At 42.9% G+C, this 72,089-nt stretch overlaps 1 protein-coding gene across 1 annotated transcript; it reads left to right on the top strand.

Annotated features, from left to right (window-relative positions):
• Nucleotides 1-26,159: 26,159 nt before the first annotated feature.
• On the top strand, nt 26,160-64,974 carry PAQR6 (progestin and adipoQ receptor family member 6). The gene is made up of 8 exons (XM_082242842.1): nt 26,160-26,320; nt 48,712-48,828; nt 55,540-55,667; nt 58,023-58,228; nt 58,384-58,510; nt 61,085-61,181; nt 64,103-64,247; nt 64,351-64,974. Exons 2-8 carry the CDS (start codon nt 48,778-48,780, stop codon nt 64,620-64,622), a joined length of 1,026 nt encoding a protein of 341 aa, XP_082098968.1. The 5' UTR covers nt 26,160-26,320; nt 48,712-48,777; the 3' UTR covers nt 64,623-64,974.
• The last annotated feature ends 7,115 nt before the right edge of the window (nt 64,975-72,089 follow it).

Raw genomic sequence — 72,089 nt, 5'->3', positions numbered from 1 at the left:
TCCGATTCTGTGCAAACTGTCAGTTTGCACTGCGATATGCGATCTGATCTGGGGGTGTCGTTAACTTTGAATTGATACTCCCAGCGATTCGCATATGGCAGTGTGAACTGCCTGTGCTGCGGACTCGATGCAGGGACACGCAGTAGATTTGCAGTGTTCCCGCATTGCAATAGTGTGAACCGGCACTAAGTCTGCAGGCTGAACAAAAAAAAAATCTTTAAGTGCCGGTTCACATTTGTGCGTTTGCAGAGATCGCATGTATTTCGAAGCGCACTGCTCCTAAATTACATGCGATCTCATGTGCGGTGCGAATTTCAGCCATACACTTTGTATGGCTGAACTCGCACCACATCCGCAAAAAAACTCGCACATGAGGCTTTTTTTTAGCCGCAGCGGAATAGGATCGCATAGTGGTTCACACTAGTGCAATCCGATTCTGTGCAAACTTGCAGATCGCACTGCAATATGCGATCGCAACTGGGGGTGTCGTTAACTTTTAACCACTTTAGCTCCGCTCACATCAATGTGGCTCGTTATCGTCCAGCGACGTAGACCTACGTCGCTGGACTCTGCCCCTTGTGGGCATCGCGCGCGCGCCGCCGGAGGCTTGCTCCCGCTGTGTCCAGTCACAGCGGGAGTTGGGCCAGGGGAGGAGCGGCGGCGATTGCTGCCGCTCTTCCTCGATCGTCTGGGAATCTAGTGTGGAGATCGGCCCGCTTGTGTAAACAGAGCGGGCGGATCTCCTAAGTGACAGGCAGGGTCAGATTGCAGGGTACAGCATAGCTGAACCTGCGATCTGTCCCTGTGTCACTCAGTCACCTCCCCCCACACACATTAGTAAGCACCAGGCATACATTAACCCCTCCCTCTCCAATAAAATGAACCCCTTCCCTGCCAGTGTCATTTTTAAAGTAACAGTGCATATATATAGCACTGATTACTGCAGTAATGTCACTGGTACCCCCAAAAGTGTCAAAAATGTCAGTCAAGGGTCCGATCTGTCCACCGCAATGTCGCAGTCCCGCAAAAAAAATCGCAGATCACCGCCATTACGTGTTTAAAAAAAAACACCAAAAATTACAGAAATCTTTCCCTTAGTTAGTAAACACAATAACTTTTGCGCAAACCAATCAAAATACGCTTATTGTGATTTTTTTTTTTTTACCAAACATAGGTAGCAGAAAACAAATTGGCCAAAAATTTAAAAAAATTTTGATTTTTACATTTTTTTTTTGGGGGGGGGGGGGGATTTCATATAAAAAAAATGTGAAAAATATTGTTATTTTTTCAAAATTGTAGCTCTTTTTTTGTTTATAGCGCAAAAAGTAAAAATCGCACAGGTGATCAAATACCACCAAAAGAAAGCTCTGTTTGTGGGAAAAAAAGGACGTAAATTTTGTTTGGGTACGGCGTCGCACGACCGGGCAATTGTCAGTTAAAGTCGCACAGCGCCGAATCGCAAAAAGTGGCCTGGACGTAAGACAGCAAAATCCTCCGGTGGTAAAGTGGTTAATTGACACCCCCTGCATATCGCATATGGCAGTGTGAACTGCCAGGGGTGCAGATGCGATGCGGGATCACGCTGCATATTCGCAGCGTTCCCGCATCGCACAAATGTGAACCGGGACTAAGTACTGTATATGGCCAGCTTTACTGAGATCAAATGTCTAACTTAAAGCGGAGTTCCGGGCACAGAAACATTTTTTTAATAAACATACCCCCGGGACAGTCAGGGCTAGTACATTCCACAATGGATAGCCTCTGATCTGTCCCGGTTCGCACTTACCTGCAATAAGAAATACTCACTTATAAAATTTCTTCTCCAGCGTTGCCATCTCTCTTGTGGGCAGCTGAAGCCGGCGCGATCCTCTTCGGCGTCCTCTTCCGTGTCTTCTTCTCCCAGAATGCGCCTTCCCCGGCCCCTCTCGTCACTTCCGGTGCGGCGCCGCATTCCTCCACAGCTTCTGGGCATGCCCAGAAGCTGTTTAGCAGGGAATGCGGCGTCGCCCCGGAAGTGACGAGCGTGGCCGGTGCCGTCGCATTGATTCCTGGGAGCTATGACGTTCAGCTCCCAGGAATCATCGCAAGACAGGAAGTGACGGCGGAGCCGCGGCGCAGAGGGAGGAAGTGAAGAATAGGTGAGTATATTCTATCTACAATTACAAGGTAAGTAAAAAAAAAATTAAAAATCCTAACTATCCAATTCCTTTTCAGGTGAAGGAGACCAAGCGGACGGGCACAAAAAAAAGGTTGATTTTGTGCCCGGAACTCCGCTTTAATAGCAGAAATAACCACCTTAAAACCCCCCTCCCCCTAGATCCTTGGATAGCTTCTAAACCAGGATCAATAGCAAAATATAGATATTGTATGTAGAAAACATTTTAAATGACAATTCTATGAGTCCTTCAGGCTCCAGCACGCACCTTCCAATCCTTTCTTGCTTCCTCCTCCTCGGTTCAGTCACTGCACTGACCCTCCCTCCCTCCACAGCATGGACTCCGCTAACTCCTCCACGCTTCCTCTCTGCTTGTTCTCCCAGGCTGAGCGGCCTCTGCAAGCCTGCACTGACAGTGACACTCCCAGTGACCAGTCCCAGGCTCCAACAGATAAGATATCACAGTCTCCGCAGCACAGGAGAAGAAGACATATCTACATTTACACACTGCAGGAGGGAGCCGAGGCCGACCCGAGCCATCACATCTGAAGGGAGGAGGGAGGGGGTGAGCGAGTGAGAGAGGATCTGACAGTCTGACAGAGACACAGGGCAGCCATCAGAAATTTTGGGGCCCCCTACACAGCTTTGAGACTGGGCCCCTCCGGGCCTGACAACCAATATTCCCCAGGGCCCGCCCTCTGGCCATGCCTGACAACCAATATTCCCCAGGGCCTGCCCTCTGGCTGTCCCACCAAATTCGCCCACTGGCCATCCCACCAAGTCCTTCAGTGCACACAATTTTATTTCAACACTCTTACAACTTAATATATGAAAATGAATCCAATCCAGCAAAGATACATCCCCATAAATTCAGCAAAGAGACATCACAATCCAGCAAAGATATATTCAGCAAAGAGACATCACAATCCAGCAAAGATACAGCCTCAAAAATTCAGCAAAGAGACATCCCAATCCAGAAAAGAGATGGTCTGAAATGTTCAGCAAAGAGACATCCCAATCCAGCAAAGATACATCTCTTCGGCTGCATTTGCTTACTCTGCGGCCGCCCTGTTTTAGCAATTGCTAGTTACTACAACAACTCAATCTCATTGGTTGGGGCCTGGGTGGCCAGGCCCCTCGGAATCCCTGGGCCCCCTACATGTGTATGGGCTGTGCCCCCCTGATGGCAGCCCTGCGAGAGACATGAAATACAAACATACTCAGCGGCGGACCCAGCTGCAAGGAGTGTCCACGGACACTTGCCGATCACTGTCAGTAATGGTACAAAGACCAGAGCGCCTGCACAGCACAGGGGAGAGGGAGAGACTAAGAAGGGGAAACCAGCGGCCAGGCGCCCTAGGCGGCAGTGCGCCCTAGGCGACTGCCTAACTTGCTTAGTGGTAGCATCTGCCCTGCCTGGGAGTATTCCAGTCAGGCTTCAGGAGGTACATAAATGGCCTTTCCTATTGCAAGGACATTATTCCTTACTTTTTAATATCTTTATAAATGACATAGGTTCTGGGATTTCAGTCTTTGCAGATGACACCAAGCTTTGCAGTGGAATAACGTCCTTACGGGATGTCTCCAACTTACAAGCCAAACTCAATGCACTGTTTCATTGGGCAACTATGTGGCAAATGAGGATTAATGTTGATAAATGTAAAGTTATGCACTTGGGGGGTAAGAATATGCATGTATCATACATACTAGGGGGAGTAGAACTGGGGGAATCCATAGCGGAGAAGGATCTGGGGGAATCCATAGCGGAGAAGGATCTGGGGGAATCCATAGCGGAGAAGGATTTGGGGGAATCCATAGCGTAGAAGGATCTGGGGGAATCCATAGCGTAGAAGGATCTGGGGGAATCCATAGCGTAGAAGGATCTGGGGGAATCCATAGCGTAGAAGGATCTGGGGGGATCCATAGCGGAGGAGGATCTGGGGGAATCCATAGCAGAGAAGGATCTGGGGGAATCCATAGCGTAGAAGGATCTGGGGGAATTCATAGCGGAGAAGGATCTGTCGGAATCCATAGCGGAGAAGGATCTGGGGGAATCCATAGCGGAGAAGGATCTGGGGGAATCCATAGCGCAGAAGGATCTGGGGGAATCCATAGCGGAGAAGGATCTGGGGGAATCCATAGTGGAGAAGGATCTAGGGGAATCCATAGCGTAGAAGGATCTGGGGGGATCCAAAGCAGAGAAGGATCTGGGGGAATCCATAGCGGAGAAGGATCTGGGGAATTCATAGTGAAGAAGGATCTGGGAGAATCCATAGCGGAGAAGGATCTGGGAGAATCCATAGCGGAGAAGGATCTGGGTGTTCTGGTAGATCATAAGCTTAATAATAGCATGCAATGCCAAGCTGCAGTTTCCAAAGCAAGCAAAGTCCTTTCTTGCATTAACAGAGGTATGGACTCCAGAGAGAGAGAGAGAGAGATATCATTTTTCCCCTGTACAAATCATTAGTAAGACCTCATCTGGAATATGCAGTTCAGTTTTGGGCTCCAGTTCTCAAAAAGGATATCGGGGAACTGGAGAAAGTCCAGAGAAGGGCAACCAAACTGATAAGAGGCATGGAGGAGCTCAGCTATGAGGAGAGATGAGAGGAACTGAATTTATTCTCTTGAGAGGAGGAGATTAAGGGGGGATATGATGAACATGTATAAATACATAAGGAGGGGGAGGGGGGATATGATCTCCATGTATAAATACATAAGGGGGGATATGATCACCATGTATAAATACATAAGGGGGGTATGATCACCATGCATAAATACATAAGGGGGGTATGATCACCATGTATAAATACATAAGGGGGGATATGATCACCATGTATAAATACATAAGGGGGATATGATCACCATGTATAAATACATAAGGGGGATATGATCACCATGTATAAATACATAAGGGGGGTATGATCACCATGTATAAATACATAAGGGGGGTATGATCACCATGTATAAATACATAAGGGGGATATGATCACCATGTATAAATACATAAGGGGGGTATGATCACCATGTATAAATACTTAAGGGGGGTATGATCACCATGTATAAATACATAAGGGGGGTATTATCACCATGTATAAATACATAAGGGGGGATATGATCACCATGTATAAATACATAAGGGGGGATATGATCTCCATGTATAAATACATAAGGGGGATATGATCACCATGTATAAATACATAAGGGGGGATATGATCACCATGTATAAATACATAAGGGGGGATATGATCACCATGTATAAATACATAAGGGGGATATGATCACCATGTATAAATACATAAGGGGGGATATGATCACCATGTATAAATACATAAGGGGGGATATGATCACCATTTATAAATGCATAAAGCTGAACAAAAAGCAGATATAAAAGTCACAAATTAAAGCAGAGATCCACCCAAAAGGGGAAGCGCTGCTTGTTTATCTTCTCCCTACCTTTTGGGGGAGTACCCAACCCCACTTCTGGCTGATCTTGCCGTGGCGCACTCAGCCGGAAGTTCACGTTCCCCTCCTCCTGACCCGCCGCCGGACCATTTACAAAGCACAGCGTGGCTCGCACATGCGCAGTAGGGAATCGACTGTGAAGCCGCAAGGCTTTACTGCTAGTTTCCCTTAGCTGAGATGGTGGTGGCAGCAGCACCTGAGACCCAATGGAGAAAAATTGGCTGGGGTGAAGACACCGCTGGATCCCTGGACATGTAAGTCCTAATATTAAAAGTCAGCAGCTACAATATTTTTTCTGGAGCTCCTCTTTAATGGACCGTTAAATTTACTAATGTAGCGCCCCCCCCCCCCCCGACCCCCAGAGGCAGTGTGGTGACCCCCAGAGACAGGGAAGGTTGCTAGCATTTACACCAGGGCTGAGTCTATGGCTATAATAGGGAGGTTTGAACAAAAGTTGGGCGCCAGTCACTTTTGATCTTTTCAAAACTTTAATGTAGAACTTGGAAGAAGGTGATAGGAGAGAGGTTAAGGGGTCTCAGATACCAGTAGACGTGCACTACTGAAAAAAGTAAATTTGTTTCCTTTTCGCTTTATTTGTTTTTTGTTTTATCTTTCTTTTATCGGATCATTTGTGATGTAGCACCCTCCTAGTCAGGTGCTAGGTAAGAGAGTGTAGTTTTGGCTCTCTGCTTACCAGAAGAGCAGCAGGCAAAGTCTTTATGCACTCATCATGGAGCAGGATTTGTAGTTAGGTCTACGCAGTGTGCCCAGTGTGTGATTCATCTGGTCTCAGGGATTGTCCCCAACTGATCCAATGGGGAGACACGTTGGATGCTGGAGGAAACCTGACCAATGACACACAGGCTTTTGGTACCAGAGAGTGGTGCATTATGGGGCAGGGTATAAAAAGCCACGGGCACATGAGGTAGAGGTCTTTGGGCGGGAAGCCAGGTCCCAGAAGGAGGGTGGCGGCTGCCTCCTCTTCTGCAGAAGTTGGTGGTGGTCACAGGCAGTCGGCCTGGTGTACCAGTGGTGTACCAGTGGTGTGAGGCTGAACCCGGAGGTCCAGGAGAAGCTGACTACAGGAGTTGGGGCAGTTGTGTATTTAGGTTTTGTGCTGCCCTAGGCCGGACTAAACTCATGCACCCCCTAATTTACCTACAACCCACCCCTTCCTGTCAATGCCACACCCCTTCCTGTTTCAGACCCGCCATATCATCTGTAAACCACACCCCTTCCTCTTTAGGCTTCCTCTCTTTAATCACCCCCGGGTTAACCCCTTCCCTGCCAGTGTCATTATTACAGTAACAGGGCATATTTGTAGCACTGATTACTGTAGTAATGTCACTGGTAACCCCAAAGATGTCAAAAATGTCAGTTAGGGGTCCGATCTGTCCGCAGCAATGTCGCAGTCCCGCTAAAAATCGCAGATTGACGCTATTACTAGTAAAAAAAAAAAAAAAAATGACATAAATCTTTCCCCTATTTTTAAATTTTTATGGGGGAATGATATATAGCAGAATGTGAAAAACAATATTTTTTTTTTTTCAGAATTGTCGCTCTTTTTTTGTTTATAACGCAATAAATAAAAATCACACAGGTGATCAAATACCACCAAAAGAAAGTTCTATTTGTGGGAAAGAAAGGACATTCATTTTCTTAGGGTACAGTTTTGCAATTGTCCTTTAAAGTGATGCAGTCCTGAATCGCAAAAAATGGCCTGGTCATTAAGGGGGGAAATCTTCCAGGGCTGCGGGCATAGTGCAGGGGCTGCAGACATGGTACAGGAGATGCAGGGGTTGCTGGCATGGTGCAGGGGCTGGAGGGTCCTCATATCATCATATCTGTGTCAGATGAACTCCCCGGGGAGGTGATCCAGCTTCAGATGGCAACAGCTGGCACTGCCAAGAATAGCCACAGTCCCTTCCGCTGGGAAATGAAAGAGGATCCTGTGTAATATTTATGGATGGGATTGGGCCAACGTGTGACACCTCATATGTGCTGAGTCCTTCTCCAACTACAGGAGGAGACTCACTGGAACCAACCCAAACTACCACTCCAGGTACACTTGCTGCAAGGTGGGTGTCTTTCTTTCTACTGCCACTAGATGGCAGCAGTGTCCACTGACATATCCTAGAACTGTGTCTATACCTTTCTCTGTGAAAGTGTATTTTTAGGCAAAAAAGAAAAAAATATATATCTATCCATCTATATTTTTATATAAATATATATACATACACAGTATCTCACAATAGTTGAGTACACTTCTCAAATTTTTGTAAATATTTTATTATATCTTTTCTTCTTGTTCAGCTCCTCCCTTTTGCAGTCTAAGCTCTGCTGTAAAGTTGATTGCAAGGTCAAATTCAAATATTCACACTGCCTGTATTTCATCCCTTGGCGCCAGCCACATGCAAATATGCGGCCTCTCTGCGTTTGGTCCTTGGGCCGCATCTTTGTGTGAACTGCTGCCCATACAGCTGTGCCGAGAGAGCGCACGGTGCGTGTTCCTGACACAGTTGCCAGCGCCTAACCGAAAGTTCCTGATACACGTGACTGCAAATCACGGCAGTCACGTGCTTTTAAGCCATGCCCCGCCTCCCATCGTCATAAAGCTCTTAAAGGGCCGGGAGGCGTCGGCGTGAAGAGGTCAACCACTTAAGGACCGCCCCATGCATCTATACTGTGGCAGGGCGGCCCTCCTGTGTGAACCGACGTACCTGTACATCGACTCATGTTCTCGGTCTGGGGCGTGCGCCCGTGCGGCCAGCTACCCACTCCCGCTGTGATTGGACACAGCAGGAGACAATCAGCGGGTCCGGAGGACGCAATGTCCCTTGGGACCCGGTGATCATTGACAGGAGAGGCAGAACGGCGGTAAACAAGGCAGACCACTGTTCTGTCAGGGGGGAAGATGGAGATCTTGTGTTTCTGCTCAACAGAAACACGGATCTCTGTCTTCCTCCTGATAGGCCATCCCCCACACAGAAAGCACTCCCTAGGCACACATCTAACTCTTTGATCGCCCCTGAAGTTAACCCCTTCTCCGCCAACTTCATTAGTAAAGTGACAGTGATTTTTTTTAGCACTGGTTACCAAAAAAGTGTCACTGGGTGTCAGATTTGTCCTCCGCAATGTCGCAGTCCCGCTAAAAATTGCTGATCGCAGCTATTACTAGTAAAATAATAAAAAATAAATAAACATTTCATAAATCTATGCAAATAATCAAGTCGCGCTATTCATTAAATAGACTAAATTAATGTCCATAAAAGTCCAAAAATTTATGAAATTATAAGTTTTATTATACTAATTATACTTATAATTTCATCAATTTTTGGACTTTTATGGACATTAATTTGGTCTATTTAATGAATAGCACGACTTGATTATTTGCATTTTTTCCTAGGGTGTGGTCACACTTGAAGTTGCAGCTACCAATATTTTCCATTAGCACGGTTACTACACATTAATTTTCATTTCATAAATCTATCCCATAGTTTGTAGAGGCGATAACTTTTGCGCAAACCAATCAATAGACACTTCTTGGGATTTTTTTTTTTTTTACCAAAAAATATGTGGCAGAATACAAACTGGCCTAAAATTATGAAAAAAATGTGATTTTTAAAATTTTTTTGGGGGAATGTTATATAGCAGAAAGTAAAAAATATTGTTTTTTTTTTTTTTCAGAAACGTCGCTCTTTTTTTGTTTCTAGTACAAAAAAATCATAATTGCACAGGTGGTCAAAAAAGGACAAAAAAAGAGGTGATCAAATACCACCAAAATAAAGCTCTATTTGTGGGGAAAAAAAAGGACATCAATTTTCTTTTTTTTGGGTAAAGCGTCACACGATTGCGAAATTCTCATTTAAAGTACCACATTATGACTATGGTCATTAAGGGGGTAAAACCTTCCGGGGCTGAAGTGGTTAAAAAGCACGCCTAATTATGAATTAGTAAATACAACGGTGCATTCATTAAATCTGCTTTTAGTTCAGCTTTAGGCTCCATGTACACGGGACGTTAGAAAAAACGTCCTGCAAAGCTATTTCTGACGCCGGGAAAAAGCAGCTGTTAAACGTGCTTTCAGTAGCTTTTTCCATTTGCGTTATTGCACGTTTGGCCACGTTGCTTTTAGCAGCGTTTTTCTGCCTCCATTCAAAATCAATGGTTCCCTATGGGAGCCTATTGATTTGAATGGAAGTCGCACCGCAAGTCGGATCCTGTGAGAATCTTGAGGGGGAACTCCACGCCAAAAATGGGAAAAGAAAAAACTGCGTGGGGGTCCCCCCAGGCTCCAGGTTCACAGATGACGTCATCTGTGACACGAGGGGGCGGGGCCTCCCGATGACGTCATCGGGCCACGCCCCTAATGGCTATATAATAAGATGCAGAGACCGGAGACCGGCATAATCACCGGAGACGTCGTCGGAGGAGGACCGGAGGAAGAAGAGCCGACAGCAGAAGACCAGAAGACCGGAGAGGAGAAGAAAAGAAAAGAAGAGCGGACAGCAGAAGAGCGGACAGCAAAAGAGCAGAAGACCCCGGAGAGGAGAACACAAGAAGAGCGGACAGCAAAAGAGCAGAAGACCCCGGAGAGGAGAAGACAAGAAGAGCGGACAGCAAAAGAGCAGAAGACCGGAGAGGAGAAGACAAGAAGAACCAGATGAAGATTTTTAATAAACTTTCCAAAACGTCTCCTGTCGTTATTTCCATACACTGCCTTTTATGTGGTGAATGAGTAGGGGTACAGTGTACCCCATACCCATTCACATAGGGAGGGGGTCCGGGATCTGGGGGGCCCCCTTGTTAAAGGGGGCTTCCAGATTCCGATGAGCCCCCTGCCCACAGACCCCCACAACCACCGGCCAGGGTTGTGGGGATGAGGCCCTTGTCCTCATCAACATGGGGGCAAGGTGCTTTGAGGTGGGGGGTGCAGAGCTCCCCCTGCCCCAAAGCACCAACACCCCCCCATGTTGAGGGCATGTGGCCTGGTGTGGTCCAGGGGGGGTGGGGCCGCTCTCTCTTCCCCTCCCCTTTCCTGGCCTGCCGGGCTGTATGCTCGGATAAGGGTCTGGTATGGATTTTGGGGGGGACCCCACGTCGTTTTTTCGGCGTGGGGCTACCCTCAAATTCCATGCCGGACCCGAAGGGCCTGGTTTGGAACCTGGGGGGGACCCCCACGCAGTTTTTTTTCCCATTTTTGGCGTGGAATTCCCCCTCAAGATTCTCACAGTGCAGGTCGCGCCGCAAGTCAGATCCAACTTGCGGTGCGACTTCCATTCAAATCAATAGGCTCCCATAGGGAACCATTGATTTTGAATGGAAGAAAAAAAACTTATAATGTGGCTGAACGTAGGTTCATCACGTTTAGTCACGTTCGGCCGGGAAACACACGTTCGAACGCAAATAATTGCGTTCTAAAAAAAGTCCCTGAACGCAACTGCCTGCAAATGACTGTAAACGACCATGTGTACATGGACAGATAAGATAACATAGAGCTGCGTTCAGGGGCTTCTGAAAAAAACGCCCAACTGCTCCTAAACGGTCATTTCCAGCGTCCCGTGTACATGGAGCCTAAAGAAAAAAAAAAAGGTATAAACTTCAACATTAAACGCACATAATCATTCAATTAATGACAATGTACAAAATGTAACATGTAAATATTTCATATTTCACCTATTTCTGAGGGTATCTACCTGAGGTTTAACTTTTCATCATTGTAATCCCTGCAGAGACTTTTCTTTAATGTTTAGAATGTATTTTATTCTTTCTATTTATTAACACAATGATTAAAATAACATCTAAAAAAGAATAAAAGAAGTCCACGTCGCTTTTAAATGCCTTCTTTCATCTGTTTTCTGAGGAAATGTTTTTGCGATTCTCTTTGAAAAGGTTATTATGACTCCAGTTCTTGTTTATGGAAAGTCCGGGAGATCTGTGGGGTTCTGGGTCTGTTGTGTTCATATCTTCGGTTGCTTTGTATATAATAAAACCTAAACTTGGCTTTCAGCTCCAGAACTTCACGTTCCCACCTCAGAAGATCTCTGTCGGAAGGATCCCGCTGTGGAGAAGACAAAAGTCTATTCGGCTTGATATGAAATATTTGGAAGGTCTGTGTATGAACATTTTGTCCTCCCGCCAGCAGCAGCGCACCAAAAACTCCCAAAATCAAGATCTTTGTGGACTTCTGAAAGCGGAAGGAGAAGCTCTGGTGGTCCAGAGTCAAAGATAACGGCAATTGTACAAGATTGAAACACAACTTTCACTCTTTCCTGCAAACCTGGGACAACTTGGCCATGACCTAAAGTTAGGACCAATCAGCAGAAGACTGGGCCAGACATTTTTTAAAGAGAAACTATAACGTTTCAGGGTCAGTTTTATCTACTCTGAAGTTTTATGGGGTCTATTTATCAATGTTTTCCCCCAAGATTCAAACAACATTCACCTTGGATTTACACACTTTTCACATAATAGGCAATTAGAAAAATGTGAGTCTTGGGAATGGATGAGCTAAAGTTTGGGCCAAATCCGGGGAAACTGTCACATGACAGCAGGCAATCGGCCCAATTAGCTATTGCCGTGGAATGGACAAAGTCATTGACTAACGTCATAGACCAATCAGCTGAGGCTGTGGAATGTCCCACCCAATCATGGCTACATGACCATTTTTGGACAAAGTCATTGACCAACGTCATAGACCAATCACCTGAGGCTGTGGAATGTCCTACCTAAATATGACCACATGGCCAAATTTGGACAATGTCATTGGCCAACGTCATCGGCCAATAAGCTGAGGCTGTGGAATGTCCTACCCAAATATAACCACATGGCCAAATTTGGACAATGTCATTGACCAACATCATAGACCAATCAGCTAAGGCTATGAAATGTCCTACCCAAACATGACCACATGACCATTTTTTGACAAAGTCATTAACCAACGTCATAGACCAATCAGCTGAGGCTGTGAAATGTCCTACCCAAATATGGCTACATGACCATTATTGGACAAAGTCATTGACCAACGTCATAGACCAATCAGCTGAGGCTGTGGAATGTCCTACCCAAATATGGCCACATGGCCATTTTTGGACAAAGTCTTTGAACAACGTCATCAACCAATCAGCTGAGGCTGTGGAATGTCCTACCCAAATATGGCTGCATGACCATTTTTGGACAAAGTCATTGACCAACGTCATAGACCAATCAGCTAAGGCTGTGGAATGTCCTACCCAAATATGGCTACATGACCATTTTTGGACAAAGTCATTGACCAACATCATAGACCAATCAGCTGAGGCAGTGGACTGTCCTATCCAAATATGACCACATGGCCATTTTTGGACAATGTCCTTGGCCAATCAGCTGAGGCTGTGGAATTTCCCACCCAGCAGCAGCACGTAACTTAGGGGCAGAGCATTTTTTTAGATGACCATTGCCTTGCTAAAAATGCTGAGGGTAAAGGTGATGGACTGGCCAAGCATGTCTCCAGACCTAAACCCTATTGAGCATCTGTGGGGCATCCACAAACATATGGTGGAAGAGCGCAAAGTCTCTAACATCCCCCAGCTCTGTGATGTCATCATGGAGGAGTGGAAGAGGACTCCAGTGGCAACCTGTGAAGCTCTGGTGAACTCCCATGCCCAATAGGGTTAAAGAGGTTGTCTTATTCACCCTGCAAGAGAAACACATAATGAGCTAGTATGCATCGCATACTAGCTCATTATGAAATACTTACCTTAGAACGAGCCCCCGCCGTGCCGCCCGCTTAGCTGGATGACGGGTGACATGTCTAGTCGCCCGTCTTCCGGATCTGATTGGCCGGAGCCGCGGTGGCGTCACTCCCGCGCACGTGCGCGGGAGCCGACAGTCACGGCATGGAGTTCTGAAGGAACGGCACGAGCGGCCGTTCCTTCAGTGCGCCTGCGCCAGTGACGTCACTGGATGCATCTAAGGTAAATATCTCCTAAACGGTACATGTTTAGGAGATATTTACAGTACCTATAGGTAAGCCTTATCATAGGCTTACCTATAGGTACAAGTTGTAGAGGAGGGTTTACTTCCTCTTTAAGGCAGTGCTGGAAAATAATGGTGGCCACACAAAATATTGACACTTTGGGCCCAATTTGGACATTGTCACTTAGAGGTGTACTCACTTTTGTTGCCAACAGTTTAGACATTAATGGCTGTGTGTTGAGTTATTTTGAGGGGACAGCAAATTTACACTGTTATACAAGCTGTACACTCACTACTTTACATTGTAGCAAAGTGTCATTTCTTCAGTGTTGTCACATGAAAAGATAGAATAAAATATTTACAAAAATGTTAGGGGTGTACTTACTTTTGTGAGATACTGTATATATGCTTTATTTTGTATGTCATTGAGTTGATAGTGTATATTGCAGAACATATTTTACAAAAGGTGGTCCTACGCGGCACTGTTTTACTTATTGTGATAGGAAGATGTATGAAGAACCTACGTGAGTTGTGCAACGATGGTCAGGCACCTCCTCGTTAGTTGTTCTCGGGTGGATAGCCGGTGATCTGAGACAAGCCGGGCCAATGACAATTCTGAAGATTGTGAACCCAGGATCAGCCTGGGTTCAGGGTTACTGAAATTTTAATATTCATAAATAAATTCCGATTTTTTGTGAAAGATCTTGAAGGAAAAACCTGGCAATAACAGAAGAGTTTGGATCGGAACTGTGATGAGTCCTTTAAGGCGGAGGACGGGAAGGTTGCGTGTTGTCGGGAGAAGCACCCGGATTAAGCTCTGCGTTCCTCATCCAGGACTCTGCCTTTCATTGGGAAGATTTGTGGAAGTTGGCGTCGTTCCCCGGTGCAGGGATGGCTGCCCGGGTTCCCTTGGCGATGCCTCTCGGCGCAGGAACGCTGAATGTTAATGAGATATGAGGACAAGGACCGAGGCGGCTGGAAGGTCTCATTCTCGGCTGAGCTTCTCGGTCTCTTCTGGAGATCTGAGTCCTTTTATCCCTCCCGGGATTAAAGAGGACCGGTCACGTTTTGAATTTCACAAATAATCTTATTACCGTGCATTCCTGGCACAGCGCACATCCTGAAGTCTGTACAGTACTGGCACTGCTACTGGAGAAACCAGACTCACCAAGGCTGGCAGCCCACACAAATCATAGATGGAAAAGTCTATGACAAAGGGCATTGTACCAGTATATTTCCAAAGGACCATTCATAAAGAGGAGATGGTCCTCCTGTGAAGGTGTACATTCGTTCTGCGAATGGGGGCAAAAAACAAACGTTATTAGGCTGATTTCTCTCTAGGTCGAATTTAATTAGTTCATTAAAAATTGTGGTATAATACATCTTTATGGCCACTAGATGGCACTGACAATCATACTAAATATTTATTTTCTATGATCAGCAGCGCCATCTAGCGGCCATAATGTATAATTTTACAGATTTACTCTGCTCTGCATGAATGGATAACATCTAGCTTGGTGAGAATCTAGCCTAATAACATTCGTTTTTTTCCCCCATACACACAGAACAAATGTACATACAGTTTAACAGAATGATTATATATGCACTTTTTTTTATAAATACACACTTTTATGTATCGTTGATTGGAAATATATTTATTTAGGAAACTTTTTAACAGACTTTTCTATTTATGATTCATCACAACAGTAGCTCTTCAATTTTTTTTTTATTATTATAAAAACATCCTAAAGTTTATGTATATTAAAGTAATTTCTAAAATTTTCTTTTTTTTTTTTAAATTTGCGACTTTCATTAAAATTAATGATTAGCTTTGCATTTTTTTAAATAAATACACAGCTTTATGTATCGTTGATTGGAAATATATTTATTCAGGAAACTTTCTAACAGACTTTTCTATTTATGATTCATCACAAGAGTAGCTCTGCAATTTTTTTTCTTTTTTATTTATTTATTTATTTTTTTTTTATAAATACAACCTAAAGTTTATGTATATAAAAGTCATTTCTAAAATAATTTTTATTTTTTTTTAAATCTGTGACTTTCATTAAATTAATGTTTAGCTTTTTTTTTTTTTTTTTTAATAAATACACAGCTTTATGTATCGTTGATTGGAAATATATTTATTTAGGAAACTTTTTAACAGACTTTTCTATTTATAATTCATCACAAGAGTAGCTCTGCAATTTTTTTTATATAAATACATCCTAAAGTTTATGTATATTAAAGTAATTTCTAAAAAAATTTTCTTTTTTTTTTTTTAAATCTGCGACTTTCATTAAAATGAATGATTAGCTTTGCATTTTTTTTTTAATACACAGATTTATGTATTGTTGATTGGAAATATATTTATTCAGGAAACTTTGTAACAGACTTTTCCATTTATGATTCATCACAAGAGTAGCTCTGCAATTTTTATTTTTAAATACACCCTAAAGTTAATGTATATTAAAGTAATTTCTAAAATAATTGTCTTTTTTTTTTTTTTTAAATCTGACTTTCATTAAAATGAATGATTAGCTTTGCATTTTTTTAAATAAATACACAGCTTTATGTATCGTTGATTGGAAATATATTTATTCAGGAAACTTTCTAACAGACTTTTCTATTTATGATTCATCACAAGAGTAGCTCTGCAATTTTTTTTCTTTTTTATTTATTTCTTATTTTTATTTTTTTTATAAATACAACCTAAAGTTTATGTATATAAAAGTCATTTCTAAAATAATTTTCTTTTTTTTTTTTTTTTTAAATCTGTGACTTTCATTAAAATTAATGATTAGCTTTGCATTTTTTTTTTTTTTTAATAAATACACAGCTTTATGTATCGTTGATTGGAAATATATTTATTTAGGAAACTTTTTAAAAGACTTTTCTATTTATAATTCATCACAAGAGTAGCTCTGCAATATTTTTTTTTTTTTTTTTATAAATACATCCTAAAGTTTATGTATATTAAAGTAATTTCTAAAATTTTCTTTTTTTTTTTTAAATCTGCGACGTTCATTAAAATGAATGATTAGCTTTGCATTTTTTTTAAATAAATACACAGCTTTATGTATTGTTGATTGGAAATATATGTATTCAGGAAACTTTCTAACAGACTTTTCTATTTATGATTCATCACAAGAGTAGCTCTGCAATTTTTTCTTTTTTATTTATTTATTTATTTATTTTTTTATAAATACAACCTAAAGTTTATGTATATTAAAGTCATTTCTAAAATAATTTTCTTTTTCTTTTTTTTTAAATCTGTGACTTTCATTAAAATTAATGATTAGCTTTGCATTTTTTTTTTTTAATACACAGATTTATGTATTGTTGATTGGAAATATATTTATTCAGGAAACTTTGTAACAGACTTTTCCATTTATGATTTATCACAAGAGTAGCTCTGCAATTTTTATTTTTAAATACACCCTAAAGTTAATGTATATTAAAGTAATTTCTAAAATAATTGTCTTTTTTTTTTTTTTTAAATCTGACTTTCATTAAAATGTATGATTAGCTTTGCATTTTTTTTTTTTTAAATACACAGCTTTATGTATCGTTGATTGGAAATATATTTATTCAGGAAACTTTTTAACAGACTTTTCTATTTATAATTCATCACAAGAGTAGCTCTGCAATTTTTTTTAATTATAAATACATTTTAAAGTTTATGTATATTAAAGTAATTTCTAAAATTTTCTTTTTTTTTTTTAAATCTGCGACTTTCATTAAAATGAATGATTAGCTTTGCATTTTTTTTAAAATAAATACACAGCTTTATGTATTGTTGATTGGAAATATATTTATTCAGGAAACTTTTTAACAGACTTTTCTATTTATAATTCATCACAAGAGTAGCTCTGCAATTTTTTTTCTTTTTTATTTATTTATTTATTTTTTTTATAAATACAACCTAAAGTTTATGTATATAAAAGTCATTTCTAAAATAATTTTTTTTTTTTTTTTTAAATCTGTGACTTTCATTAAATTAATGTTTAGCTTTTTTTTTTTTTTAATAAATACACAGCTTTATGTATCGTTGATTGGAAATATATTTATTTAGGAAACTTTTTAACAGACTTTTCTATTTATAATTCATCACAAGAGTAGCTCTGCAATTTTTTTTATATAAATACATCCTAAAGTTTATGTATATTAAAGTAATTTCTAAAATAATTTTCTTTTTTTTTTTTAAATCTGCGACTTTCATTAAAATGAATGATTAGCTTTGCATTTTTTTTTTTTAATACACAGATTTATGTATTGTTGATTGGAAATATATTTATTCAGGAAACTTTGTAACAGACTTTTCCATTTATGATTCATCACAAGAGTAGCTCTGCAATTTTTATTTTTAAATACACCCTAAAGTTAATGTATATTAAAGTAATTTCTAAAATAATTGTCTTTTTTTTTAAATCTGACTTTCATTAAAATGTATGATTAGCTTTGCATTTTTTTTAAATAAATACACAGCTTTATGTATTGTTGATTGGAAATATATTTATTTAGGAAACTTTGTAACAGACTTTTCTATATATAATTCATCACAAGAGTAGCTCTGCAATTTTTTTTTTTTTTTTTTTTTTTTATTAATAGATCCTAAAGTTTATGTATATTAATGTAATTTCTAAAATAATTTTCTTTTTCTTTTTTAAATCTGCGACTTTCATTAAAATTAATGATTAGCTTTGCATTTAAAAAAAAAAATACACAGCTTTTTTTTATTTATCATAAGAGTATAGCTCTGCAAACATTTTTTTTTTCACAGCTTTATTTATTGTTTATCATAAGAGTAGCTCTGCAAACATTTTTTTTCTATAAATATACCCTAAAGTTTATGTATATTAAAGCACTTTCTGAAATAATTTTCTTTTTTTTTTTTTTTTTTTTTTTTTTTTTTTTTAAATCTGCAAATTTAATTAAAATGAGTTCCTGGTGATCCTTCTATGAAGGTCCTTGCTCAATCACTTCCTGTTTAGGGTGACAACACTCTGTCCCTGTCTCCCAGTTCTTCTCCCGTTTGTCACCCTGTCACATGGGTTTCTGATGAAGACTACAAGCGGCTGTTTCAATGAATAATATGTAGGCATGGTCCTCCTCTGTCACCATCAGGAATGCCATGCAGCCATTGCAGGAGGGCATGTAGACAAGAGATGACTGCAAAGAGGCTGCAACAGATACACAAAAAAAGTGAAAACAAGTATTATAGTTTAGAAAAATAATGGCAATTGTTTTTGATACATAATGCCTTACAAATATACATTATATTATCAAAAGTATTGGGACACCTGCCTTTACACACTCATTAACTTTAATAGCATTCCAATCTTAATCCCAAAGGTTCAATACTGAGTTGACTCTTAAAGGGCCCCAACGATAGCCGGCAGAAGAACATCTCAAAGGACTGCCCCTCCCACAATTATTATTCTGTATACAGCACTTACTGTATACCGAGTTTACTGAGTACCTATACTGCATGCAGGGTAACTGGGACTGTTGTTTAGTGCGAAGAAACTCTTAAAAGGGCCCCAACGATAGCTGGCAGAAGAACATCTCAATAGGACTGCGCGTCAGTGGGCGTGACCATTGGGGTGAGCAAGGGCTGAGGCTGTTCTTCACTCTCTATATACACCTGGCGTGGTTGGTGTGCGGTGTTTCCCTACGGTCTGTTGTAGCGCTCTCAGGATGAGCATAATCACGCCAGCACCCTCTGAAGAGAAGATTATCTGAACATCAGAACTTGGAGTGGTGCCTTAGAAAGCTTATGTGAGGTCACAGCCCATAAGGCTACCACTGCAGTTTAGGGGGGCAGTTAAGTGGTGGTAAAGTCTTGCCTCAACCACCTATTTTACTGCCACCCATGTGAATGAGCCCCTGCAGTGAAGTCATGTGACCCACAACCCACACAGACATTAGTAAAGCCCAGTAGAAGGGTTGGAGCAGAGCTTTGAGCCTCTCTATTCCCGCATTGATCTCTATATCCATATTGATCTCTATTTCTGCACTGATCTCTATTCCCACATTGATCTCTATATCCATATTGATCTCTATATCCATATTGATCTCTATATCCATATTGATCTCTATTCCCGCACTGATCTCTATTCCCGCATTGATCTCTATTCCCACATTGATCTCTATTCCCGCACTGATCTCTATTACCGCATTGATCTCTATATGCACATTGATCTCTATATCCATATTGATCTCTATTCCTGAATTGATCTCTATATGCACTTTGATCTCTATTCTCACATTGATCTCTATTCTCACATTGATCTCTATATCCAGATTGATCTCTATTCCCGCATTGATCTCTATATACACATTGATCTCTATATCCATATTGATCTCTATTCCTGCATTGATCTTTATATGAACATTGATCTCTATTCCCACATTGATCTCTATATCCATATTGATCTCTATTCCTGCATTGATCTCTATATGCACATTGATCTCTATTCCCACATTGATCTCTATATCCATATTGATCTCTATTCCCGCATTGATTTCTATTCCCGCATTAATCTCTATATACACATTGATCTCTATATCCATATTGATCTCTATTCCTGCATTGATCTTTATATGAACATTGATCTCTATTCCCACATTGATCTCTATATCCATATTGATTTCTATTCCTGCATTGATCTCTATATGCACATTGATCTCTATTCCCACATTGATCTCTATATCCATATTGATCTCTATTCCTGCATTGATCTCTATTCCCATATTGATCTCTATTCCCGCACTGATCTCTATTCCCACACTGATCTCTATTCCCACACTGATCTCTATTCCCACACTGATCTCTATTCCTGCATTGATCTTTATATCCGCATTGATCTCTATATCCCCATTGATCTCTATTCCCGCACTGATCTCTATTCCTGCATTGATCTTTATATCTGCATTGATCTCTATATCCACATTGATCTCTATTCCCGCACTGATCTCTATATCCACATTGATCTCTATTCCTGCACTGATCTCTATATCCACATTGATCTCTATTCCCGCATTAATCTCTATTCCCGCACTGATCTATATTCCTGCACTGAACTCTATATCTGCATTGATCTTTATATCCGCATTGATCTCTATACCCGCATTGATCTCTATATCCACATTGATCGCTATTCCCGCATTCATTTCTATTTCCACACTGATCTCTATTCCTGCATTGATCTCTATATCCGTATTGATCTCTATTCCCGCACTGATCTCTATTCCTGCATTGATCTCTATTCCCGCATTGATCTATATTCCCGCATTGATCTTTATATACACATTGATCTCTATTCCACAATTGATCTCTATTCCTGCATTGATCTCTATATACACATTGATCTCTATTCCCGCATTGATCTCTATTCCCACATTGATAGAAGCTGCATGCTCCTGGCTGTCAATGCCTATAGTTAAGATCAGATGCTGATTGGCTTGCCTCTCAGCTGAGTCGGTATCGCCTTTTCCAAGGTATTAGCAGAAAAAAAAGCACATTAGGAAATGTTACAACTCATCAAAATGACAAAAAGGTATGTGAAAAGATCAGGTTCACTTTAATGAGCGGGTCATGGATCATGTATTGTTATGAACCAGCCCTCATATCTCAGCGCAGAAATGCTGCACGGCGAAATTGGATCGCCGAGAGACCCACATCCACCCACAGAGGTCTTATCACTGATCCACATCCACCCACAGAGGTCTTATCATTGATGGAAATATCTATATTCTCCCACTGAGACTGCGGAATGCTGATGTTGTGTGTGAATATATACAAAGTCCTTCAGGAATTTATCCCATAAATCGAGTTTAGAAGATTCTCCAGTTGTGGTAAAACATTGATAGAATTCCTAGACAAATTTAAAGTGGAACGGAAGTCTTGTTAATGTAGCCAGGTGCTGGGCTACAGTAATATCGAGATGGAGACATTTCCCTTTTATTCTTCTCCCTGATGTTATGGTGTACCATCCTCCTCTGGCCAGCAGAGGGAGAGCTAAAGCCTGGCAACCCCATAGACTTCTATGCAGAGAGGTGAAAGTGCTGGGAGTCGTAGTTTGAGACGGTAGCCATATAATGGTTACACTACAGATCCCAACAGGTACTGTGCATTAGGAGAAGTGAGAGATTATTTTTAGTAAAACTGCCTGAAAAAGTTCTTCCTCTTGGCACAGAGGGAGTTAGAGAGAGCACCTCTGTATTAAAGCGGTAGTATCCCGCTTTTTGACACTTTTACCTACAGGTAAGCCTATAATAAGGCTTACCTGTAGGTACAAATAATATCTCCTAAACCGGCACGGTTTAGGAGATATTTACAGTGCATGCAGCCGCTCGCGCGAGTGGCAAATGCGCTCTGAAGGTCCGGGGGACCTTCAATAAGGTTGCCGGGAGCTTGCCGGAAAAATCACTCCCGCGCGCATGCAAGCAGGAGACCATATCAGTGGAGATTCGAGACTAAAAGTGAGGACAACCCAGGGCAATGCAGCAGCACCCCCCCCCCCACATCACAGCAACTGCACTGCTGCTGCAGGGGGACTGGAGCGTCCTCTCACCATCTCCTTACCATCGCTGATCACAAGAGGCTTTTAGTGAGAGTCCAAGGCCCCCCCCCCCACACTTCTACAGCGAGAGATCACTGCAGCAGACTGATGAGAAGGCTAATTTCACATTGTTGACTGCTACCAGGGACTGAGCCACTCAGGGCCAAGTGTACCCAATCCATACTGCACTCTATACCGCACTTATTCCAATCTTAGGCTGCACCTATACCCACCCTATACCGCATTATAACAAACCTTACCCGCATCTGAACCACATCTACTTTGCACCTGTGCTGAGTACCTGTACTGCATGCAGGGTAACTGGGACTGGTGTTGAGTGTGAAAAAACCCTTAATAGGGCCCCAACGATAGCCGGCAGAAGAACATCTCAATAGGACTGCCCCTCCCACAATTATTATTCTGTATACAGCACTTATTCCAAACTTAGGCTGCACCTATACCAACCCTATACCGCATTATACCAATCCTTACCCACATCTGAACCACATCTGCTTTGCACCTGTGCTGAGTACCTATACTGCATGCAGGGTAACTGGGGCTGTTGTTGAGTGTGAAGAAACTCTTAAAAGGGCCCCAACGATAGCCGGCAGAAGAATATCTCAAAGGACTGCCCCTCCCACAATTATTATTCTGTAAGCCCCCTTTGTTTCCTCTAGAGTTTGAGGTCCATTAACCAACAGCCTGTGGCATTTATGGTAACCCAAAGAATGTTTTTTTGGTTCATGATATCTCTGGGAAACCTTCACAGCTAAGGATTTAAAATAATCATTACAATGTACACTATATTACCAAAAGTATTGGGATGCCTGCCTTTACACACACATGAACTATAACCATTAAACGACTGCCTCTGCGGCAGGTAGGTTCGGCTGCCCAAACTGACGTGTAGGTACGTCGGTTCGCGGGAGAGCACCCCCATTAGGCAGCGGGGAGGCCGATCCATGGGGCCGGCGGCCACGATTGCCGCTGGGCACCCGCGCTCGCTCCCCGTGGAGAGAGCACAACGGTCAGCTGTAAATACAGAAGACCGTTGTTCTCTCTGAAATGAACACAGAGGCCTGGTTCGCAGTCTCTGCTCAAAAGGTGTTCTATCGGGTTGAGGTCAGGACTCTGTGCAGGCCAGTCATGTTCCTCCAACCCCAAACTCACTCATCCATGTCTTTTTCCTGAGAGATCATTTGAACTTTTTCTTACGTTGATTATTTGAATATATTCTCACTTCATGGACACATATGTGCAGCACCCTGCAAGCTCCTCCCAACAGCCATGATCTGCCTGCATTGCATAGAGAAGCACAGAGGCCCCCCCATAACACCCCTGGACCTAAAATGAGGTATGTAATTAAAACTAAAAGGTTTTATTTAAACATTTTTATTAGCATATTGGAGGAAGGAAACCAGAAAGCCTAAAGAACTCAGTGTTTGTCTTGATACCAGGGCCGGGACAAGGGGTGGGCAGGAGGAATGGTTGCCCTGGGCGCAATGGTTTATTGCAGGGATGGGGGGCGCCTTGACCCTAACCCTAAGGGAAGGGGGGGTGCAGTTTGTCATCCTTGCCCTGAGCGCTGGATGACCTTGTCCCAGCACTGCTTGATACAGATAAATAAAGTTGGATGAGACCTTAAGAGAGAAGCAGAGTCTTCCAGGACACAGGAGGCACACTCAGGTCCCTGTGGGGTGGAGGCATTGAGGTTTTATGTGAGAAAAATGCTTTGTGTCCGAACGTTGACCCCGCACACCCACATTCCAGAGATGGGGCCTGTGTGCAACACTACCATGCTGCAAGAGAGAGGAGGACTCTGCTCCTTCCTCTATAACTCTCCTCTCCTGAAATACTCTGCTCGACTGGAGGACTCTGCTCCTTCCTCTATAACTCTCCTCTCCTGAAATATTCTGCACTGCTGGAGGACTCTGCTCCTTCCTCTATAACTCTCCTCTCCTGAAATTTTCTGCACTGCTGGAGGACTCTGCTCCTTCCTCTATAACTCTCCTCTCCTGATATACTCTGCTCTGCTGGAGGACTCTGCTCCTTCCTCTATAACTCTCCTCTCCTGAAATACTCTGCACTGCTGGAGGACTCTGCTCCTTCCTCTATAACTCTCCTCTCCTGAAATACTCTGCTCTGCTGGATGACTCTGTTCCTTCCTCTATAACTCTCCTCTCCTGAAATACTCTGTACTGCTGGAGGACTCTGCTCCTTCCTCTATAACTCTCCTCTCCTGAAATACTCTGCAATGCTGGAGGACTCTGATCCATTATGCAGCAGGTTGATGTCTCAGTGAGGGAGAAGATGATTGTAAGAAGAGAAAACAAAGAGCACTTTACATTCCCTAAATGACTCGTCTTCTCAGCCTCCATGGGGACGGGAGACACTTTGTACTACAATGAATTCCATTCTCCAACCCACACACAGCGTGTAACCTGCAACCAGTGACCCAATTACAGCCTGCCCTGGGAGAGACCGAGCAATGCTCTGCAGATCTCTAGAGGGGTCAGTGATGGAATAATCTGCAGAATATATCAATATGGATCTATCAGGAGGGGGATGGGAGGGAGCAATGCTCTGCAGATCTCTAGAGAGGTCAGTGATGGAATAATCTGCAGAATATATCAATATGGATTTATCAGGAGGATGTGGGGTGTAGGGATCGGGGGTAGTAGGGATGTAGGGTGTAGGGATCGGGTGTAGTAGGGATGTGGGGTGTAGGGATCAGGGGGTAGTAGGGATGTGGGTGTAGGGATGTGAGGTGTAGGGATCAGGAGTTGTAGGGGTGTAGGGATCGGGTGTAGTAGGGATGTGGGGTGTAGGGATCGGGGGTAGTAGGGATGTGGGGTGTACGGATCAGGGGTAGCAGGGATGTGGGGTGTAGGGATCGGGGGTAGTAGCGATGTGAGGTAGTAGGGATGTGGGGTGTAGGGATCGGGGGTAGTAGGGATGTGGGGTGTTGGGATCGGCGGTAGTAGGGATGTGGGGTGTAGGGATCAGGGGTAGTAGGGCTGTGGGGTGTAGGGACTGGGGGTAGTAGAGATGTGGGGTGTAGGAATAGGATAGTAGGGATGTGGGGTGTAGGGATCAGGGTGTAGGGATCGGGGATAAGCTCTGTCATCCTCCCTGGTCTTATGATTGCACGGTGCAGGGATGGGACGCGTAGGGGCCCACAATGGTGGGTGTGAATGAGGGGGTTCAGCGATGGGGATCAGGGGGATAGTAGGGATGTTGGGTGTAGGGATTGGGGGTAGTAGGGATCGGTGTGTAGGGATCGGGAGTAGTAGGGATTGGGGATAAGCCCTGTCCTTCTCCCTGGTCTTATGATTGCAGGGTGCCGGGATGGGACGTGTAGGGGCACACAAAGGTGGGTGTGGGTGAGGGGGCGCAGCGATGGGGATCGGGGGGTAGTAGGGATGTGGGGTGTAGGGATCATGGTGTAGGGATTGGGGATCAGCCCTGTCCTCCCTGGTATTATGATTGCAGGGTGCAGGGACGGGACGCGTAGGGGCACACAATGGTGGGTGTGGATGAGGGGGTTCAGTGATGGGGATAGGGAGGTAGTAGGGATGAGGGTGTAGGGAATGGGGTATAGGGATCAGGGATCAGCCCTGTCCTCCTCCCTAAACTTAAGATTGCAGGGTGCAGGGACGTGATGCGTATGGGCACACAATGGTGGGTGTGATTGAGGGGCTCAGTGATGGGGATTGGGGGATAGTAGGGATTGGGGTGTAGGGATCAGGGTGTAGGGATCGGGTTGTAGGGATCAGAGATCAGCCCTGTCCTCCTCCCTGGTCTTATGATTGCAGGGTGCAGAGACGGGACGCGTAGGGGCACACAATGGTGGGTGTGGATGAGGGGGCTCAGCGATGGGGCCCGGGTGACAACCACACAAAGGACTCCCTCACAGCCTCCGATCTCCTGATTGCAGCCCACTGGCCAATGAGTGCGGGGAGGGAGAAGGACGGGAGAGGGACAGGGAAGGGAGAGGGACGGGGAAAGGGAGGGGGCCTTTGGCCGCTGTCCAGGAGCTCAGCCAAGGAATGTAGTGCTAGAAGCACTCGCTGGAAGCAGATCTATTCCTTCCCATCCCTAAAAAAAATAATAAAAGAGCCGTACCATCCGCAGCGCGCGGCGGCCGAGGGGGACCCATGAAATCGGACGCCGCCAGGACCAGGTCAGTCGGGGGTGATGGGGGTAAGAAAAGCTGGGCGATGCGTTCTCTGTAGTCACAAGCAGAGAACAATGTGGCTGCACACCCGCAGAATCGCACATTGTCTACCAAAATACTGGGAAAATCTTACGGGGTTCAGGGTGGCGCAGTCACTATTCGTAAAGTGTGTTCCCCGACCTACCTACCACCCCCCTCACCTACTACCTACCTACCACCAACCTACCACCCCCCCCCCACTACCTACCTATTCCCCTACCACCAACCTATCAGCCTACCCACTACCTACCTACCACCCCCTATCACCAATCTACCACCCTACCCACTACCTACCTACCACCCCCTACCACCAATCTACCACCCTACCCACTACCTACCTACCACCCCCTACCACAAATCTACCACCCTACCCACTACCTACCTACCACCCCCTACCACCAATCTACCACTCTACCCACTACCTACCTACCACCCCCTACCACCAATCTACCACCCTACCCACTACCTACCTACCACCCCCTACCACCAATCTACCACTCTACCCACTACCTACCACCCCTACCACCAATCTACCACCCTACCCACTACCTACCACCCTCTACCACCAATTTACCACCATACCCACTACCTACCTACCACCCCTAGCCACCAATCTAAAACCCTAACCACTACCTGCTTACCACGGGGCATTAAAGTTTATCCAGAACCAAGGTGCTCCCCATCCCTTAGATGTGGGGGGCCGCACTGGTCTTTCTTTCTCTCCACCCCCCCCCCCCGGTGATCCTGCCACTAGGACCCATCAGGGGGTGATCTACAAAAACTGGAGAGTGCGAACTCTGCTCGGCAGCTAATCAGCTTCCAGTTTTCATTGTCAAAGCCTCCTTGAACAAGCTGAAGTTAGAAGTTGATTGGCTGCCATGCACAGCTGCACCAGAAACTGAGTGCTCCAGTTGTAGTATCAACCCTCTTTCCTGCCCTAGGGTGACCACGCTCACTGCACTGTATCTATGGAGGAACAACGTTGTCACCTGTGCACAGGTCTACAGAACACCCTCCTCCTACCCCTCCTCTAACATAGACGGGAGTGTTCTGTAGTCTACAAAGAACAATGATAAGGGAGCAGCACGGGGAGTTACTAGCTCACCAGATTTCTGGCAGGATCAACAAGTGTGTCTTTACATTTATTGAATAGGGGGTAAGAAGCGTTGATGACTGGTTATGGTTGTGAGAACACGGCGGAAATGGTGGCATCTCAGCGCAATGTTGCGCCGCATCTATGTGTGCCGGCTGAGGTTAGAGTTCTCTTAGGCGTCTGCTTAATCCGCATTTCATTCACTTCTGGTAATCGCTGCAACCAGCCGACACTACAAGGATCATTCACACTTGTGGTGAGGAAGGGGGGCGCCATAAAATAGGCAGCTGAGCCGCATTGTTAGCCCCCCCTTTAACGGCTTGCCGACAGCCCCACATACATATACTGCGGGGCAGCAGCTCCTGCAGGCCAAATCAAGTACCTGTATGTGATTGCTTCTCCTGGGTATGCAGCGCGCACGCGCGCCACCAGTGGCCAGCTCGCGCTAATCACAGCAGGAGCCAATCAGCAGGTTTAGCGGACCCAATGTCCACCGAGACCTGCCAATCATTCCCGACAGAGGCAGAACGGCCCATGTAATCCCCATTCTGTCAGTAGGGAAGACAGAGATCCTGCTAAGCAGGAACACGGATCTCTGTATTACCCCAGTAGAAGCATCTCCCACACAGTTAGCAAGCACTCCCTAAGAGCACATTTAACCCTTTGATCGCCCCTGGTGTTAGCCCCTTTTCAGACAGTGTCATTAGTACAGTTACAGTGCATTTTTTTTTTAGCACTGATCACTGTATTGGTGTAACTGGCCCCAAAAAAAGTGTCACTTAGTGTCCGATTTGTCTGCCGCAATGTCGCAGTCCTGCTAAAAATCGCTGATCGTCGCCATTACTAATAAAAATAAATAAAAATTCTCGAAAAATAGACATGTGCATGAGAAGAGAATGTGTTTTGTTTGGATTCATTAATCTAGTTATTTAGTTTAGTTAAATTTGGTTGATTCATTCAATTTGTATTCAGAATTCGTATTCGGGATTCATATTCCAGATTCGTATTCAGGATTTGTATTTGGGATTTGTTTTATGTCTTTTTCAAATTTTCTTAGAATTTACAGATTTTTCAGAATTCGTATTCGAGATTCGCATTCGGGATTCATATTCTGGATTCATATTTAGGATTTCTATTCGGGATTCATACGCAGAATTCGTATTCAAGATTCGTATTCAGGATTTGTATTCGAGATTCATATTCAGGATTAGTATTTTGGATTTGTATTCTCAATTCTTATTCAGGATTCATATTCGTGATTCGAATTTGGGATTTTTATTCGGGATTCATATGCAGAATTTGTATTCGGGATTCGTATTCCAGATTCGTATTCAGGATTTGTATTTGGGATTTGTATTTGAGATTCGTATTCAGAATTCGTATTCGGAACTTGTTTTATGTCTTTTTTGAATTTTCTTAGAATTTACAGATTTTTCAAAATTCGTATTCGGGATTCCTATTCGGGATTCATATTTGGGATTCGTATTCAGGATTTGTCTTCCAGATTAATATTCAGGATTAGTATTTTGGATTTGTATTCTCAATTCGTATTCAGGATTCATATTCGTGATTCGAATTTGGGATTTTTATTCGGGATTCATATGCAGAATTCGTATTCGGGATTCGTATTCCAGATTCGTATTCAGGATTTGTATTCGAGATTCATATTCGTGATTAGTATTTGGGATTTGTATTCGGGATTCATATGCAGAATTCGTATTCAGGATTCGTATTCCAGATTCGTATTCAGGATTTGTATTCGAGATTCATATTCAGGATTAGTATTTGGAATTTGTATTCTCAATTCGCATTCAGGATTCATATTCGTGATTCGAATTTGGGATTTTTATTCGGGATTCATATGCAGAATTCGTATTCGGGATTCGTATTCCAGATTCGTATTCAGGATTTGTATTCGAGATTCATATTCGTGATTAGTATTTGGGATTTGTATTCGGAATTCATACGCAGGATTCGTATTCAGGATTCGTATTCAGGATTTGTATTTGGGATTTGTATTCAGAATTCATATTCGGGATTCATATTCAGAATTCGTATTCGAGAAAAAGAATTTGTATTCGGGATTCGTATTCAGGATTTGTATTTGGCATTTCTATTCAGGATTCGTATTCAGGAGTCGTATTCAGGATTCGTATTCAGGATTCGTATTCAGGAGTCGTATTCAGGATTCGTATTCGGGATTTGTAAATTTTCTCCTTAACTGATTTGCACTGATGAGGCGGCACTGATGGGCACTGAGGAGGTGGCATTTATGGGCACTGATGAGGAGGCACTAATATGCGGCACTGATAGGCAACACTGATGGGCACTGTTGGGAGCTGATAGGCGGCACTGGTAGGCACTGACGGATGGCATCGATGGGCACTGACAGGCGGCACTGATGGGCAGTACAGATGAGCAGGCACTGATGGGCAGTGACTAGCATCACTAATGGGCACTGAATAAGGTCACTGTGGGCACTGATTGGGGTCATTGATGGGCATTGGTTGGTGTCACTGATGTGCACTTCTTTTGCTTTACTGATAGGCACTGATGAGGTGGCACTTATGGGCACTGATGACATGTTGGGTATCTATTTACTCGGCGTAACATTATCTTTCACATTATACAAATAAAATTGGGCTAACTTTACTGTATTTTTTTTTTTTTAATTCATGAAAGAAGGTTTTTTTTTTTTTTTAATTGCGTTTGAAAAAATGCTGCGCAAATACCATGTGCCATAAAAAATTGCAACAACCACCATTTTTTCCCTAGGGTCTCTGCTAAAAAAAAAAAAACCTCTCTCTCAACAGTAGATCCCTCCCAGCAACAGTTGCCCCCCCCCCCCAGCAACAGTTAACCCCTCACTAGCAACAAAAATTGCTGCGCAAATACAGTGTGACATAAAAAATTGCAACAACCACCATTTTTTTCCCTAGGGTCTCTGCTAAAAAAAAATACCTCTCCCTCAACACAGTAGATCCCTCCCAGCAACAGATGCCCCCACCCCCGGCAACAGTTGACCCCTCACTAGCAACAAAAATTGCTGCGCAAATACCGTATGACATAAAAAATTGCAGCAACCACCATTTTTTCCCCTAGGGTCTCTGCTAAAAAAAATACCTCTCCCTCAACACAGTAGATCCCTCCCAGCAACAGATGCCCCCACCCCCAGCAACAGTTGACCCCTCACTAGCAACAAAAATTGCTGCGCAAATACCGTGTGACACAAAAAATTGCAGCAACCACCATTTTTTTCCCTAGGGTCTCTGCTAAAAAAAATACCTCTCCCTCAACAGTAGATCCCTCCCAGCAACAGTTGCCCCCCTCCCACCCAGCAACAGTTGACCCCTCACTAACAACACAAATTGCTGCCCAAATACCGTGTGACATAAAAAATTGCAACAACCACCATTTTATTCCCTAGGGTCTCTGCTAAAAAAAAAAAATACCTCTCCCTCAACAGTAGATTGCTCCCAGCAACAGTTCCCCCCCCCCCCCCCAGCAACAGTTGACCCCTCACTAGCAACAAAAATTGCTGCGCAAGTACCATGTAACATAAAAAATTGCAACAACCACCATTTTTTCCCCTAGGGTCTCTGCTAAAAAAAAATACCTCTCCCTCAACAGTAGATCCCTCCCAGCAACAGTTCCCCCCTGCCCAGCAACAGTTGCCCCCTCACTAGCAACAATAGACCCCAAAGCAGAAGTAGATTCCCACCAGTGACAATAGATCCCCCAGCAGCCGGCATCAATAGACCCTCGGGCACACCCCAGCACTCCTTGCCATTACATACATTCAGTGATGGAGGTGCCGGACCTGCGTTCCCGCATGTCCCCGCTGAAAACAGCCCTGGTTATGAAGGAAGTGATGGTTGGACTACAAGTCATGTGATCGGGTCTCTGATGAGCCTCACATCAGCAGATAGGACTTTGTAGGACCTGGTTGGGACTTGTGTGGGCGGAGCCACTCTGTTACATTATAATTCAGGTATGGGGGGGGGGGGGATTTGGGGATTGGGTGGTGTATGCGACCATGCTTGATGTTACACCCAAGGCTCCATTCTCACCTGTGCAGCAACAGTGTGCAAGTGTGTTTGTGCATTTAGGGAGGTACCTTCATTTTAATGGGTGGGCAAGTGAACATGTTGTCCCCGAAGTTGAAAAAAATGGACATCGCAGTTTGTTGTGTATGGGGCTGTGTAGCTGTAGACTGATCAGTGTGCCCATGCTGACCCAAGTCCACAGCCAAAAGCTCCTACAATGAGGACCTGAGCATCAGAACCTGACCACGGAGCGATGGAAGAAGGTGGCTGGTCTGATAAATCACATTTTCTTCATGTGGATGGCCGGGTGCGCGTGCGTCACTTCCCTGGGGAAGAGATGGCACCAGGGGGCACTATGGGAAGAAGACAAGCCAGTGGAGGCAGTTTGATGTTTCGGGCAACGTTCTGCTGGAACCACCAACCTGGGCTCCTGCCATTCATGTGGTTGGTACTTCACACGTACCACCTACCTAAACATTGTTGGTGACCAAGTCCACCCCTTCATGGGAACGGTATTCCCTGAGGGCAGTGGCCTCTTCCTGCCACACTGCAAAAAAATAGTCTGAGGAACACAAAAACTAGTTCAAGGTCCAAATTCTCCAGATCTCAATTCTTTGATCATCTGTGGGATGTGCTGGAAAAACAAGTCTGATCCGTGATGGCCCCACCTCATTACAACTACATACAGAACTGAGGATCTGCTAGTGACAGCTGGGTGACAAATACCACAGCGTACCTTCAGAGGTCTAGTGAGGTCCATGCCTGGATAGGACAGGGCTGTCACACCAAATGGGACCTACTTAGTATTAGGTGGGTGGTCATAATGTTATGACTGATCAGTGTAGTTACACTGTATCATATTTTTATGTTGTGTTGTATGGTGTCATGTTATATACATATTTTTATTATTATTATTTGTAATTTTATTAATAAAAATAATAGTTATTCTTTATTTATTTTATGTTGTGTTGTATGGTGTCATGTTATATACATTTTTTTGTTGTTGTAATTATTATTATTATTCCTAATAATAATAATAATTGTTATTATTTATTTATTTTATTGTTGTGTTTTATGGTGTCATGTTATCTACATATTTTTATTATTATTTATTTATTATTAAAAAAATTGTATTATTATTGTTTTATTATTATTATTATTATTATTATTCTTATTATTATTAATAATAATAATAATAATAATGATAATGATAATAATAATATTGTTTATTTATTATTTATTTATTATTTTATCTTATGTTGTGTTGATATCAGGGCTGTTCTGACATCAAATGGTACCTACTTAGTATTAGGTGGGTGGTCATAATGTTATGGCTGATCAGTGTAGTTTCACTGTATCATATTTTTATGTTGTGTTGTATGGTGTCATGTTATATACATATTTTTATTATTAGTAGTAGTAATAATAGTTATTATGTATTATTTATTTATTTCATGTTGTGTTGTATGGTGTCATGTTTTATACATACTTTTATTATTATTATTATGACTATTATTATTATTAATATTATGAATAATAACTGTTATAAATTATTATTTATTTATTTTATTGTTTTATTTTATGTTGTGTTGTATGGTGTCATGTTATATACATATTTTTATTATTATTATTTGTAATTTTATTAATAAAAAGTTATTCTTTATTTATTTTATGTTGTGTTGTATGGTGTCATATACATTTTTTTGTTGTTGTTATTATTATTATTCTTAATAATAATAATTGTTATTATTTATTTTATTGTTGTGTTGTATGGTGTCATGTTTTCTACATATTTTTATTATTATTTATTTATTATTTAAAAAATTGTATTATTATTATTATTATTATTATTATTATTATTATTATTAATAATAATAATAATAATAATAATAATAATAATAATAATAATAATAATATTGTTTATTTATTTATTTATTATTTATTTATTATTTTATCTTATGTTGTGTTGATATCAGGGCTGTTCTGACATCAGATGGTACCTACTTAGTATTAGGTGGGTGGTCATAATGTTATGGCTGATCAGTGTAGTTACACTGTATCATATTTTTATGTTGTGTTATATGGTGTCATGTTATATACATATTTTTATTATAATTAGTAGTAATAATAGTTATTATGTATTATTTATTTATTTCATGTTGTGTTGTATGGTGTCATGTTTTATACATACTTTTATTATTATTATGACTATTATTATTATTATTAATATTATGAATAATAACTGTTATAAATTATTATTTATTTATTTTATTGTTTTATTTTATGTTGTGTTGTATAGTGTCATGTTATATACATATTTTTATTATTATTATTTTTAATTTTATTAATAATAATAACAGTTATTCTTTATTTATTTTATTTTGTTTTGTATGGTGTCATGTTATATACATTTTTATGTTATTGTTATTATTATTATTCTTAATAATAATAATTGTTATTATTTATTTTATTTTATGTTGTGTTGTATGGTGTCATGTTATCAACATATTTTTATTATTATTTATTTATTATTAAAAAAATTGTATTATATTATTATTATTATTATTATTAATAATAATAATAATAATAGTATTGTTTATTTATTTATTATTTATTTATTATTTTATCTTATGTTTTGTTGATATCAGGGCTGTTCTGACATCAGATGGTACCTACTTAGTATTAGGTGGGTGGTCATAATGTTATGGCTGATCAGTGTAGTTTCGCTGTATCATATTTTTATGTTGTGTTGTATGGTGTCATGTTATATACATATTTTTATTATTATTATTAGTAATAATAGTTATTATGTTTGATTTATTTATTCTATGTTGTGTTGTATGGTGTCATGTTTTATACATACTTTTATTATTATTATTATGACTATTATTATTATTAATATTATGAATAATAATTGTCATAAATTATTATTTATTTATTTTATTATTTTATTTTATGTTGTGTTGTATAGTGTCATGTTACATACATATTATTATTATTATTTATTTATTATTAAAAATTTGTATTATTATTATTCATTACTATTTTTATTATTATTATTATTATTATTGGTATTTATTTATTTTTTATTTATTTATTGTTATTGATTTATTTTACGTTGTGTTGACATCAGGGCTGTTTTGACATCAAATCAAATGGGACCTATGTAGTATTAGGTGGGTGGTCATAATGTTGTATGGTGTCATGTTATATACATATTATTATTACTATTATTTGTATTTTTATTAATATTAATAATTGTTACTATTTATTTTTTATTTTATTATTTTATGTTATGTTGTTTTGTATGGTGTTATGTTATATACATATTTTACGTTTTTATTTATTTATTATTATTTTTATTATTCATTATTTATTATTATTATTATCAATATTATTTATTTATATATTATTTATTTTATGTTGTGTTGTATGGTATCATGCTATATTCATATTTATTATTAATATACAGGATTTATATAGCGCCAACAGTTTGCGCAGCGCTTTACAATGTGGGGGAAGACAATACAGTTACAGTACAATTCAATACAGGAGGAATCAGAGGGCCCTGCTCGTTAGAGCTTACAATCTAGAAGGGAGGGTCAAGTGAAACAAAAGGCAGTATTTATTATTATTGTTTATTTATTTATTATTTGTTTATTTTATTATTTTATTTTAAGTTGTGTTGTATGGTGTCGTGTTATATACTTTTTTTTATTATTATGTATTATTATTACTATTATTATTTATTATTATTAATAATTATTATTATTATTATTGTTTATGTATTTTTTTTATTTTATTTTATGTTGTGTTGTATGGTGTCTTGTTATATACATATTTTACGATTTTTATTTATTTATTGTTATTATTTTTATTATTCATTATAATTATTATTTATTTATTTATATATTATTTCTTTTATTATTTTATGTTGTGTTGTATTGTGTCATGTTATAGACATATTTTTTTACATTTTTATTCATTTATTGTTATTATTTTTATTATTCATTATAATTATTATTTATTTATTTATTTATTTATATATTATTTCTTTTATTATTTTATTTTATGTTGTGTTGTATGGTGTTATGTTATAGACATATTTTACATTTTTATTTATTTATTGTTATTATTTTTATTATTCATTATAAGTATTATTTATTTATTTATATATGATTTCTTTTATTATTTTATTTTATGTTGTGTTGTATGGTGTCATGTTATAGACATATTTTACATTTTTATTTATTTATTGTTATTATTTTTATTATTCATTATAATTATTATTTATTTATTTATATATTATTTATTTTATGTTGTGTTGTATGGTGTCTTGTTATAGACATATTTTACAATTTTATTTATTTATTGTTATTATTTTTAATATTCATTATAATTATTATTATTTAATTTTATATTATTTCTTTTATTATTTTATGTTGTGTTGTATGGTGTCATGTTATAGACATATTTTACATTTTTATTTATTTATTGTTATTATTTTTATTATTCATTATAATTATTATTTATTTATTTATATATTATTTATTTTATTATTTTATGTTGTGTTGTATGGTGTCTTGTTATAGACATATTTTACGATTTTATTTATTTATTGTTATTATTTTTAATATTCATTATAATTATTATTTATTTATTTATTTATTTATTTATTATTTCTTTTATTATTTTATTTTATGTTGTGTTGTATGGTGTCTTGTTATATACATATTTTACGATTTTATTTATTTATTGTTCTTATTTTTATTATTCATTATAATTATTATTTATTTATATATTATTATTTTATTATTTTATTTTATGTTGTGTTGTATGGTGTCTTGTTATATACATATTTTACGATTTTATTTATTTATTGCTATTATTTTTATTATTCATTATAATTATTATTTATTTATTTATATATTATTTATTTTATTATTTTATTTTATGTTGTGTTGTATGGTGTCATGTTATATACATATTATTTTATTATTATTATTATTAGCAGCCTTGCTACCCATATCAGTGATTATGTGTGATACAATGAATGGTGGCGGGAGGACTATTGTTCTGGCTGTGATAGATGGGCGTACGTTGGGTCAATGGCGCCCGCTGAGTTCATCGCTCACACCTGGCTTCTACACGCCGCCCTCTATGGGTGACATGTTACATATAAAGCCCGCAGTCAGTTCTATGTAAATGATCCGTTATTTCCACCCTGCCTCTAAATATGCAGGGACTGCCAATCTCATCCACTTTCTTTTTTTTGTTCCTCTTTCCTGGCCAACCAGGCTGTCAACCGGGGTCCCCCTGGCAAGGTATCCTTCTTATATGGAAGGCATCTGGCTTCACATGGTTCAGAAGTGGGTTTCCTCTTTCTTGGCCAACCAGGCTGCATGCACGGGTGGGGGGTTTGGTATAGATTGTTTGAGGGACCCCCGAAAGGGTTTGTTTTCTGCCCAGAGGGGAGCTTTGATACAAAATCAAAACTATTGAGTTGAAACGTGTAGAAAAAAGGAATCCACCAGCTGCTGGTGTCCTAACAAGTAAGTCATTTCTCCCTGGCCAATTCAGCTTCTAGCCAAGGATTCTTAGAACCCCCCATCACCCCCACAATCACCAGGCCAGGGTTGCGGTGAGGAGGCCCTTGACTTCATTAACATGGGGGCAAGGTGCTTTTCTGGGGGTTCCCCCTGGCAAGGTATCCTCCATATATGAAGGGCATCTTGATTCACATGGTTCAGAAGGGGGCTCCTCTTTCCTGGCCAACCAGGCTGCATACACGGGTGGGGGTTTGGTATAGATTTTTTGAGGGACCCCCGAAAGAGTTTGTTTTCTGCCTGGAGGGGAGCTTTGATACGAAAACAAAAATATTGAGTTGAAACGTGTAGAAAGAAGGAATCCACCAGCTGCTGGTGTCCTAACAAGTAAGTTATTCCTCCCTGACCAATTCAGCTTCCAGATAGGGATTCTTAGAACCCCCCATCACCCCCCACAATCACCAGGCCAGGGTTGCAGTGAAGAGGCCCTTGACTTCATTAACATGGGGGAAAGGGGCTTTTCTGGGGGGTTCCCCCTGGCAAGGTATCCTCCATATATGGAGGGCATCTAGCTTCACATGGTTCAGAAAGGGGTTCCTCTTTCCTGGCTGCATGCATGGGTGGGGGGGTTGGTATAGATTTTGACCCCCATCCGTGTTTTTTTAAGGCGGCCTACAAGGGGGGATTTCTGGTCGGAGTTGCCGGCGCTGCAGAAAATATTCAGCTTTGCAAGTACAAAATATTCTCTGTTCTGTCTTCCCGTTCATGTGATGCCCGCATGTCTCCGAATAATTAGAAATTATCTGCAGCGACTTCATTTGGAACAAAGATTTGGAATTAGAGGCTCTGTGGTCTCTTGACTTTAAAGAGCTCCGCCCACTCCTCAGTTTTGGGGTTTGGCGGTTACATTAAAGCGTTTGCCAACGTTATGGTTTGATTGAAATAAATGTTACATTTTTTTACAAACAGATGAGAGTGAAACTGCATTCACACCACAGAATCGCAGCGATTACAAACCATGGCGACAACACGTGACACGCATTTGGGTGCCATTAGCCCTTAATAGCACTCCAAGCCCCGCCGCCATTGTTGTGCGACATTCCTGGCGAAAGGGTGTGCGTTAAAAAATCGCGCCCAAAAATGAGCAGATGCTTCTTTTGGGCGACAAACGCGCGTTGAAGTGAATGGATTGGCCTAGGCGACACGCAAAATCGCAAACGCGCATTGAAGTGAATGGATTGGCCTAGGTGACACACGCAAAATCGCAAACGCGCATTGAAGTGAATGGACTGGCCTAGGCGACACACAAAATCGCAAATGCGCATTGAAGTGAATGAACTGGCCTAGGCGACACACGCAAAATCGCAAACAGGAATTTAAGTAAATGGATTGGCCTAGGCGACACACGCAAAATCGCAAACACGCATTGAACTGAATGGACTGGCCTAGGTGACACACAAAATCGCAAACACGCATTGAAGTGAATGGATTGGCGTAGGCAACACACGCAAAATCGCAAACACGCATTGAAGTGAATGGATTGGCCTAGGTGACACACACAAAATCGCAAACACACATTGAAGTGAATAGACGGGCCTAGGTGACACACGCAAAAAAAATTGCAAACGTGCATTGAAGTGAATGAATTGGCCTAGGCGACACACGCAAAATCGCAAACGCAGATTGAAGTGAATGGACTGGCCTAGGCGGCATGCGCAAAATCTCAAACAAGCATTGAAGTGAATGGACTGGCATAGGGGACACACGCAAAATCGCAAACGCAGATTGAAGTGAATGGATTGGCCTAGGCGACACACACGCACAAAAATTGCAAACACGCATTGACGTGATAGGACTCGCCTAGGCAAAACACGCAAAATCGCGAAGGCGCTATGAAGTGAATGGACTGGGATAGGCAACACATGCAAAATCGCAAACATGCTTGAAGTGAATGGATTGGCCTAGGCGACACAGGCAAAATCGCAAACGCGCATCAAAGTGAATGGATTGGCCTAGGCGACACACAATAGAATTCGAGAGAAGACTGCGAGGAAGACCTTCTCGTCCAACATCAGTGCCTGACCTCACAAATGCTCTTTTAGAAGAATGGTGAAACATTCCCATAGACACTCCTAAACCTTGTGGACAGCCTTCCCAAAAGAGTGAGAGAGAGAGCCCTCCCTGCTTTTATCACCCGCCGGCCAGGGGCCCCTCCCTGCTTTTATTACCCGCTGTAATCTAGCCGGGGATTGGCCGATCTCTGTGGAGGGGGGAGAACTGAGGCTCCTTTGTATACGGCATACCAGGCACTGCCGGGGTGGCCTCTCACTGCAACCCTATGTGAGTGAAAGGATCAGAGCTCAGCTTCCAGCACAGAACTCCTCCGACCTCCATCCATTCTATGACACGCTTCATCCTCCGACCTCCATCCATTCTATGACACGCTTCATCCTCCGACCTCCATCCATTCTATGACACGCTTCATCCTCCGACCTCCATCCATTCTATGACACGCTTCATCCTCCGACCTCCATCCATTCTATGACACGCTTCATCCTCCGACCTCCATCCATTCTATGACACGCTTCATCCTCCGACCTCCATCCATTCTATGACACGCTTCATCCTCCGACCTCCATCCATTCTATGACAGGCTTCATCCTCCGACCTCCATCCATTCTATGACAGGCTTCATCCTCCGACCTCCATCCATTCTATGACACGCTTCATCCTCCGACCTCCATCCATTCTATGACACGCTTCATCCTCCGACCTCCATCCATTCTATGACACGCTTCATCCTCCGACCTCCATCCATTCTATGACACGCTTCATCCTCCGACCTCCATCCATTCTATGACACGCTTCATCCTCCGACCTCCATCCATTCTATGACACGCTTCATCCTCCGACCTCCATCCATTCTATGACACGCTTCATCCTCCGACCTCCATCCATTCTATGACAGGCTTCATCCTCCGACCTCCATCCATTCTATGACAGGCTTCATCCTCCGACCTCCATCCATTCTATGACACGCTTCATCCTCCGACCTCCATCCATTCTATGACACGCTTCATCCTCCGACCTCCATCCATTCTATGACACGCTTCATCCTCCGACCTCCATCCATTCTATGACACGCTTCATCCTCCGACCTCCATCCATTCTATGACACGCTTCATCCTCCGACCTCCATCCATTCTATGACAGGCTTCATCCTCCGACCTCCATCCATTCTATGACACGCTTCATCCTCCGACCTCCATACATTCTATGACACGCTTCATCCTCCGACCTCCATCCATTCTATGACACGCTTCATCCTCCGACCTCCATCCATTCTATGACACGCTTCATCCTCCGACCTCCATCCATTCTATGACACGCTTCATCCTCCGACCTCCATCCATTCTATGACACGCTTCATCCTCCGACCTCCATCCATTCTATGACACGCTTCATCCTCCGACCTCCATCCATTCTATGACACGCTTCATCCTCCGACCTCCATCCATTCTATGACACGCTTCATCCTCCGACCTCCATCCATTCTATGACACGCTTCATCCTCCGACCTCCATCCATTCTATGACACGCTTCATCCTCCGACCTCCATCCATTCTATGACAGGCTTCATCCTCCGACCTCCATCCATTCTATGACAGGCTTCATCCTCCGACCTCCATCCATTCTATGACACGCTTCATCCTCCGACCTCCATCCATTCTATGACACGCTTCATCCTCCGACCTCCATCCATTCTATGACACGCTTCATCCTCCGACCTCCATCCATTCTATGACACGCTTCATCCTCCGACCTCCATCCATTCTATGACACGCTTCATCCTCCGACCTCCATCCATTCTATGACACGCTTCATCCTCCGACCTCCATCCATTCTATGACACGCTTCATCCTCCGACCTCCATCCATTCTATGACAGGCTTCATCCTCCGACCTCCATCCATTCTATGACAGGCTTCATCCTCCGACCTCCATCCATTCTATGACACGCTTCATCCTCCGACCTCCATCCATTCTATGACACGCTTCATCCTCCGACCTCCATCCATTCTATGACACGCTTCATCCTCCGACCTCCATCCATTCTATGACACGCTTCATCCTCCGACCTCCATCCATTCTATGACACGCTTCATCCTCCGACCTCCATCCATTCTATGACAGGCTTCATCCTCCGACCTCCATCCATTCTATGACACGCTTCATCCTCCGACCTCCATACATTCTATGACACGCTTCATCCTCCGACCTCCATCCATTCTATGACACGCTTCATCCTCCGACCTCCATCCATTCTATGACACGCTTCATCCTCCGACCTCCATCCATTCTATGACACGCTTCATCCTCCGACCTCCATCCATTCTATGACACGCTTCATCCTCCGACCTCCATCCATTCTATGACACGCTTCATCCTCCGACCTCCATCCATTCTATGACACGCTTCATCCTCCGACCTCCATCCATTCTATGACACGCTTCATCCTCCGACCTCCATCCATTCTATGACAGGCTTCATCCTCCGACCTCCATCCATTCTATGACAGGCTTCATCCTCCGACCTCCATCCATTCTATGACACGCTTCATCCTCCGACCTCCATCCATTCTATGACACGCTTCATCCTCCGACCTCCATCCATTCTATGACACGCTTCATCCTCCGACCTCCATCCATTCTATGACACGCTTCATCCTCCGACCTCCATCCATTCTATGACACGCTTCATCCTCCGACCTCCATCCATTCTATGACAGGCTTCATCCTCCGACCTCCATCCATTCTATGACACGCTTCATCCTCCGACCTCCATACATTCTATGACACGCTTCATCCTCCGACCTCCATCCATTCTATGACACGCTTCATCCTCCGACCTCCATCCATTCTATGACACGCTTCATCCTCCGACCTCCATCCATTCTATGACACGCTTCATCCTCCGACCTCCATCCATTCTATGACACGCTTCATCCTCCGACCTCCATCCATTCTATGACACGCTTCATCCTCCGACCTCCATACATTCTATGACACGCTTCATCCTCCGACCTCCATCCATTCTATGACACGCTTCATCCTCCGACCTCCATCCATTCTATGACACGCTTCATCCTCCGACCTCCATCCATTCTATGACACGCTTCATCCTCCGACCTCCATCCATTCTATGACACGCTTCATCCTCCGACCTCCATCCATTCTATGACACGCTTCATCCTCCGACCTCCATCCATTCTATGACACGCTTCATCCTCCGACCTCCATCCATTCTATGACACGCTTCATCCTCCGACCTCCATCCATTCTATGACAGGCTTCATCCTCCGACCTCCATCCATTCTATGACAGGCTTCATCCTCCGACCTCCATCCATTCTATGACACGCTTCATCCTCCGACCTCCATCCATTCTATGACACGCTTCATCCTCCGACCTCCATCCATTCTATGACACGCTTCATCCTCCGACCTCCATCCATTCTATGACACGCTTCATCCTCCGACCTCCATCCATTCTATGACACGCTTCATCCTCCGACCTCCATCCATTCTATGACAGGCTTCATCCTCCGACCTCCATCCATTCTATGACACGCTTCATCCTCCGACCTCCATACATTCTATGACACGCTTCATCCTCCGACCTCCATCCATTCTATGACACGCTTCATCCTCCGACCTCCATCCATTCTATGACACGCTTCATCCTCCGACCTCCATCCATTCTATGACACGCTTCATCCTCCGACCTCCATCCATTCTATGACACGCTTCATCCTCCGACCTCCATCCATTCTATGACAGACTTCATCCTCCGACCTCCATCCATTCTATGACACGCTTCATCCTCCGACCTCCATCCATTCTATGACACGCTTCATCCTCCGACCTCCATACATTCTATGACACGCTTCATCCTCCGACCTCCATACATTCTATGACACGCTTCATCCTCCGAACTCCATACATTCTATGACACGCTTCATCCTCCGACCTCCATACATTCTATGACACGCTTCATCCTCCGAACTCCATACATTCTATGACACGCTTCATCCTCCGACCTCCATACATTCTATGACACGCTTCATCCTCCGACCTCCATCCATTCTATGACACGCTTCATCCTCCGACCTCCATACATTCTATGACACGCTTCATCCTCCGACCTCCATACATTCTATGACACGCTTCATCCTCCGAACTCCATACATTCTATGACACGCTTCATCCTCCGACCTCCATACATTCTATGACACGCTTCATCCTCCGACCTCCATCCATTCTATGACACGCTTCATCCTCCGACCTCCATACATTCTATGACACGCTTCATCCTCCGACCTCCATACATTCTATGACACGCTTCATCCTCCGAATGCAAAATTCCACCCTTTGCTGTTCCATATTTCCATTATCATGTTACATGTAGAGTCTCCGTCTAGTGGCTGTCTGTATTCCACACTCTCAGTCTCCTTGATCAGCAAAAACATTCCATATTATTATTATTATTATTATTATACAGGATTTATATAGCGCCAACAGTTTGCGCAGCGCTTTACAATGTGAAGGAAGACAATACAGTTACAATACAGTTCAAAACAGGAGGAACTAGAGGGCCCTGCTCGTTAGAGCTTACATAAAATACCAATGTGTATTATGTTTTCTGATTCACCCTATTCTTTATCAATGAATAACATTCGACCTGGAGAGAAACAAGCCATATAACATTTGTTGTCAGCCGGTGAGCCGGCAGATGAGAGAGGAACAGTAAAGCCCACTGACTGTTCAGTCTGACCCTTCTGTCTTTGCTGCTTTATTCACGAACCACTTCCGGAGCGCCCGCCGCAGTTATACATCGCTACTTTCACGTTAAATACCGGGGTTATGGCAGCAAAAAATTTGATTTTGTGTTTTTTTTATTGGGAATGTTATCTAGCAGAATGTGAAAAATATTGTTTTTTTTTTTTTTGTTTTTTTTTAATTGTCGTTTTTTTTTTTGTTTATGAACCCTAACACTGACTGGAAGAAGTGGGGGGAGGGTCTAGCTAGGTCCGAACTAACTAGCACTAAACAGAAGGGGGGAAACAGAGGGAGAAACCAAAGTCACATAGTAAACAAGCTGTAGTGGCCAGAAACAGCCAGTAGATGTCAGCGTGCTACAGAAGAATGATGCATTGACATACCTTCTTATATCCAGTCTGTTCAGATAGTATGGTCATCTGCTGACTTGCCACCATCCACAGGCAGCTTCACTCTTCAATACAGAAGTTGAGTCAATCCCAATTTTACTGCAGATAATGGCAGTCTTGTAAAGCATAAGAAGGCACTGACTTTCCTGAACCCCAACACTGACTGGAAGAAGTGGGGGGGAGGGTCTAGCTAGGTCTGAACTAACTAGCACTAAACAGAAGGGGGGAACAGAGGGACAAACCAAAATCACATACTAAACAAGTTGTAGTGGCCAGAAACAGCCACTAGATGTCAGCATGCTACAGAAAAATAATGTATTCACATACCTTCTTAGATTCAGTATGGTCACCTGATGACTTGCCACCATCCACAGGCAGCTTCACTCTTCAATAAGACACAGACGTTGAGCACCGGTTCACACTACCGCGACGCTACTTCGGGTGGCGACCTCCGAGATCGCGGTGCGAGCAGCGCGCCGCGACCTCGGAGCGGCCGCCACGGACTTCATAACATTGAAGTCTATGGCGGTCGCCTCCTGGTCGCCCCAAAGAAGATCCGGACCCTTTTTCTAGGTCGGAGCGACTTGTGTCTCTCCTATTAGAACGGGTCCGTAGCTTCCCTATGGGAGGCGTCCTGCGGCGACCTGTGAGGCGACCAGGTCGCCTCACAGGTCGCCCTAGTGTGAACCGGCACTAAACCCAATGCAATTTTACTGTAGGTAATGGCAGTGCAGAGGATGTTCTTCCAGTCTTATGAAGTGCAAGTGTGTGAAAAACTAACACTGACTGGAAGAAGGGGGGAAGGGTCTAGCTAGGACTGAACTAACTAGCACTAAACAGAAGGCGGGAACAGAAAGAGAACCCAAAATCACATAGTAAACATGTTGTAGTGGCCAGAAACAGCCACTAGATGTCAGCGTGCTACAGAAAAGTTATGGATGGACATACCTCCATAGACCCAGTCTGTCCAGGCAGTATGTTCACCTGCTGACTTGCCACCATCCACAGGCAGCTTCACTCTTCAATACACAATTTGGCTCCAACCCAATATTATTGCAGATAATGGCAGTGCAGAGGATGTTCATCTGGTATTTAGAAGTGTAAGAAGACAATGACTTTCCTGAACTCCAACACTGACTGGAACAAGTGGGGGAGGGTCTAGCTAGGACTAAACTAACTAGCACTAAAACAGAAGGGGGGAACAGAGGGAGAAACCAAAATCACACAGTAAACAAGTTGTAGTGGCCAGAAACGGCCACTAGATGCCAGCATGCTACAGAAAAATGATGCACTGACATACCTTCTTATATCCAGTATGGTCACCTGCTGACTTGGCACCATCCACAAGCAGCTTCACTCTTCACTAAGACACATGGCTGGATCCAATGCAGTTTTACTGCAGATAATGGCAGTGCAGAGAATGTTCTTCCAGTATTTAGAAGTGTAAGAAGACAATGACTTTCCTGAACCCCAACACTGCCTGGAAGAAGTGGGGGGAGGGTCTAGCTAGGACTGAACTAACTAGCATTAAACAGAAGGGAGGGACATGGGGAGAAACCATAATCACATAGTAAACAAGTTGTAGTGGCCAGAAATGGCCACTAGATGTCAGCATACTACAGAAAAATTATGCAGTTCAATAAAAGACATAATAATACATGCAAAGGTCACAAAACACTGAAAAGTAAGCGGAGCGTGGAAAGATCGGATATAGCGGCGGCCATGTACATACATTGTTTATCACGCTATAAATAGGAATGAGGTTTATTTTAGGACATTATGGGGTGTATTTATAGAGAATATGACTATTGGTAAAAGGCTATTAACAAATGTTATTAGGATATTTTCTCTCTAGACCGAATGTTATTCATTGATAAAGAATAGAGTAAAAAAAAAATGCCACAATATGGCCACTAGATGGAGCTTATGATCACATATTTGATTTGCTCTGATTATTCATTCGGTGTGAATGGGAGGGGAGGAGGGGTTGACTATTGTTAAAAAAGCTATTAACTGCACAGGTTGAATGTTATGCATCCATACACAATACAGGGAATCAGGAAAATGCCACATTATGGCCACTGGGTGTAGCTTATGGTCACCTATTTGCAATTATTGTTCATTCTGTGTGAATGAGAGGCGGGGGGGGGGGGGGTAATATTATGGGGCTATTAGCTCTGCAGGTAGAATGTTATTCATCCATACACAATAGGGGTGAATTGGGAAAATAGTGCATTAAGGCCACTAGGTGGCGCTGATAATCATAGGAAGTAATCCCACATTTGCTATGATTGTTCTGTGTGAATGGGGGGGGGGGGGCAAAAAAAACATATGTTATTAAGCTTTTATCTCTCCAGGTTGAATGTTAGTCATTGATACAGAACAGAGTAAATCAGGAAAATGCCACATTATGGCCACTAGATGGAGCAGGTGATTAAAGAAAAAACATATATAATAATAATATGCAGTATTTTCCTGATTCACTCCAATCTTATCAATGAATGACATTCGACCTGGAGAGTAAATAGCATTAGAACATTCGTTTTTTGTCCCTATTAGCACAGAGCGATCCTATTAGCATTCATTTCCTATGACTAGCGGCCCCATCTGGTGGCCATATTGTGGTATTTCTAAAGCTTCTCTTTACCAATAAATAATATTTGACCTGCAGAGAAAACAAATCTTCTTAGGCTATTTACTCTCCAGGTTGATTGTTATTCATTGATAAGATTGGAGCGAATCAGGAAAATACTGCACATTATTATTAAAAAAAAAAAAATTCCCTATAAGCACCTGCTCCATCTAGTGGCCATAATGTGGCATTTTCCTGATTCACTCTGTTCTGTATTGATGAATAACATTCAACCCGGAGAGGAAATAGCCTCATAACATTTGTTTGTGTCCCCATTCACACAGAACAATCATATGTGATCCTTTCCTATGACTCGCCGCTCCATCTTGTGGCCATAATGTGGTATTTTCCTGATTCACTCTATTCATTATCAATGAATAACATTCAACCCGGAGAGAGAAGAGCCGAATAACATTCCACCTTCCCCGTCACACAAAACGCAGTTACCAGCGGTGACCAGAGGAGGAGCTCTGACAGTTCTTACTATAAATACACCCCAGAGAGAAATAACAGGGGGCTGAAATGTAGGGGGTCCAAATAACAGGGGGCTGAAATCCAGAGGGTCAAAATAACAGAGGGCTGAAATTCAGGGGGTGCAAATAACAGGGGGGCTGAAATTCAGGGGGGGGGGGTCAAAATAACAGGGGGCTGACATTCAGGGGGGGTCCAAACAACAGGGGGGGTCCAAATAACAGGGGGGCTGAAATTCAGGGGGTCAAAAATACAGGGGGCTGACATTCAGGGGGTCCAAATAACAGGAGGGGCGGAAATTCAGGGGGTCTAAATAACAGGGGGCTGACATTCAGGGGGTCGAAAAAACAGGGGGCTGACATTCAGGGGGTCCAAATAACAGGGGGGCTGAAATTCAGGGGGTCCAAATAACAGGGGGCTGACATTCCGGGGGTTCCAAATAACAAGGGGGCTGAAATTCAGGGGGTCAAAAAAACAGGGGGCTGACATTCAGGGGGTCAAAAAAACAGGGGGCTGAAATTCAGTGGGTCAAAAATACAGGGGGCTGACATTCAGGGGGGGGTCCAAATAACAGGGGGGCTGACATTCAGGGGGGGTCCAAATAACAGGGGGGCTGAAATTCAGGGGGTCAAAAAAACAGGGGGCTGACATTCAGGGGGTCAAAAAAACAGGGGGCTGAAATTCAGTGGGTCAAAAATACAGGGGGCTGACATTCAGGGGGGGGTCCAAATAACAGGGGGGCTGACATTCAGGGGGGGTCCAAATAACAGGGGGGCTGGCATTCAGGGGGTCAAAATAACAAGGGGCTGACATTCAGGGGGTCCACCTGACTTCCCTGGATTGAAAAAGCGAAGCATTCAATTGTTGGCCTCATCCAATCAGATTGTATATTTTGGTGGGATATTCTGCCAGGGGGCGGGCCGACTATACAATGGTCAGAGATTGGCCAGCATGGATGGAGGAACGGGTCGGGGGTGTGGTCAGTGTTATTGTACTGCATTGGAGAAAAGATCAGGTGTCTTGAACTGGCCAGGCAGGGCTGTGCTGTGCTGTGTGGCGGAGCTGTGTAAATCTCAGGACTGGATGGACAGAAATAGAACTCCTTTGGCAGATATCCATGTCTGTGTGCCTCCTGTGGGGGGTTCAGTATCAGGGCGGTGGCGGTGTAGAGTGCGCTCCCAGGGATCAGAGTGCGCCCAGCATCTGGAATTGATGTGGGGGGGGGGGTCTGACAGTGGGAGGGGGGGTGGTGACATTGTCTCTCCGTTTCCTGAGTCTTCCCTGCCGCGTCCCTCTCTGCCTCTGAAGGTCTGACTTCCTCTTGTGTTCCTCTTCTTCTTGCAGAGCGGATGTTCGGTGGGGGACCGGTGCCGGGATCAGGGCTGTGAAGGAGTCCCCCCATGGTACAACATGCTGACCGTCAAGCTGCCCCAGCTCCTCAATGTGCACCAGATGCCCCGGGTAGGTCTCATGTGTTTGTGTGCTTCCAGGTCCCGTCACAGGTGGCAGCTGCATTCATTTTCTTGTCAGTAATGACTCGTTCACCCTGGTGACAGCCCCCCTCTGAAAAGCAATCTGGGGGTGGATCACTCTTCAGAGGGTGGCTGGCAGGTGACCTGTCACCAACCTGCTGTAATTCTGATAATTCTGCACCACTGTAAGGGGTCACTTTCTGACATTCATGCATTAGAGGGTATTTTTTTTTTTATCACAGCCATGCCACACATACAGCCTTTGCAGCTAAGGGGGTGATAATAATGCAGCTCACCCACATATTTTTACCTCCCCCTGTCCGCATGTGTGAATGAGTCCCAACACACCTCCTGTCCCGGGGTGACAGCACTCGATTACTGTCCCGGTGTGACAACACTTGCATACTGTCCCGGGTGACAACGCTCTATTACTGTCCCGGGTGACAACGCTCAATCACTGTCCCGGGGTGACAACGCTCGATTACTGTCCCGGGGTGACAACGCTCGATTACTGTCCCGGGGTGACAACGCTCAATCACTGTCCCGGGGTGACAACGCTTGATTACTGTCCAGGGGTGACAGCGCTCAATCACTGTCCCGGGGTGACAACACTCGATCCCTGTCCCGGGATGACAACGCTCAATCACTGTCCCGGGGTGACAACGCTCGATTACTGTCCCGGGGTGACAATGCTTAATCACTGTCCCGGGGTGACAACGCTCGATTACTGTCCGGGGGTGAAAACACTCAATCACTGTCCCGGGGTGACAATGCTCAATCACTGTCCCGGGGTGACAACGCTCGATTACTGTCCCGGGATGACAACACTCAATCACTGTCCCGGGGTGACAACGCTCAATCACTGTCCCGGGGTGACAGCGCTCAATTACTGTCCCGGTGTGACAGCGCTCGATTACTGTCCCGGTGTGACAAGGCTCGATTACTGTCCCGGGGTGACAACGCTCTATTACTGTCCTGGGATGACAACGCTCAATCACTGTCCCGGGATGACAACGCTCAATCACTGTCCCGGGGTGACAACGCTCAATCACTGTCCCAGGGTGACAACGCTCAATCACTGTCCCGGGGTGACAACGCTCGATCACTGTCCTGGGGTGACAACGCTCGATTACTGTCCCGGGGTGACAACGCTCAATCACTGTCCCGGGGTGACAACGTTCAATCACTGTCCCGGGGTGACAACGCTCAATCACTGTCCCGGGGTGACAACGTTCAATCACTGTCCCGGGGTGACAACGCTCAATCACTGTCCCGGGGTGACAACGTTCAATCACTGTCCCGGGGTGACAACGCTCTATTACTGTCTCGGGGTGACAACGCTTGATCACTGTCCCGGGTTGACAACGCTCTATTACTGTCTCGGGGTGACAACGCTTGATCACTGTCCCGGGTTGACAATGCTCGATCACTGTCCCGGGTTGACAACGCTCGATTACTGTCCCGGGGTGACAACGCTCAATCACTGTCCCGGGGTGACAACACTCGATTACTATCCTGGAGTGACAACGCTCGATTACTGTCTCGGGGGGACAACACTCAATTACTGTCTCGGGGGGACAACACTCGATTACTATCCCAGGGTGACAACGCTCGATTACTGTCTGGGGGGGACAACACTCGATTACTGTCCCGGGGTGACAACGCTCGATTACTGTCCCGGGGTGACAACACTTGATTACTGTCCCGGGATGACAACACTCGATTACTGTCCCGGGGTCACAGTGCTCGATTACTGTCCCGGGGTGACAAGGCTCAATCACTGTCCCGGGGTGACAACACTCGATTACTATCCTGGGGTCACAGTGCTCGATTACTGTCCCGGAGTGAAAAGGCTCAATCACTGTCCCGGGGTGACAACACTCAATCACTGTCCTGGGGTGACAACACTTGATCACTGTCCCGGGGTGACAACACTCAATCACTGTCCTGGGGTGACAACACTTGATCACTGTCCCGGGATGACAACGCTCAATCACTGTCCCGGGATGACAACGCTCAATCACTGTCCCGGGATGACAACGCTCTATTACTGTCCTGGGGTGACAATGCTTGATTACTTTCCCGGGGTGACAACGCTCAATTACTGTCCCGGGGTGACAATGCTTGATTACAGTCCTGGTGTGACAACACTCAATTACTGTCCCGGGGGGGGACAACGCTCGATTACTGTCCCAGAGTGACAACGCTCAATTACTGTCTCGGGGGGACAACACTCAATTACTGTCTCGGGGGGACAACACTCGATTACTGTCCCGGGGGGACAACGCTCGATTACTGTCCCAGGATGACAACACTCTATTACTGTCCCGGAGTGACAACGCTCAATCACTGTCCCGGGATGACAACGCTTGATTACTGTCCCGTGGTGACAACGCTCAATTACTGTCCTGGGGTGACAATGCTTGATTACTTTCCTGGGGTGACAACGCTCAATTACTGTCCCGGGGTGACAATGCTTGATTACTGTCCCGATGTGACAGCGCTCGATTACTGCCCCGGGGGGGGACAACACTCGATTACTGTCCCGGGGTCACAATGCTTGATTACTGTCCCGATGTGACAGCGCTCGATTACTGCCCCGGGGGGGGGACAACACTCGATTACTGTCCCGGGGTCACAATGCTTGATTACTGTCCTGAGGTGACAAAGCTCGATTACTGTCCCGGGATGACAACGCTCGATCACTGTCCCGGGGGTGACAACGCTCAATCAGTGTCCCGGGCGTGACAACGCTCAATCACTGTCCCGGGGTTGAAAACGCTGCCATATTAAAGGAGGAGGCAGTGTTGTCATCTGATTTACATTGCAGGCTCCTTCCCCTCCCTTATCTCCAACACAAGGGGGAGCTGTACTGTAGTTCATAGAAGATAGCTGGGAAGAGGGGTAACATTAGTTCAGTCCATCGGATGCTAGGAGGAGGCGGGATTTTTCGCAGGATCAACAGATATATTCAGCACTTGCTGAAAAGGTTCCCAACCAGAAAAAAAAAAAAGAAAACTAATGCAGCCATCACGTGGTATGTTGTAATATATTTCAGTAGAACTACAAGGACATTTTTTTTTTTCATTTGGGGTTAGAACCCCCTGTCAGGTTTCTGCCATCTGTGTGCCATTGGGGAGATTTTCCTTCATTTCCTGTGAAGGGAATGCGGAAAATACTGCATTATGCCATATTCTCCATTATGGCCACTAGATGGAGCTGAGGAAAAATTCTGCATCATGGCCACTAGATGGAGCTGAGTAATATAGGTAAACGGGTACGCTCCTCGTCTCCATCCAGTGACCACGATGCAGATTTTTTCCTCAGTTCCATCTAGTGACCACTATGCAGTTTTATACTCTCTGCTCCATCTAGTGGCCATGATGCAGTATTTTTATTTTTCCCCAGCTCCATCTAGTGACCACTATGCGGAATTTTACTCTCCGCTCCAACTAGTGGCCACAATGCGGTATTTTCACCATTCATACTGCTTTCATTTTTTTAATGAATAACATTCGATCTGCAGAGAACAGAGCCTGAGAACGTTCGATTTTTGCCCCATTTACATAGTACAAATTTACATGCAGTTTTAATTGATAAAAAGCTATGTGATTTTTTTTTTTTTAAATACAAATAAAAATAAATAAATAAAAATTAAATTGAATAATTAAATAAAAAATTAAAAATGTAATTAAATAATTAAATAAAAACAGTAGTGAGTTTTTTTCCCCCCCTGAATTGAAAGTTCTGATCCCCTGTGTAATACAAATGGTCTCAGTGTTAGTTTATACTGCTTTTATTTTTTAATGAATAACATTCGATCTGCAGAGAACAGAGCCTGAGAACGTTCGATTTTTGCCCTATTTACATAGAACAAATTTACATGCAGTTTTAATGGATAAAAAGCTATGTGATTTTTTTTTAAATACAAATAAAAATAAATAAATAAAAATTAAATTAAATAATTAAATAAAAAAAATTAAAATTTTATTAAATAATTAAATAAAAACAGTAGTGAGTTTCCCCCCCCCCCCCCCCCTGAATTGAAAGTTCTGATCCCCTGTGTAATACAATTGGTCTCAGTGTTAGTTTTTTCCCTATAATTCCATGTTGTCATCGTCTGCACTGTTTTATTTAGTTGCTGTTCTGTTGTTACTTCCCCTTTTTTTCTGTGAAATATCACAGCGTGTTCTATCTCTTCATCTGGCAACGGGTACAGGAAGCAACCCAACTCCCATACATAAACCTCACATAAACACATTTTTTTTGGTAATTTTGTATCACACTAGTCTTGCACAACATCTTATCATAATATATTATTCCAGCAAATAATAATGATTCAAAAATTAATATTTATTATTTTGTATCACATTTATGTCCTGCACAACATCTCGTCATAATATATTATTACAGCAAATAATAATGATTCATAAATTAATATTTATTATTTTGTATCACATTTAGTCCTGCACAGCATCTCATTATAATATATTATTACAGCAAATAATAATAATGATTCATAATTTATTATTTTGTATCACATTATGTCCTGCACAACATCTCATCATAATATATTATTACAGCAAATAATAATGATTCATAAATTCATATTTATTATTTTGTATCAAATTTAAGTCCTGCACAACATCTCATCATAATATATTATTACAGCAAATAATAATAATTCATAAATGAATATTTATTATTTTGTATCACATTTATGTCCCGCACAACATCTCATCATAATATATTATTACAGCAAATAATAATGATTCAAAAATTAATATTTATTATTTTGTATCACATTATGTCCTGCACAACATCTCATCATAATATATTATTACAGCAAATAATAATGATTCAAAAATTAATATTTATTATTTTCTATCACATTTATGTCCTGCACAACCCCTCATCTTAATATATTATTACAGCAAATAATAATGATTCATAAATTAATATTTATAATTTTGTATCACATTATGTCCTGCACAACATCTCATCTTAATATTTTATTACAGCAAATAATAATAATTCATAAATTAATATTTATTATTTTGTATCACATTTATGTCCCGCACAACATCTCGTCATAATATATTATTACAGCAAATAATAATGATTCATAAATTAATATTTATTATTTTGTATCACATTTATGTCCTGCACAACACCTCATCATAATATATTATTACAGCAAATAATAATAATGATTCATAAATTAATATTTATTATTTTGTATCACATTTATGTCCTGCACAACATCTCATCTTAATATTTTATTACAGCAAATAATAATGATTCAAAAATAAATATTTATTATTTTGTATCACATTTATGTCCTGCACAACATCTTATCATAATATATTATTACAGCAAATAATAATAATTCATAAATTAATATTTATTATTTTGTATCACATTTATGTCCTGCACAACATCTCATCATAATATATTATTACAGCAAATAATAATGATTCAAAAATTAATATTTATTATTTTGTATCACATTATGTCTTGCACAACATCTCATCATAATATATCATTACAGCAAATAATAATGATTCATAAATTAATATTTATAATTTTGTATCACATTATGTCCTGCACAACATCTCATCTTAATATTTTATTACAGCAAATAATAATAATTCATAAATTAATATTTATTATTTTGTATCACATTTATGTCCTGCACAACATCTCATCATAATATATTATTACAGCAAATAATAATGATTCATAAATTAATATTTATTATTTTGTATCACATTTATGTCCTGCACAACATCTCGTCATAATATATTATTACAGCAAATAATAATGATTCATAAATTCATATTTATTATTTTGTATCAAATTTAAGTCCTGCACAACATCTCATCTTAATATTTTATTACAGCAAATAATAATGATTCAAAAATAAATATTTATTATTTTGTATCACATTTATGTCATGCACAACATCTCATCATGATATATTATTACAGCAAATAATAACGATTAATACATTAATATTTATTATTCATCCCATGTTGTAATTATACAAGATATATTCGGGATATGATCTGTGTAGTGTTGTTTTTTTTTTTTTTTTTTTTTTATTACCAAAGGCATGTAGCAGAATACATTTTGGCTTAAATATGTGAAAAAATTTTGATTTTGTTGCCAATGTTTTATAACAGAAAGTTGAAAATATTGTTTTTTGTTTTTTGTTTTTTTAAATCTTTACTCTTTTTTTTTTTATGTCATAAAAAAAAAAAAAGAAAGAGACAGTTGTGGTGAAACACCACTGAAAGAAAGCTCTATTTGTGTGGAAAAAAAATTATATAAATTTGATTGGGGTACAGCGTTTCATGACCGCGCAATTATCAGTTAAACTGGCACAGTGCTGAAAAGCAAAAAAAATAAATAAATGCCCTGGTCATGAAGGGGGGTAAAATATTCTGGTGGTAATTATTATTATATTTATATTATAACATATATTATTATTATATTTATATTATAACATATATTATTATTATATTTATTTATTTTTTTGTTTATTATTTATTATAATTGAACAACAGGGTTTTTTTCTTGTATGAAATGTCATTGGTTTCCATTTGTAGAATGTTTGGCAGAATAAATATATATTTATCTTTTTTATAACATATATAAGAAATAAGTTGGTCATCGATGACTCTTGTCAATGATTTAGGTATTTTGGGAAGATGGAATCATGTCGGGGTACCGTCACCCGAAAAGTACCGCCCTGGACTGCCTTCTCAGCTCCTTCCAAATGACCAATGAAACTGTGAACATCTGGACCCACTTCCTCCCGACATGGTGAGCCCAGGAGGCCTGTGCAGGCGCTAAGTATTGTTCTCCTGTATTATGTCTGCAGTCTCTGACCATCTCCTGTACAATGTCTGCAGTCTCTGACCATCTCCTGTACTATGTCTGCTGTCTCTGACCATCTCCTGTACTATGTCTGCAGTCTCTGACCATCTCCTGTAACATGGCTGCAGTCTCTGACCATCTCCTGTAGTATGTCTGCAGTCTCTGACCATATCCTGTAGTATGTCTGCAGTCTCTGACCATCTCCTGTAACATGTCTGCAGTCTCTGACCATCTCCTGTAACATGTCTGCAGTCTCTGACCATCTCCTGTAGTATGTCTGCAGTCTCTGACCATCTCCTGTAACATGTCTGCAGTCTCTGACCATCTCCTGTAGTATGTCTGCAGTCTCTGACCATCTCCTGTACTATGTCTGCAGTCTCTGACTATCTCCTGAAGTATGTCTGCAGTCTCTGACCATCTCCTGTAGTATGTCTGCAGTCTCTGACCATCTCCGGTAGTGTGTCTTCAGTCTCTGACCATCTCCTGTAGTATGTCTGCAGTCTCTGACCATCTCCTGTAGTATGTTTGCAGTCTTTGACCATCTCCTGTAGTATGTCTGCAGTCTCTGACCATCTCCTGTAGTATGTCTGCAGTCTCTGACCATCTCCTGTAGTACGTTTTGCAGTCTCTGACCATCTCCCGTTCTATGTCTACAGTCTCTGACCTTCTACTGTAGTATGTTTTGAAGTCTCTGACCATCCCCTGTAGTACGTTTTGCAGTCTCTGACCATCTCCCGTTCTATGTCTACAGTCTCTGACCTTCTACTGTAGTATGTTTTGCAGTCTCTGACCATCCCCTGTAGTATGTTTTGCAGTCTCTGACCATCCCCTGTAGTATGTTTTGAAGTCTCTGACCATCCCCTGTAGTATGTTTTGCAGTCTCTGACCATCCCCTGTAGTATGTTTTGCAGTCTCTGACCATCTCCTGCAGTATGTTTTGCAGTCTCTGACCATCCCCTGTAGTATGTCTGCAGTCTCTGACCATCTCCTGTAGTATGTCTGCAGTCTCTGACCATCCCCTGTAGTATGTTTTGCAGTCTCTGACCATCCCCTGTAGTATGTTTTGCAGTCTCTGACCATCCCCTGTAGTATGTTTTGCAGTCTCTGACCATCCCCTGTAGTATGTTTTGCAGTCTCTGACCATCCCCTGTAGTATGTTTTGCAGTCTCTGACCATCTCCTGTAGTATGTCTGCAGTCTTTGACCATCTCCTATTGTATGTCTGCAGTCTTTGACCATCTCCTATTGTATGTCTGCAGTCTCTGACCATCTCCTGTAGTATGTCTGCAGTCTCTGACCATCTCCTGTACCATGTCTGCAGTCTCTGACCATCTCCTGTAGCAGGTCTGCAGTCTCTGACCATCTCCTGTAGTATGTTTGCAGTCTTTGACCATCTCCTGTAGTATGTCTGCAGTCTCTGACCATCTCCTGTAGTATGTCTGCAGTCTCTGACCATCTCCTGTAGTACGTTTTGCAGTCTCTGACCATCTCCCGTTCTATGTCTACAGTCTCTGACCTTCTACTGTAGTATGTTTTGAAGTCTCTGACCATCCCCTGTAGTACGTTTTGCAGTCTCTGACCATCTCCCGTTCTATGTCTACAGTCTCTGACCTTCTACTGTAGTATGTTTTGCAGTCTCTGACCATCCCCTGTAGTATGTTTTGCAGTCTCTGACCATCCCCTGTAGTATGTTTTGAAGTCTCTGACCATCCCCTGTAGTATGTTTTGCAGTCTCTGACCATCCCCTGTAGTATGTTTTGCAGTCTCTGACCATCTCCTGCAGTATGTTTTGCAGTCTCTGACCATCCCCTGTAGTATGTCTGCAGTCTCTGACCATCTCCTGTAGTATGTCTGCAGTCTCTGACCATCCCCTGTAGTATGTTTTGCAGTCTCTGACCATCCCCTGTAGTATGTTTTGCAGTCTCTGACCATCCCCTGTAGTATGTTTTGCAGTCTCTGACCATCCCCTGTAGTATGTTTTGCAGTCTCTGACCATCCCCTGTAGTATGTTTTGCAGTCTCTGACCATCCCCTGTAGTATGTTTTGCAGTCTCTGACCATCTCTTGTAGTATGTTTTGCAGTCTCTGACCATCTCCTGCAGTATGTTTTGCAGTCTCTGACCATCCCCTGTAGTATGTTTTGCAGTCTCTGACCATGTCCTGTAGTAGTGTGATAAGCCCCAGATGTCAGGGACTGTATATAAGGACTCCTCCATCTAGTAGGTTGACCATCTCTGATATGAGGTCTGTTCTGTATAGTCAATGATGGATTAGTAAGCGTTGTCTCCTTTCTGTGTGCCCAGGTATTTCCTGTGGAGGTTCCTCCTGCTCTCATACACACTGGACTTTCTCGGGGACCCGTACAATTGGCCCCTCCTGGTTTACATGATGCTGATCTGCCTTTACCCCTTCACCTCCAGCTTCGCCCACACCTTCAGTAGTATGTCTGCCCATGCCCGCCATATCTGCTACTTCTTGGACTACGGAGCCCTCAGCCTCTACAGCCTGGGTAGGTACCGGATTGGTCCTTGTTCATTTCCCAGGTAAGTAGTCATTCTTGGCACCAATTCTTTTATAGTCTTTTTGCTCTGTCTAACGGATATTTTTTTTGTACTCATGAACAATGGTCTTGTTCCATTTTACCAATATGCTCTCTTCCCATAGGCTGTGCCTTCACCTATGGGGCCTACGTCATGCCTGACCGCTGGGTGAACGGCACCCTGCACCGATATTATGTCCCCATCGCAGCCTTCAATACCTTCATCTGCACTGGCCTCTCCTGCTACTCTCGGTATGTACTGCCAATGACCACACATTGACAGCCATTGCCTTCATTCCACCTGTATAGTCAGATTTTGAGGATAACCCCCAAAAAACACGTTCCTCCCAGTACCCCCTTCTTCTTTTTACACATTGTCCTCTATGGTGGGTAGTGTACCTCAGTACTGGGATAGGTTCTTCCAGTGCCCCAGGAAAGGATACAGAACTGAGCCCCCTCTCCTGATGCATGCCATAGAACCTTGTGCCCATTCTTTGCCCCCTTGCTCCAACTACCCCTGGTTGGCATGGGGTGTGCACTGCCCCTGCATGGCCAATCGCTTTGCTTTGTTGTGGCTAGAAGGTAGTCGCACATGCACAGTGTGTTTTTGTGCCAGCTGTGGCGGTCAGAGCAGACATGAAACTGCAGCCCCCGGTTGCTAGCCACTGATCTGGAGCTTGTATGCAGTGAGGAAGCGCCCTCCCCTACCGCAGCCCCTGGTTGCTAGCCACTGATCTGAAACTTGCTTGCAGTGAGGGGGTCCCTCCCCTTACCTACTGCAGCCCCTAGTTGTTAGCCACTGATCTGGAGCTTGCATGCAATGAGGGGGTGCCCTCCATTACGGCAGCCCCTAGTTTTTAGCCACTGATCTGGAGCTTGCATGCAATGAGGGGGTGCCCTCCCCCACTGCAGCCCCTGGTTGCTAGCCACTGATTTGGAGCTTGCATGCGATGAGAGGCTGCCCTCCCTTACTGCAGCCCCTGGTTGCCAGACACAGATCTGAAACTTGCATGCAGTGAGGGGGTCCCTTCCCTACCGCAGCCCCTGGTTGCTAGCCACTGATTTGGAGTTTGCATGTGATGAGGGAGTGCCCTCCCTTATTGCAGCCCCTGGTTGCTAGCCACTGATCTGAAACTTGCATGCAGTGAGGGGGTCCCTCCCCTACTACAGCCCCTAGTTGTTAGCCACTGATCTGGAGCTTGCATGCAATGAGGGGGTGCCCTCCCCTACTGCAGCCCCTGGTTGCTAGCCACTGATCTTGAGCTTGCATGCAGTGAGGGGGTACCCTGCCCTACTGCAGCCCCTGGTTGCTAGCCACTGATCTGGAGCTTGCATGCAGTGAGGGGGCACCCTGCCCTACTGCATGCCCTGGTTGCTAGTCACTGATCTGGAGCTTGCATGTGGTGAGGGGGCACCTTCCCCTACTGCAGCCCCTAGTTGCTATCCACTGATCTGGAGCTTGTATGTGATGATGGGGTGCCCTCTCCTACTGCAGCCCCTGGTTACTAGCCACTTATCTGGAGCTTGTATATGATAAGGGGATGCCCTCCCCAACTGCAGCCCCTGGTTGCTAGCCACTGATCTGGAGCTTGCATGAGGTGTGGCGGGTCCCCCCCCCTAGTGCAGCCCTTGTTTGCTAGCCACTAATCTGGAGCTTGCACACGATGAGGGGGCGCTCTCTCTTCAACTGCTGAACCCTTCTTCACTCCTTCCAAGACCTTCTGCTCTTCAGCTCCCACGTCACCTCCTCCTATGCTCACCTCCAGGACTTTTCCAGAGCCTCTCCCATCCTCTGGAACTCCCTACCCCAATCTGTCTGACTATCCCCTACTCTGTCTACTTTTGGACAATCTCTGAAAACGCATCTCTTTGGAAAAACCTATCCTGCCCCACCTAACAACTGTACATTTATTTTCTCCATCAGCTCATCCCCCACAGCTTTTACCTTTTGTATCTCTTGACCCTCCCTCTTAGATTGTAAGCTCTAACAAGCAGGGCCCTCTGATTCCTTCTGTATTAAAGTGTATTGTAACTGTACTGTCTGCCCTCATGTTGTAAAGTGCTGCCCAAACTGTTGGCACTATGTAATAATAACCCTGGGTGGCTGCCCCACCTGCCCATCCCTTGTCCCGGCCCTGATGCACCTACTCTTAAATCCTTCACTTGTTGTACAGGGCACTTGTTTTACTGAGCCAAAGTAAAGGGCGAAGTATTGGGAACCAATGACATGACTGAGTCGCCAATCTGTTAGGGAACCAAATACAAATAGACATAAAAATGTAAAGTCGATACATGTGGCTTAATTTACCTAACCCTACTTAATGCTGTCCATGTGGTAGTGAGGTGGGTTAGTGGTAACACTACTGCCTTGGGTTCCAATTGGATCATTAGTTCGAATCCAGGACAGGATGCTATCTACATGGAGTTTGCATGCTCTGTCTGTGCTTGCATGGGTTTCCTCCAGGTCCTCTGGTTGCCCCCCACATTCCAAAAACATGCTGGTAGGTATTTGTCCCTGGCATGTGTGTACAATGTGTTATTGACTTCTGTATGCCAGTCCCAAGTCAAGCAAGGTTGAAAAAAAAATCTAGTGACCTTCCTTGTAGAAAATTTGCCAAATTTCTATAAAAATGGATCTCAGGCAAGTTTCCCAAAAAGCTGACTCATAGAATGCTGATTGCACTAACTGATCTTTAGATCTTTAGATAGCCACAAGAGGCTCTCCTAATTTTGTGGGCGTCTGTTGATTTGTACATGAATCAAAAGTTGGATGGAGGCTATTCAGAAAATGAAGACCTTATTATGTTATGTCTCATTCATCAACAGATTCCTGGAAGTAGACCGGCCAGCGTTAAGTAAAGTTCTGCGCACGGTGGCTTTTGTGCACCCCTTCGTCTTTGACAACATCCCTCTGTTCTACCGGGTGAGTCATCTATTTATAAGTAAAAGTATCTAGTGGAGTTGCTTGGGTTGAGTGATGTCACCAAAGCTCCTGTGGGTTTGGACTTTGCTTTGTGTTGTACCTTGTGAAGACCAGGAACTGGTGGCCTCTCGGAAGTAGATACCTTTAGGAAGGGCTTATCTGTCTATTCTGCACCAGTGACACCAGTGAGTGGCCATTTTGTTCTCCATCATTGAACGGACAGCTGTTCGATAGGTTGCCAAAGCCCATGAAGACTTTACTTTATCTAGGTCAGGATATGGATAGTATTAGTAGAAGCATCTCCTTTTGGCTAAGATCAAGTGTAGTATCTGTTCTTATCAGTTGGTATGGACCTTAGCTAGTACCGGTATGACCAAAACCTGGAGCGCCTGGAGGTACCGGGGTATGGGGAGTAGGTCATCCGGAAAGCATGTAGGGTCCGCCGCCTTCTGATTTGAATGGGTTAAGCTGTTCTTACCAGTTTGAAGAGGGCAAGAAAGCCAGTCTGTCCTGGAGGCCGGTTAGTATTGCTCCTGGATGTAATTGGCTGAAGAATGGGATGGCGATGGGAGGGCTTTACCTCCTGGGTTGAATCTGGCCTTGCAAAAGGCTTGTCCTTAGTTGAAGGTAGGCTCTCCCTAAGCTGTTCATGTTCCGACGTCTGCTGGTAGGGATAGGCTGCACTGGTCGGTGCCAAAGGCCCAGACCGAAAAAAAGCCAGTGGTGTACGTGCCCCTGGGGTGGCAGCCCAGGGGTGCTGTAATTCTCATTGGTGAGGCGCAGTTCACTTTTGAGTTTTTGGCACCTTGGTCACTGCCCCACATACACACTTTTTACGCACCTGCCTCTTGGGACGGGCCTTTTGGCTGGCACCAGAGGAATTTTTTATTCCTGGTCGGGGGGCCTGTCAAGGTCTTGCACTTTGACACTACCCAGCACTTCTCCACTTCCCTTTCCCCACTCTTTTTTTCTTTGTTGTGTGTCACGTTTGTCCCTTTTTGGTTGTCACTGGCACGACAAGTATGGCGTAGGTCCTCAGGCCTGCCCTGAATGTCTTGGGAGGCGGTGGATATGGCCTTCTGGCTTAGTTAGCCCTCTCTCATAGGGACTCCCTTCGGGGGAGCCCCACCAAGTACTTGGGGTGGGCTGTTTCGGCAGTCCCCCCCGGAGAACGGGGTCTGCCTGGTTTCTGCTGGGCAGGCCATAGTGAGTACCTCACTCCCCGTCAGGAGTCTTGCGCCCCGGAGGATCAGGGTCAGGGCCCTTCCTCTTCTGAGGAGGGCTATGTGTACGCCTTGTGCACTTTTTGTGTCTCGCGTTTTGCGTGTGTGCACTTTTTTATGCACCGGGTGTTAGTCTTTGAGTGTGTTCACACACCACAGGCTTTAAATAAAAAAAAAAAAATCCTCTAAATTTGGGATTTTAAGGGCAGTTACACAACTTTTGTAACTGCCCTTAAAATCCCAAATTTAGAGGAGATGCTTCTTTTTATATTTGTTGTTTAATCTATGGAATGGTGGCAATACATACCGCCAGTGGTTTGAGATTCAATTAGGTAATGGATGGTATTAGTTAGTCACATTCAGCTAGACTTATTCTGTAATGTTGAAGGCATTTCAATGCTCATTCAAGTAGCTTCTTTCTAAAGGGCATCCTTCCAAGGACAGTGAGGTAGACATTGTGGACAGAAAGGGCAAGGTTCATAAGAGGTTCATAAGAGGTTCAGAAGAGGTGCAAAAGAGGCCATCTACATGAAACCGAAACAACCATCCCTAAATGAAGGTGGGGGCCTTTGACGCCATCTACCACCCATATATATATATATAATTACTTTTTCATATTTTTACCCCAGCCCTTTGACATTAATGAATACTTTTAACCACGTAACACTACAATCAACACCTATCCCAACAGACTTAAGGGTATCATGGTGATTGAATTATGTGAATTAGAAAAATGTGTCTTCACAAACTTTCACATCACTTATATCACACATTTGATAATACCATGGGTATTAGAGAAAAGTACCTGGGTTACTGGTGTGGGTATAAACACTGGGATATGTTCTTCAAACTCATTTGAACTGGGGTACACCCTTGGATGTGCTATGTAAAACCTTCTACTTTGCGGAATAAGTCCAGCTGAACGTGAATAAATACTACAAGTGAGAGTTTGCTAAAGCTTACAACTTCATATCTCTTCAGTTTTCTTGGTTCCAAAGGTAGTGTTTATGTATCATTTGTTTTTAATTATCTCCTCTATGATCTCCCTCCTTTATGATTGACCAAACTAAAGCCCCGTACACACGATCAGATTATCGAACGATCTGTCCTCCGTTTTCAGTGGCATGCTAGTCTGATGTGGAAAGTGAAGAGGTTTTTTTCATATGAATTTTCCCGTACGACAGAATTCTACTTCAGAAGTGATGTCATGTGTTGGATTGCTTTGTATGTGTTCTTTCGTCTCTGAGCATGCCTAGTCTTGCTCTTAAGTTTTTTTTCCGTCGAAATCTGTACTAATGAGACGAAAATCGGACGTTGTATTACGGACAACAAAAATTTTATAGCCTGCACATCAGGATTTTGTCAGCCGAAAAGTCGGAGTCGGCTGTCGAAAGCACCATACTATCAATCCGAACATCGGCAGATCGGTCGTCGGACGAAACTTCCCTTCGGATTTTCTTATCGTGTGTACAGGGCTTTAGTCTGATGTTTCCTTCGGAGAGGCTAATATCTCTTCTTTTGAAAGGTACTAATAATTCAGTGTTTGGTGGAGAGTTAAACCCCCTGACAGTTTCCTCTGTCCCTCAGGGACTCTGTTTGTGGGATCTCTGAGTTGAGTTGGACTTTTTAACTATAGTTTGTTCCTACAGCTTTTAACGTTTCTTGATGATATGTCCATCTTCTGTCCACATCCTACAGCTCCTTTTCTGCTACGGAGAAGGTTGCAACTGGAATGAAGCCATCCCTCTTCATCTTTATCACCTCTTCTTTGCTTTCTGGACCGGTTTTCTCTTTGCTTCTCATCTCCCCGAACGTCTGGCCCCTGGTCGCTTTGACTACATTGGTAAGATTCCCTCAAAATAGAAGAGTTTTGGAAAGATCATTTGTGAGGTAGCTTAATTCTTTTGTTGGAATAATATTTTTCTTTTGTTTACACTCCCTTGCAGGTCACAGTCACCAGCTCTTCCACATCTGTGCCGTCATGGGAACCCATTTCCAGATGGAAGCGGTGCTGACCGACCAATTGTCTCGCAAGGCTTGGCTCAGCTCATACTCCGAGACTGACTCGTTGGCAATTACTTTGGGCGTCGCAGCCACTTCGGTGTTAGGAAACGTCATGCTCATCTGTTTCTTCACAGCGACTTTGCTTTGGTCACCTCGAGCCAACTCAATTCTCCAAAATAACATCCCGGCGGAGGCGAAAGCCAAGGGGCATTGACCATACTACTACCCCACCCAAGAACTTTGTAGACGTTCTTTTGTCTGCACGGCCAGTCCTCATCTCAGCATTAGCAGCCATAGGGGTCCCCCCACCTTCTCAGCCTCAGGGGCCAAACTTCTTCTAAGCTCATTTCTTTTTGAGATGACGCATTTATTTCCTTTTCTCAAAAAGAAAAAAAAAAAAAGAGCAGTGCCGTGTATAACTTCCACAAATTTTGTACTCAGTAACCTACTTTAGCCTTAGCTAAATTCAGTCCTCTAACTTGAGTTCAGAGATTGACTTTGAACCCAACTCAATGGAAGAATGCAGTCATATCCAAACCCAACTCAATGGAAGAATGCAGTCATATCCAAACCCAACTCAATGGAAGAATGCAGTCATATCCAAACCCAATTCAATGGAAGAATGCAGTCATATCCAAACCCAATTCAATGGAAGAAAGCAGTCATATCCAAACCCAATTCAATGGAAGAAAGCAGTCATATCCAAACCCAACTCAATGGAAGAGTGCAGTCATATCCAAACCCAACTCAATGGAAGAATGCAGTCATATCCAAACCCAATTCAATGGAAGAAAGCAGTCATGTCCGAAATATTGGTTCAATCCGTTATCTACAGTATATGCCCAAAACAAGCAACGAATATCCCAATGTTTCCCTCAAGCTTGGAAAATGTTCTAAATTTTATAGTATAGAAATGCCACCATTGTCCTCTCCAAATGACCTTGATGGCTCATATGAGGAGGACAAGAGACATCTGACAAATGTGAGGAGGAGATATAAATAAGGACAAAGGAGGTAGGTCCTAAAATGCTCACGTTGTTGCATTGTTTCAAAGCATTTAGGTAGAGGAAGGTCTTCTTCTGTAGTTGGACATGTGTTGTATAGGTGCTTTATTTCGCCTGTGTTGGCCGTGGACTCTTTAGAAGAAGTCTTTTAATATCAATCTCCTTGCAGTTAGATTTGGAAATGTAATCAGTGATTTAGATAAAATGAAAAAAAAAGGGGGCTTGCACCAAATTATACCAAATCCATGAAAAATAAATGCATCTCAGTGTGTTTCTGAGGATGTTGCATCGTGATGATAAAACGCGTTGGGCGGAATTTTTGGTTCGGCACACACTGGGCGACCAGCGGCACTTCCTTAATGCTCTTCCAAGTATTTTTTTACTCATGTAAGTGCAATTTTAAGTGTGTTACATAAAACGGTTTTACACTATGGTAGGACTCCCCTTTCTCTCTTTAATACCTCGGTATGAGCAAGGGAAATATACAGAATGATCCTGCGGTGGCAATCTTCCGTAGAGAGGTGTGTGGTGTTCCAAGGCTCCAGGTCTAGAGGTCCAGGAACAAATCAGTTTAACAACAAGCGCTATTTGACTTACTTGTTTATTGAAAGAGTTCATATCCATCTGGTGAGTGTGGACTTTAGTGTGCATTGGGGACAAGGCATCGGTATGAGCAAGGGAAATATACAGAGTGATCCAGCAGTGGCAATCTTCCATAGAGAGGTGTGTGGTGTTCCAATGCTCCAGGTCTAGAGGTCCAGGAACATATCAGTTTACCAACAAGAGCTATTTGACTTACTGTTTATTGTCATATCCATCTGGTGAGTGTGGACTGGAGTGTGCATTGGGGACAAGGCATCGGTATGAGCAAGGGAAATATACAGAGTGGTCCAGTGGTGGCAATCTTCCGTAGAGAGGTGTGTGGTGTTTCACAGCTCCAGGTCTAGAGGTCCAGGAACATATCAGTTTACCAACAAGAGCTATTTTGACTTAATTGTTTATTGCAAGAGATCATATCCATCTGGTGAGTGTGGAGTGTGCCTTAGGGACAAGGCATCGTTATGAGCAAGGGAAATATACAGAATGATTCAGCAGTGGCAACCTTCCGTAGATAGGTGTGTGGTGTTTACCGGCTCCAGGTCTAGAGGTCCAGGAACATATCAGTTTAACAACAAGGGCTACTTGACTTGCTTATTTATTGCAAGAGGTCATATTCATCTGGTGAGTGTGGTGTGTGCATTGGGGACAAGGCATTGGTATAAGCAAGGGAAATATACAGAGTGATCCAGCGGTGGCAATTTTCCGTAGAGAGGTGTGTGGTGTTTCATGGCTCCAGGTCTAGAGGTCCAGGAACATATCAGTTTAACAACAAGGGCTATTGGACTTACTTGTTTATTGCAAGAGATCATATTCATCTGGTGAGTGTGGAGTGTGCCTTGCGGACACCGTGGATTAGAACAACGGTTTATGTGCTTGGAGCATGTGGTGCATAAAATAACAGAGAAGCACATTTGTTATTATTTTTTTGGCCATTTTCTGGACTTTTATTTGGATATTAATCGAATCACATAGTATTTATGAAAACACTTTTATTAAAATTGCACATACATGAGTAAAAAAATACTTGGAACAGGATTAAGTTAGTGCTGTTGGTCCCCCAGCGTACATTCCAGCTGGACCAGAAGTGACACACTGTAAGTTCCGTCCAACATGTTTTGTCATCAACATGCGACGTCAGAAGCACAGTTGTTATTATTTTTTTGGCCATTTTCTGGACTTTTATTGGATATTAATCGAATCACATGGTATTTATGAAAAAACTTTTATTAAAATTGCACATACATGAGTAAAAAATACTTGGAACAGGATTAAGGAAGTGCCGTTGGTCCCCCAGCATGCATTCCAGCTGGACCAGAAGTGACGCACCATAAGTTCCGTCCAACGTGTTTTGTCATCAACATGCGACGTCCTCAGGAGCACACTGAGATGTTTGGATTTAGTATGGATTGCTGCTTTTTTTTTTTATATCATTTCATCTGTTTACCACTGTTTTGTGTTTAGAATAGCAGCTGCGCATTTATATTATTTTATTGGTATAGTGAGTGTAATTCTTTATTGTATGAATCAGTGATCTAGGTCATGGCTATAAGGTCGTGTCTGGTCACACTATTGTGCCACTGAAAGTCTGCTACGATCGGCTGATAAATATTCAGCAATCAATCTCGTCACCTCGGTGACAATGAGCCTTAAAAAGACCATCTTCAAGTGTATTCAATGTGGTGATTGTGAAAAATCGTCTCCAGAGATCTTCAGTTGTGCAATAATGCAATGACAACCCTCCATAGGAAGCGGAGAGCCGTGTGACATCCAAGCCCTTATGTGAAATCTGTTGTTTTCAGATGGACCGGGTGTTAAGGATGGAGCTACCATATCTACTCATAGAACTGAATAAATATCTGTAGCAACTCCTCTGACAGACCGAAGTACATTGGTATCAGATAAGGGGTTGGACCTTACACAGCCATTGAATCTCCTATGGAAGTTCATTACAAAACTCTCTATTTTAGGTAAACGGAAAGATTTGAAATTTTTCCTGGAGAGCCTCTAAGGCTAAACTCCAGGCTGATATAAAAGGCACAAATTGTTGCAGTGTTGCAATCACTAAAACATCATAAATCACAATCAAGGATTCTTTAACCAGGTCTGGATTGGAAGGATTTGCCCCCTTAAAACTGTGGCAGTCGGCAAGTGCTTAAAAAGAGTTTTTGCTGTGCGAATGCCTCAAGCATTCTCACAGCTGTCACGAATAATCACCTAAATTGTGTCTAATGTGTTTATTTCCAATGTTCGTCAGCTCCATCTAGTGGCCATAATTCAGTATTTTCCTGAAATACTTCAATTAGTAAAAAAACAAATTATGGCCACTAGATAGAGCTGATGATTATTGCTGTCAGGCTTTCACCTAATGTAGGTAGTCAGACACTATAGCTAGCTACTGTGTTCTTCACATTATAGCAACCCCCTTTCCGATGAAGCAAGCAAGCCTACCGGTACTCAGTTGCCCCCAGGACTTATACACAATGCTATAATGCCTGGCTACTACGCCGCGGCAGGCACAAATTGAGCAAAGCGAACAGGTACCTATTGATGGCAGATAGGCAGAGGAGCTCAATGACAGTTCGGGTAGGAGGAAGGCAGAGATCAGAGAATAGTCGTTATCCGATCCGAGGTCATTCACAGGGAAATCCAATCTAGCAGAGCAGACAAACAGGGAGCTTGGAGCACGTGTAACAAATGCGATATCACAAGCATGAGACTGCAGGCTTGGCTGGCTTAAATCAGGCTTAAATCAGGTTTGGTCTCCACCCAGAGACTGGCCACATTAATCACCTTGCAGACAAGGAGAATGCCACAGCCAAACGCAGGATGATGGAATGAGGAGCAGGAGCGCTAGACGCTGATATTAGATACAATATCTGTGATGGGTGTGGGAATGCTTGAGGCTTGAGGTGTATTTTTTATTGCTAGAAGTGTTAGTCCCTGAATATGACTTGGTGTCAGCCTCTTGCAATCGCCTGTACAGTAGAGCTGAGACTGGAAGAGGGAGATTGCAAAGAGTTTTAATCCCGGAATATGACTTAGTTACAGCCTCCTGCAATGCCCTGTACAGAATAGCTAAGACTGAGAGAGGGAGAAGAAGCAGAAAGGTGTGCTGCAGTGCTCATGTGCTAACAAGGGATATGCTGATGGAAGGAGAGAGCAGAGAGACAAAAAACAAGCTTATCTGCCTGTTGCTTCTTCTTTCACTATCTGGGAGGGGGAGGCCTACAATTGTCACATAGATGCAGCAGAGAAAAATCAGGTCATGTGCCTTACCAGACAGGGCTGTGCAGAGCTGTGTAAATCTCAGAACTGGATGGACATAAAAGCTCATTCTATTTAGCTGTTTGCCTGGAGTTCTGCTTTAAGCTACGGAAATTTGGAGTGCAAGGTAACCTCTTAAATTTTTGGGTTATACTCTTGGTGAGTCTTGTTATATTCTTGGTGAGCATAGTAATTCCCTTCTACTTTGTTGGTCCCGTGATGGGAACAAAGTGTAGGATCTTGGGCATGGGTAGATGTTGAACCTCTTGGCTTCTCCAGGAATAGAGAAATCAAAATAGGTCAACGAGGTTCTGCTGGATATCCAACGAAACCTCAGAATTAAATACTGTATCTCCCTTCCAGAGTTCCTGAGGGATCTAAGGAGCCAGGGTTCCACTTCGTAACGTTCACTAAAACCGAAAGAACTGATTTCTAGCTTGGTCTGTCTTTTAACCTTGTTTTGACTTGCCGGGAGGGGATTTTAGCAGCTGTTTGGACGGCCAGTGGACGTCCAGTACCACCCTGGGCCTCAAAAGAGGAAAATATTTGTCAGTAAATCCGCAGTGGGGAGGAGGAGGAGAGCTAGTGTAGGGTCACGGAATGTTCAGAAGTGGATATGGAAAATGGATTGTGTGGGATTGCGGTTGGCCGGTCTGGGCTGGCCTACATTAACCCTTTCATGGTGTGGTGTATGGCAAGCTTCTATTCACGTGAATGGTTAGACCGGATGTTTTTGGATAAGTAGGTTTGTCTATTTGTACGTGAGATGTAGAAGAAAATTAGAAGGATCTTTGTTTTGATGGAATATGTGGAAAGGGATTTTTCTGTTGTTGGAGTAATTTCCTGTATATCTAGGCACCTGAACAAATATGTTAACTTGATAGTCTATTTCTTGTGTGAGCAGCTTATCATCTGATGTAACCTTCAGTTTTCAGTTGGTCAGAATGATTTTGATGTTTTGGTACAGGGTGATACAGAACAACACCAAGGGTGACTGGTTCTGTGCCATAGAGTTAACTATTGATTGAGGCCCAGGGATCAAATCCAAGCAGACCTACAGTAAACGGAATCTGAGGCCCAGGGATCAAATTCAAGCAGACCTACAGTAAACACTGAAACCTATCCAGTTTGACCCCTCCTTCTGCCTTGTCACCCTATGCATTAAAAGAGTTGTTTAGTGCTTGCCTGTCATCAAGAAATTGCTCCTCAGGGGTACTTGTGTGCCAAGACACTAGCCATGTGGTCCAACCGAAAGGTGTGTGGCCTTCAGGCAAAGCCACCCAAGCCAAGTGGTTTCCACTAAAAGAGCTTGGTGTGTAGCCTTCAGGCAAAGCCAGCCAAGCAATGTTGTTTCCACCATAAGGGCTTGGCGTGTTGCCTTCAGGCAAAGACAGCCAAGCCATGTGGTTTCCACTAAAGGGGCCTGCCATGTGGCATTCAGACAAAGTCAACCAAGCCATGTGCTTTTCACCAAAAGGGCTTTACATAGTTTTTTTTTTACATAGTTAGTGAGGTTGAAAAAAGACATCAGTCCATCCAGTTCAATCTATGATGCGTGTGTGTGTGTTTGCTTTTAACCGTACATTGTATACCCCTGTATGTTGTACATTGTATACCCCTGTATGTTGTGGTCTCTAAGGTGCCCATCTAATAGTTTTTTGAAACTATCAATGCTCCCTGCTGTTACGACTGCTTGTGGAAGAGAATTCCACATCCTTACCGCTCTTACAGTGAAGAACCCCTTACGCACTATAAGGTTAAACCGCCTTTTCTCTAGTTTTAGTGAGTGGCCACGTGTCTTCTTGTATTCCCTTTCTCTGAATAGTTTGTTCCTTATGCTAGGCTTTAGTTTTGGCCTTCAGGCAAAGCCAGCCATGCCATGTGGTTTCCACCAAAAGAGCTTGGTGCCTAGCCTTCAGGCAAAGCCAGCCAAGCCATGTTGTTTCCACCATAAGGGCTTGGCGTGTGGCCTTCAGGCAAAGCCAGCCAAGCCATTTGGTTTCCACTAAAGGGGCCTGCCGTGTGGCATTCAGCCAAAGTCAACCAAGCCATGTGCTTTTCACCAAAAGGGCTTTAGTTTTGGCCTTCAGGCAAAGCCAGCCATGCCATGTGGTTTCCACCAAAAGGGCTTGGTGTGTAGCCTTTAGGCAAAGCCAACCGAGCTACGTGGTTTCCACCAAAAGGGCTTGGTGTGTAGCCTTCAGGCAAAGCCAACCGAGCTATGCGGTTTCTGCCAAAAGGGCTTGTTGTGTGGCCTCCAAGCAAAGCCAGCCAAGACATGTGGTTTCCACTAAAGGGGCCTGTTGTGTGGCATTCAGACAAAGTAAGCCAAGCCATGTGGTTTTCATCAAAAGGGTTTTTAGTTTTGGCCTTCAAGCAATGCAAGCCATGCCATGTGGTTTCCACCAAAAGGGCTTAGTGTGTAGTCTTCAGGCAAAGCCAACCGAGCTACGTGGTTTCCGCCAAAAGGGCTTAGTGTGTGGCCTCCAGGCAAAGCCAGTCAAGCCATGGGGTTTCCACCAATAGGGCTTGTTGTGTGGCCTCCAAGCAAAGCCAGTCAAGCCATGTGGTTGGTGTGTAGCCTTCAAGCAAAGCCAACCGAGCTACGTGGTTTCAGCGAAAAGGGCTTGGTGTGTGACCTCCAGGCAAAGCCAGTCAAGCCATGTGGTTTCCACCAAAAGGGCTTGGTGTGTGACCTCCAAGCAAAGCCAGTCAAGCCATGTGGTTGGTGTGTAGCCTTCAGGCAAAGCCAGTCAAGCCATGTGGTTGGTGTGTAGCCTTCAAGCAAAGCCAACCGAGCTACGTGGTTTCAG

The sequence above is a fragment of the Pelophylax lessonae genome, assembly GCF_965119305.1.
Source record: "Pelophylax lessonae genome assembly, chromosome: 13".
Lineage (NCBI taxonomy): Eukaryota > Metazoa > Chordata > Amphibia > Anura > Ranidae > Pelophylax > Pelophylax lessonae.
The sequence above is the reverse complement of the archived record's forward strand: the minus strand, read 5'-3'. Positions and strand labels throughout refer to the sequence as shown.

What these genes read in the sequence shown, in the direction of transcription:
- PAQR6 (XM_082242842.1), top strand. Translation starts at nt 48,778, where the DNA reads ATGCTGACCGTCAAGCTGCCCCAGCTCCTCAATGTGCACCAGATGCCC. An exon ending in ACCCACTTCCTCCCGACATG is followed by an intron (nt 55,668 to 58,022) that starts GTGAGCCCAGGA and finishes CTGTGTGCCCAG; the next exon opens with GTATTTCCTGTGGAGGTTCC. An exon ending in GGCCTCTCCTGCTACTCTCG is followed by an intron (nt 58,511 to 61,084) that starts GTATGTACTGCC and finishes ATTCATCAACAG; the next exon opens with ATTCCTGGAAGTAGACCGGC.